The following is a 72089-nucleotide window of genomic DNA, read 5'->3' as shown; positions in this document are numbered from 1 at the left end:
GGGAAATACTACAAAATGTTCAAGTTTAAATCACAACACGTCGGCTTTAGGGTGGAATAGCTTAGAGTAAAACATGCATGGAACTGAAACTCATCCTCTTTGTACAAATTGATAATAAAAAAATTCTTACAGTACACTTAAAGTTATATTTCAAGTAGAAAAATGTATTCATAAAAACAGTATACTCAAAGTGCAATAATACATAAATATATTAATATTATAAATATGCTATATAAATAAATAGTCAACTGTATGATGTTAAATTCACTTAAAGAAAAAATACAAGTATACTTGCAGTACAAACAAGTAGTTTACTGAGATTATACTTTGAAGTGTAGTTTAAAAGAATTAAAGAGAGAGGTTTTTGGATTTTTTTGACTAACAGGACACAAAGAGTAAGGGTAAATGGAAACTGACCTGACCTGACCTGACCTATGCTACAACTATTAAACCAGTAAACTATCAGCATACCTATAAGTTCAATTGTAGTATAGTTGCAGTACAAATGAAAAATGTAGTTGATACCTACTAAAAGTTTAATAGTTGCACATAAAAGTACACTTTAATAAACTAAAATGTGGGCCAATTTAGTCTCAAGAAGTACTGAAATAGTACATTTTAAAGTAAGCCTATACTACTGTCAGAGTTGAGAAACTCGCTCCAAAATATGGCACCACTGTGCCTCCAGTCCGATCTCGCACCCCTCGCTCCACCCTGCACTTTCTTGTCACAAATATATCTCCATATATTTTTAAGTATAAAATATCAATGTAGGCCTACTAGTATACTCCCTGTTCTTAAATTACATTTTTGGGCTTTATTTGACAGGACAGTAGAAATTTTGGTAACACTTTTCCTATAGGTGCTATTTGTTAACAGTAGTAAATGCATTAGCTAACATTAGCTAATTAATCCTTGTTAATATTAATTAATGTCAATACAGTTATTCATGTTTAGTTCATGGTGCATTAACTAATGTACAGACACAAGTTTGATTTTAAAAACGTTTTAGTAAATGATGAAATTAACATGAACTAAGATTAATAAATGCCGTAGAATATTGTTAGCTAATGCATTTAGTAATTGTTAACAAATAGCACCTTTTTGTGAAAGTGCTACCAAAATTTCACTGTCCTGTCAAATAAAGTCTTACAAGCCCAAAAATGTATCTTATGAAAAGGGAGTATACTACTAGTACTACTAGTATATTAATATTGTATATTTAAAAATATATGTGAGCTTTAAGGGTATTTAAAAATATGAACTAGAAGTATACTTGTTTTTTGTCCTGTAAGGGTCCATTTTTGAGAATATCTACTTTTGTAGATTCTGTGGATAAAAAGTAAAGTTTTAGAATGACCTTGGGGTGAATAAATATGGGAGAAGTTTTATTCATAGTTGAATTCATTAATTAAACTAGCTGTGATTAGACTTTTATAAAATGATTAAAGTGCTCTAGAAACCAGGCTTCAAGTGCACACCAGGTGACTAACAGCCCCCTTTACAATTACCCTGTGTGAAGCTATGATGTCATTTAAATAAAGGTCATAACCGTTACGGTAGGTAGAGAAGGGAGCTCGTCACTCTATCCTGACTAAAGTTGTGTCGTTTATTTGGCGATGAGGGAGGGCAACAGAGAGCTGTGTGTTGTGAGAGCTGTCTGGTGAGACAGATGCACAGAGCAAACAACAGCTTTTACCACGAGGGACCGGGTCACCAGGCAGGAGCGAGGACCTGACAATTAGTTGAACCAGAAAACAGACGCAAACACACACAAAATGATACAATAAAGCGATGTTTTTCTGTAAGAAAGGACAAAGGAAAATGTAAATGTGTACATAAAACAAACTTGTGCACATGCACACTTACATACACACGCACACACATGCAAGCACATTTTCAAAAGGCTCACTCTTCACATATGTACATGTGATGACAAACGCAGACTCCCTGCTGACTGTGATGCTTGACAACGGCACAAAGCTCGATCCCAGCAGACCTCCATCTGCATGTAACCTGCTGCTCTCTGAACTCACTCATTATTTGTAGGGCAGGGAAGCCCATTGGTTAAAGCTCAGCAGAGCTTCTACATTATAAAATAGTTTTAGGTACATGTCCTTTTTCGTTAGCTAGGTATTGTTAGTCAGCAATAGTTATTGAGATGTCAGGTGAGGTCGCTTTGTTAGTATTTTAGTGCACATGTGGGTGTCTGCTTGCCCACTAGTGAAATACAGTGACAAAAAAATTATTTTATCATTTACTTATGTTGTTCAAAATCTGCATGACTTTCTTTCGTCTGCAGAACACAAAAGAAGATATTTGAAAGGACGTTGGTAACCAAACAGCATTAGACCGCATAGACTTCCATATGGACACAAAACTACTGAGACATTTCTCAAAATATCTTCTTTTGTTTTCCACAGAAGAACAAGTCATATAGAGGTTTGAAATGACATAAGGGTGAATAAATGATGACAGAATTTTTCTTTTTGGGTGATCTCTTTAAAGTAGGCCTACATCCACCAATGAGAAAAGATCAGGCAGAAATAGCTTCAAAACGAACAGTTTCACAGCATCCCATCAACTAAATATAAACTTTGGCTTATAGTAGCCTTGACTGCCCCAAATCACAGTGACGTGAAAGTTTTGCATTAAATGAATGTATTGCTTTCACCTGTGGGGAGATCGGGGTCAGAACAAATCTAGGCCAAGGACAAATCTATTGTTCTAAAAGTGGGCACATACGCACATACACTACACTCAGAGGACACTGTGTAAATACACAGAGCAGCTGACAGAATGCCATTCTTGCGGTTATCAATAAAATATTTCTGTATATATAACCAATTTAGTATTCTGAGAAAATATAGTCTATATGTCTCTGGGTGGTTAGGCCTACTCACCCAAGTTAAAAGATCCTTCAAAGGGATAGTCCACCCAAAAATTCAAATTCTGTCATCATTTACTCACCTTCGGGTTGTTCCAAATCTGTATGAATTTCTTTGTTCTGATGAACACAGAGAAAGATATTTGGAGGAATGCTTGTAACCAAACAGTTCTTGGACCCCATAGTAGGAAAAATTCCTTTATATTTTTTTGTTCTGTTAAACACAAAAGAAGATATTTTGATGAATGCAGGACAGCAAACAGTTCTGGGGCACTTTTGACTACCATTGTTAGTTTTCCTATTGTAAGTCAATGGGGTCTGAACTGTTTGGTTACAAGCATTCATCCAAATATAGGCAAAACGGTAAGGGACAGAATACAGCTTTAGAATTAGAGCTTTCAAAAACCATTTAATGCTTTTATGCAAGCTTTAGTTTTGCAATTACATTCAATTCACCAACAAAACAAAGGTTTCGGCAGGTGAACAGCTTTAAAGCAATAGTAGGCACACACTGTAAATGTCATGAAATAGGGAATTATTAGGTCAGTTACAGTTTACGTCTTGAATCTAGGTCTCTCTCTTTCCATTTCTGTAAAGTCTCATGTTGAAAAATGATTGCATGGCTTGCTCTCCAGCCCCTGAGCTAATCTTCAAGGGAAGTGTGGCATATGTGACACAAGCTTATGTTTTTTTATCAAAACCACACCATCTCTCCCCATCTTTGTCTGTCTGTGTATGTCTGTATTTATTATATACACACACACAAACACTCATTCACTCACTCACTCACTCATGCTGTGGATTGATGTGGTTGCCAGGGATTTCTGTAAATCTTTCAGGGCTGGCAAGACAGAATTTATGATGTGGTGACTAGTATTATCCCTACATTTTTATGTAGCTTCTAAAAAAACCCATAAACATGCACATGAAGAGTGCAAGAAGATTTAATGAGATTCTATAGCTCAATTGGTAGAGCAACACCAAGGTCACAGGTTTTGACTCCCAGGAAACATACATTTATAGGACCTTGAATACACTGTAAATTGCTTTAGGTAAAAGCGTCAAGTATATGAATATAAAAATATTTATGCTAAACACACATACACACAAAAATGTATGTACACTACCAGCTGCATGCAGGATCTAATCCCGCCTTCTCACCACCAGCATGCACGCACACACACACACACATTTCCCCAGAAGACTTGGTCCAGCGTGGGGGCAGATCCTCACAGAGGCCACAAAATGACGTCCACAAGAGGTCTGGAGGCTTCAGTGTGAAACTCAAAAGTAACCACAGAAACAGGGCTGAGGCGACTTTTTCCAAGACAAACATTGACGGTCTACTAATCAGATCTCTGGTAATGAATGAGATGATTGATGAATGTTTGTTAGAAATCAGCTGAATATAATAAGCGGTGTCTATTAGTATTAAATAAGTGGTGCTCTTGACAAATCTAAAAAAAATATTCTCAAGCTTTCATGGCATTTCCAAAGCTTTAGTAACATTATATAACCATGTGCAACGTACATTTATGTATTTTTTATCACATTCCTAACGCATGATTTTTTTCTCTTTCTTTCTATCAGGGGTTTATCAAAATACAAAATATATATATATTAGGAAAAAAGCATTCTCTGCGAATTTATATCTCAAGCTTTGACTGAAAATGTCACAGCTATAACGTTAAATTGCCCAGCTAACACTAACATGCAATATCGTTTTTCAGCATTCATTAAAGGGACAGTTCACCCAAAAATAAACATTGTTATTATTTACTCACCCTCAGATTGTTCCAAACCTGAATGAATTTATTTGTTCTACTAAACACAAAGGGAGATATTTGGAAGAATGTCAGTAACCCAAATGAACTCATCCCCTATTTTCTTCCATAGTAGGGAAAATAAATATCGGTGATCTTTGTTAATGCCAATACAATTGTGTTATAGTTTCCTGTGGATTAACCAGACTTCACAGTTACTTTTGATTTTAAAAATTGCATTAGTAAATGCTGAAATTAATACAAAGTAAAAATGTTGTATAAGTACTGTTGACATATACTAATACAACCTTATTGCAAAGTGTAACCAACATTATCTGCAGAAAATTATGTACAATTAAATTATAACAAAAAAAGTTGTTTTTAAGCATTTTATACACGTTGCACAAAAGAAAGAGTGAGAGAGTATTATAGATCTGGCAGGAATGATGTCATTGATAGAATATTACATGTATCACCTTTTCCTGCCCCAACCCACAAATAGAAGCATGGGAAAGCGCAAAGCTCCGGGCCACTTCTGATTGAGGTGATGCCGTCTGAGTTGTGGTAATTGTCCAGCGCCCCTGCAGTGCCCCCACACCGGCCCCCGTGACGGAGCAGTGAAACACACGCTCTTCTCTCCATCCAAATGACATTTGTTCCTCCCGAGAAGGCGACCGGAGACTCTCACACAAGGTAATTAGTCACTGCTGCTCACAGGTGCGCTAGTGTACCTCGCTTACCCACCACAACCTGTTCTTTTCTTTGCACTTCCAAGTTCTACTGTCTTGCTAGCGTAAAAGGAAAGGGTACACAAATTATAATAAAACGTTCAGGAAGTCAATTATTGTAGATGTGTTCTGACAGAAACTATTAGCCTTGTGCTATTAGCTTCCTATTAGCCTATTGTCCATTGATTGCCCATGGGTAAGTTCATTTGAGGGCCAGCCCTGGGCACCTGCCTGCAACTTGATGCAATAACAACCTCAGTATGTGTTCTCCTGAGAAAATCTCAGTTCAGGTTTACAAACACCACTGCTTCCTTTATAACCCGCCGTCCTCACCACAGCTATAGTGGTAATGAAAACGTATTCACCTGGTATTAAACAATCTTTCCAGAGCACACAGGTGCAAACCATGTATGGTTTGGAAATCAAGGGTGTTGTCAAGATTGTGGTATTTCTAAAGACAGAAAGATATGTTTTATTGATCACTGAATGGAAATTGTGAGACAGAACCTGGAAAGTAAGAGCAGCACATGCATAATGCACAATAATCAGAATGCATTATGTGGTAATGCTGATGGGTCTATAAATGGGTTCTGCTATTGTTTTTTTATTGGGAGTAACTATTTTTACTGGTGGTCGATGTGCATTCAGTATGGAAGGAGGAAATGATGGGCATTAACCTCTGTAAACCTCTGAAAATGGTTTTGGTGTAAATTGTTATTGTTTCATTTATACATCTTATTTTTTCATTTACTAATGTCCTTCAGAAGATTTAAAAATACATAAATGTTTTTCAGGAAATTAAATATATTTTTTTACAACAAAACCATTTTCAGAGGTTTACACCCACCTGACTTTAAATGAATGGTGTTGACTTTGTGGGCAGCACTGGATGTTTCTATCTATTGTAATACTTGTGTATGAGTCTCTTGATTGTCCTCAATGTAAAAAGAGGAATCTCAACATCATACAGTTACTGCTGGACATGAGTCAAATATCCAGAAATGCTGAAAAAGCAAAGATTGTGGAGGACCTGGGTGATTGTTTTGAAGATCAGTGGACAGTCTAATGACTCATGACAAACAAGAAACCCTTAAACAACTATGACTAAACATAAAAACTGTCATTGATTGTTTAGGTTTAGGTATTGTTTAGGGCTGTTTTTAGAAATTCTGTTATTATTCTTTAGTGTGAACTATAGGTTAACATTTCCTTAGTGAAATAACTTGCTCAGGGCAGGACTAAATTAAAAATAAACCTTAATTTTCAAATATCCTCTTATTTTTCCAAAAGTTTCAGCTATTTCCAGATTCTGCAAGGGGTGTGTAAACTTTTGAGCACAACTGTATATATACTGTATATATACATATATACACACACATACATACAATATATATATATATAGTATACACACACACACACACACACACACACACACACACACACACACACACACACACACACACACACACACACACACACACACACACATGTCTGGTTTATTATCTCCGTGGGGACAGTCCATAGGCGTAATGTTTTTTATACTGTACAAACTGTATATTCTAGCCCCTATCTCTAACCCAACCCCTAAACCTAAAGATCGTAGAAAACATTTTGCATTTTTAGATTTTTAAAAAATATTGTTCTGTACAATTTATAAGCTTTTTTTCCCATGGGGACCTCAATTTTTTCCCCACGGTGACGCGAGTCCCCATGTGTTGGTGTGCATTCAGGTTTAGGTCCCCACCGGGATATACAAACATGAACGCGCACACATACACACGTGCGCACGCACACACACACACACACACACACACACACACACACACACACACACACACACACACACACACACACACACACACACGCTGTATATATTAGTGCTGTCAATCGATTAAAAAAATTAATCTGATTAATCATTTTTCTGTGATTAATCGCACATAACAATGTTTTTAAATATACTTTTACATTCTAATAATTTCACATAATAATTTCACTCTCTGACAGAGATTCACTGACGCATTCCTTAGCCGTGACTGTATACACTAGACTGGACCACTGTCGCGTTGCGCCGCGTCCCACAGCTAGAAGCTGTCTACACTGAACGCGTCAAAGCAACTGTTTCAAATTGCGCTTAAATGGTTTAAAGGCATTTACATTAATAAAAGCGTGATAATATAATGTAAGGCTAGACAAAGGATGACCAAATAAACAGTTGCTGCGTTAAGTGCGTAAAATATTTTAAAGCGTTAATCTGAAAAAAAATGTATTGCATGCGTTAACGTTGACAGCCCTAATATATATATATATACACTCACCTAAAGGATTATTAGGAACACCATACTAATACGGTGTTTGACCCCCTTTCGCCTTCAGAACTGCCTTAATTCTACCTGGCATTGATTCAACAAGGTGCTGAAAGCATTCTTTAGAAATGTTGGCCCATATTGATAGGATAGCATCTTGCAGTTGATGGAGATTTGTGGGATGCACATCCAGGGCACGAAGCTCCCGTTCCACCACATCCCAAAGATGTTCTATCGGGTTGAGATCTGGTGACTGTGGGGGCCATTCTAGTACAGTGAACTCATTGTCATGTTCAAGAAACCAATTTGAAATGATTCGAGCTTTGTGACATGGTGCATTATCCTGCTGGAAGTAGCCATTAGAGGATGGGTACATGGTGGTCATAAAGGGATGGACATGGTCAGAAACAATGCTCAGGTAGGCCGTGGCATTTAAACGATGCCCAATTGGCACTAAGGGGCCTAAAGTGTGCCAAGAAAACATCCCCCACACCATTACACCACCACCACCAGCCTGCACAGTGGTAACAAGGCATGATGGATCCATGTTCTCATTCTGTTTACGCCAAATTCTGACTCTACCATTTGAATGTCTCAACAGAAATCGAGACTCATCAGACCAGGCAACATTTTTCCAGTCTTCAACTGTCCAATTTTGGTGAGCTCGTGCAAATTGTAGCCTCTTTTTCCTATTTGTAGTGGAGATGAGTGGTACCCGGTGGGGTCTTCTGCTGTTGTAGCCCATCTGCCTCAAGGTTGTGCGTGTTGTGGCTTCACAAATGCTTTGCTGCATACCTCGGTTGTAACGAGTGGTTATTTCAGTCAAAGTTGCTCTTCTATCAGCTTGAATCAGTCGGCCCATTCTCCTCTGACCTCTAGCATCAACAAGGCATTTTCGCCCACAGGACTGCCGCATACTGGATGTTTTTCCCTTTTCACACCATTCTTTGTAAACCCTAGAAATGGTTGTGCGTGAAAATCCCAGTAACTGAGCAGATTGTGAAATACTCAGACCGGCCCGTCTGGCACCAACAACCATGCCACGCTCAAAATTGCTTAAATCACCTTTCTTTCCCATTCTGACATTCAGTTTGGAGTTCAGGAGATTGTCTTGACCAGGACCACACCCCTAAATGCATTGAAGCAACTGCCATGTGATTGGTTGATTAGATAATTGCATTAATGAGAAATTGAACAGGTGTTCCTAATAATCCTTTAGGTGAGTGTATATTAACAATGTATATATTAAATTATTTTTATACATTTAAATTAAGTTTTTACCAAATTTAATTTAATTATATTCAATCTTTATATATAATGTATAAAATAATATATACACAAGAGAACAGATTTTCTTGGGGTAAGGGTAACTACAGTATCACTAGCATAAACCAGCATTAACAAACTAATATGTTTTTAAGAAGCATATTCCTTAATATATTAATGCATTGGTCTACGTGATGCAACTAATAAAATTGCAGGCATCCATAGATCCCTTCAAATCAATGAGAGGGCCTCAGCGTACCAGTGTGCATCAGCATTTTAGACATAATTGTTCCAGTTTTGACGGCCTCTAAAAAAGAAATTTAAGCATGTTTGCAAGTTTGTTCAGCCATATTATTTCAACGTCTCGGAGGAAACCGAACAGTACCACATCGAGTACTTTTCTTATTGTTGCCCGGCACATTTGGACCACAGTGCAATGTAAGCAGAGATTTTACGACTGTCCTGCTAATGCACATATATAGCAGGCTGTAAAAGAACAGCGAATGCTTTTTAAATCAAGTGGATAGCCGAAATCTCAGAGTGATTTTTTATGTATAATGTATGTGCGGTGATCATTACAATGCAAGAGCAAAGAGACCCTTTTTTACTGTTCCCTCTTGAAGTTCTCCTGCTTTTATTTTTATGTGTCATAAATTGATGCTGTCAGTAAAAGGAATCATGTTTTTTAAAGTGATGTTGGTACTGCACCATGGAAATGGTGATCATTAATCGCACAATAACAAGCTGCTGACCCTCAGAATTTCAAACCACAATCACGATTCGAGTAAACAAAAATTCAATATGAATATAAGAAATGTAGTTGGAAGGGTAAACATTTTGTTTCTGTATAATTTATTTATACAATACATCAGGGGTCTTCAGCCTTTTTCAGTCCAATGTGCTCTTGGTCTGATGGAGAGACGGAGCTTGTTGTTTACAGTAAATATTTTAAACTAAGCATACTGTAAAGTAAGTTTGAGATTCAACAATAAAGGCTAGTCCCCCTGCAGACCCCATGAACACGTTTATCTATTTAATTCAATTCATTTCTATAGCGCTTATCGCAATTTTGCATTGCAAAGCGAATTTATATACATATAGAGAAACAGACCTATAAACATAAAAAAAGATATATATAAAACATAGAATAATCTAATGCCTGTATCCGTGAGCAACATAAAAATATGCACTTTATGAACCGTTTCAAGGTTATGTGCTTATTATCACAGCCTGTTCTTTAAATGCATGGCGCAGGGCTGAAGTCTGGCAGTAAAAGCTTCAAAGTGGGTACAAACACATTCACATTATGCATTTAAATGTATGTTCTCACAGAGGCGGAGAAACTGTAATGTTTCCATGGCGATTACATTGTGTTCTTAATTACTTGTCTAAGTTCTAAGTTCTGGTCTTGCAGCATAAGTTGAGAAATGAGTTTTATCTCTGGTTGGTGCACTATGACTCAGTCTGTCTGATACTCAGTCTGTCTGATACTCGCATCAGGTATGTGAGTGTTGAGCAGGATCTGTTGTCTGGAGGCCGTTTCCTGACTTGCATTATTAATTTCATAGATTCACAGTCGACTTGACGGTGTAACTCTTGCACCGTCTGGAACCTTGAATGACAGCATTTGGCTAGTGTGTGTGTGATGTGTTAAATAAAAAGGGGGATCTGCCATCTCCAATGACGAACAATGTTGCTCATTTGATTGCATTTGAATATCATTTTAGGAAGTTGAATATGAAGAGTTCTTTTGCAAAAATGGATAGCTTAGTTTAAAAAAATCTATTTTTTTTTATTGTGCATTCAAGTTAATATCAATCAAATTGCAGTTGGGTTGTTTTGATTAAGTAATAATAACAAAAAACAGCTAACTAAAAGACAATAAAAAAGATGATCACATAGTAAAAGCATGATTTTTGAATTGTTGAACTGTTTTTGCAAATAAACTCTTCGTATTTGACACAGTGAAGATGTTCTTTGTCTGGATTTAAAAGGAACAGATCATCTTTAATCTTGAATCATTTTTCTGTAGAGCACAAAAGAAGTTCAAGAGAATGTCAAAAAGTGAACAATGACCAGGAACAGTTAAGCAGTAGCCTAACTCAAATAAAACCTTGACAGCTCCTTGTCACCATCAACTTCAAAGCATGAAAAAGCATCATGGAATTTCTGCTTTGTGTTCAAATGAAGAAAGAAAGTAATAAGGGTCAGAGTAAATGAGGGTTAGTAAATGCTGATATTTTTATTTTGCGTTGAACTATAACTAAGATTATTTCACAAAAAAAACACAAAAATGTGGAAATTATATTACTATATCAATCATTCCTGAGAATTTCCTGTGCGGATGAGTGACCTAAGCCAAGTATAAAACTCCGCTTTTATCTTCATACTGGCCAAGAAAAACTTTAAAATAAAAATAATAAACAGACAAAATAGAGTGAAAACTGATCCGACAGGCACATAATGCTATTCCGAGACTTATCTCAGAGCCGCCTTCAGATGGCCAGGCCAACATGCCTTTATAAGAGGAACATTCTGGAACTCGACAAACAATCACTTTATTTGAAAGCTGAACCTGAGGAGTGGCCACCCTCTGCGAGTTTGTGGTCTCCCCCTTCCTCTGATTTCTTTAAAACCAGCCTGCGGAGCAGAGACAAAAAGAAACTTTAATGAAGGCGGAGGAGAAGAATCCCGAAACCGTGGGAGATAAACATCTCGCTTAGAGGGGTGAAGCATTAAAGATGAAAATAATGATGCCAGAGAGGAAGAGAGTGTTCTCTGTATTGAGAGAAAAACAGATACAAGAAAAATCCAAAGAAATGAAAAACAAAACTGTGATCTCAGCTGACGAAAGATTCTGCTGAGAGACACAGAGAATGCAAAAAGCGTGACACATTTATAGAAAGGGCCGAATCAGACGTGCTCGCTCACAAGGCTGGGGGTTTGAGGCGCTCCTGGGTGTCTCAAAGGAGGAAGAGGAGAACGGGAGACAAACTCACCCCCCTCGTGGTGCGACATCACAGAGTACAGCTTTCTACACCCCCCCAGGTCTGTAAGTACAGATGCAGAAACGCAAATGCGGCGAGCAGGAGGGAGGGAGGGTGTGTGCGCTCGGAGATCTTACCCGGCAGGAGGTCTTCATTTAAAATCTCAGCCCCTTCCCTTCACACTGTACTACCGCTCATATGGGTGAGGTAGATAATAAGAGTCCATAGTAATCCATAATCCGACTGATACCTCAGCGAAAGTGAAGGAAGGTGTAGACAGACCTGTGCAGACAGGCATCTTAATCATTTCGGAGGAAAACCGCAAATGCGTTCTTATTTTAGGTCTTTGCAAAGCCTTAGCATCACTTACAAAGACATTTAAAGTCCCAGTGAAATAAAAAATGACAATGCCTATATTTTCATGAAATATTGCAGCGTTTATTGTAAACAGTTTATCAATGTGGGTCATTCTCTTTTTATAAATCGTGTGGCCTCATAATCTGAAAATGCACTTCCGTCCTGTAATGACTATCCATCTTAGATGACATACGTTAGACGGCTTGGGCGGAGCATCCGTAAACTCCTCCCCTTCACCTGCCAGTCTGCTGCCAGTTCCATTTCAAAATGCAATGGCTGTTTTATACATCCAATCAAATTGCAGAGAAAGACGACAGCCACGCCCACTATTTTCTCATTCAAAATTCCGTCTTACTCGGAAATGTGTCAAAATACGGAAGTAAAAACGATCGCAACTTCCTGTTCACGGGGACTTTAAATGTGCTTATATGGTGGGGGACGTAGCCTAAATTGCAGGGGAGATAGCTTGGAAGAGACATGAGGGCATTAAATCACATTCGCAAATTGGAATTAAACACTTTATTTGTTTTTTAATTACAAATTGTTTACATGAAATGATTATGCATGTTTTATGACCCTCTAACGCTGACATAAAAAAAATCATACCATCAAAAACTTTGCTGATTTAGTCATACTATAAAACATCAGCTCCACCCTCTACAGTTTGAATAAGAACAGCCCAAAAAATCTCTCATGATTTATTTAAAGCACATAAAGTGCAGAAAAACATCAGAAAAATTCCAAGCATACTTTCGGCATTGCGCAGAATTAATATCGTCAGCGTGGGTAATGTACCGTTCAACAGTAAATGTGTGCTGTGCATTTGGAGATTAACAGAAGAAGCTACGTTCTGCCCATCTACTTGTGCCCTGTGTGTTTGTGTGCCAGCACTCTGTAAGTTATTCATGATTTGGGGATTTTCTGGGGCAAATACATTCCAAAGCCCTCTAACAGTAAACAGCGAGCTGGAAATGAAACAGGCTATTTTGAACATGACATGTGAAGAGGAAATAAGTGAATGTATTTGGATGAGAGAAGTCAATGAAACACAAATCAAACGATACGGGGAAACGAGAGAGAAGCAAGGAGGTTACAAAGAGAGAGCGAGAGAGAGAGAGAGAGAGAGAGAGAGAGAGAGAGAGAGAGAGAGAGAGAGAGGGGGGGGGAGAAAGAGAGAGAGAGAGAGAGAGAAAGAGAGGACAGAGAAGAGAGAGAGAGAGAAGAGAGAGACAGAGAGAGACAGAGAGAGAGAGAGAAGAGACAGAGAGAGAGAGACAGAAGAGAGAGAGAGAGAGAGAGAGAGAGAGAGAGAGAGAGAGAGAGAGAGAGAGAGAGAGGAGAGAGAGAGAGAGAGAGAGAGAGAGAGAGAGAGAGAGAGAGCAGAGAGAGAGAGAGAGAGAGAGAGAGAGAGAGAGAGAAACATACTGTAAGATGAAGGGAGGGAGGAATTTCCCCTGAGGGGCGACGGTGTCTCTGACTCTCTCTCTCTCTCTCTCTCTCTCTCTCTCTCTCTCTCTCTTTCTCACTGTGTTGTTCATTTACTTGCTCACTCATACACACAAACACACTCCGTTCGCACATGCTTGAACGCCAGACACTTTCTTTTAGAAATTCACTTTCACACACATGCATACAGCCACCCGCTTTTATTCTGCAACCTGCACATTTTACTAGCACACTTTTCTGCGTCTGGACATAAAAACTACGCTGCCTCAACTTTGAAACTGCTGTTGCAAAGAAGTGGAAGAGAAGAGACCGAATCAAGCACAAAAGGTTGCAGATGTGCTAAAAGGATCAGAAGGATCTTCTAGGGCAGAATGAAATTCATCCAAAACATTGTGAGGAAGAGCTTCGACGCACTTCGAGACTGATCCTAAGCTCTGGTGAGATCTTTTCCCTGTTTCTCTTTCCTGTCACAGTTGGATTTGGTTCTGTTTTGTCTCTGGTTGGATGTTTGGTCTGGGGATCTCCGGTCAGCACGTCTAAGTCAGGTGTAAATGTTTGTAAGTCCTGTACGGAGAAAAGGGAGAATTTAAACCAGCTTGAACTTTGAAACTCTGCTTAAGCTAGAATTTAAACAGTCTAAGGATTTGTTTGTTTGCCTACATCATGTCAGATTTAACATAAGGCTTGTAAAAAGCCATTTGGACTTGAAAAAGCAGGACAGTAGAAAAAACAGATCTCAGATGATTCAGTCTCTTAGAGACGCTGTTTTGTTCTTAGAAGCAGAAACTTCCTTCTGTTCTGAGAGTAAATTAGAATCGGTAAAACTAAGATCGCAACAATACCACACGTGTGTTTATTGCCAACAAAAAAAGAGATGTTTTTTTCCTAGTGTTTTCACATCGTAGATTACCTGTTTCTTTCTCAATTTTAATGTTCCATGATGAATGATGCTTGCTTATACTCTTACATCCCTGCGTTCATTTAGTCTCTCATTTAATTGGCATTCTTCAGATTGTGTTGTAAAATTACTTTATCACATTTTGACAGATCCAACTCATCTTGCATAAAAACAAATGTCTTTGTAAACCTACAGTATAGCTACACTCTTAAAAACAAGGGTGCTAAAAAGCAAAAATGTTGCTTCCCCAAAGAACATTTCAGTCAAAGGACCAATTCTTGTTAACTATTTAATAGTGTGTGGAACGTTTTTCCTAAAGTTAAGTTTCTGTAGATATTATAGCTTCCTCACAGAACTACAGCCCAGCAAAGAACCTTTTAGGATCTTTATTTTTAATAGTGTAATGTGAATATAAAATCAAAATCTCACTTTCACCAGTGCAGTTAAAACAGAGGATTTAATCCCTGTTTTATTAAATAACGAACACTTGAATCACATTATATTTCAAATTTTGTTCCATGAGATAAGAAGTTAATTACTGTAATGTGTGTGTGTAAGAGAGAGAGAGAGAGAGGTTGCTGTAAGGCTGTGGGGCCATGGGAGTCGAAGATTAATGAGTGGGGGAGTGAGTTAGCAAGACTAATGTTGTGTACCTCAAACTTGTTAGCAAAATCGACTGTATCAAATCATACATGCAACTAAATACATCATGCGATTTCATACTTAATATGCTCCTTCAATTGATCAATTCAGATATAATGGGGGAACATAAGAAACATTCAGAATGCAATGACAAAACTCTTGCTTCATCAGTTTGGTCAGTGCCCGTGGCATGTTTTCATCACTTTAAATTGAAAACAGGATGGGATGTGGAGCATTTCAAATGCTATGTGTGAATCCTGATAGTGACCCACGATAAGGTGAACTCGTGCTGGACGGGGCCCTGTGTGTATTTAAAGGCGATGATATCTCTTAATACCAGATTTAAAAAAAAAAGAAATAGATGGTGATCTGTTTGAAAGAGAATATTAAAATATTTTTGTGAACACCGGGTAACAAGATTTATTGACGTGTTCCTACTTCTGAATCATTGGTTGAGCCTAGAACAACATTCCTGTCAAACAAAGAACAGTCCTGTATAATCAGATGCATAATAGTTTGTAACTTTGACTTTTAAAACTGATCGTTGATATGATGTTCCAGAACCAAAGATGTCCCACTTGGATCTCTGTCACCTCTGTGCAAGCAGTACTTGATAGAAAAATATTGAAGCATTTGTAATAAAGGAAGACGTAAATAATAGATATCATATTTTATGAGCGCAGCTCTACTAAGTGCAATGAGTCATAAAAGTCATAAAAACAGCAAAAATCAAGACAGATAAAGAGGAAAAAAGACATATAAAGACAAACAAAAAGGGTAACACTTTACATTAAGGTACCCTTTATGAAGCATTTATAAACGTTTTTATTAATGATTAATAAGTAATTTACAAATGCATTATAAAGCAGTTATAACTGCGTGAATAAAAAGGGGGATTCTAACCAAATACCTGACAAATAGTAAGCAGGTATAAGAAAAACAACATAACACCCTACAATGTCCAGTCTGACAGCCTATATTGCAAACAACATCAAGATAATAATGAATCTGCTTTCGAGTCAAATAAACAATGAGTATTTATAACATGCGAGTTAAAAATGGTTCACTATTTGGCAGGTATTTCGTTAGAATCCCTCTTTTTATTCATGCAGTTATAACTGCTTCATAATGCATTTGTAAATGACCTATTAATCATGAATCAACACATTTATAAATGCTTTATAAAGGGTACCTTAATGTAAAGTGTTACTACAAAATGATTAAAGAAAATGTATTTCTAGTTCATAACTTCTATGTTAAAAGCAAGACCAAAGAAACTAGGGGTGGAAAAATATAACCTTTCATTATTTTTGAGCGCTTTACAACAGGCCAAGTTTATTTTTACATTTGACTTACAAATGAATTCATCAGTAGTTCTGATAAATTCTTATACAATGTATTCCCTGCCAACAAAAGACCACACATACTTTACATGACAGGTTATTTGACTTCAGTTCATAGATAACCCGAAGAGTCATTTATCTATAAGTGACTCACCAAACCATACACTAAGCTCACATTTCTGAAAACACTGTCCCATTAAAACATCAGAGTAAGCAAGCACCAATACAAACACACTCCCACACACCAGGACTATATAGCTCAGAGAACGAAGTTCAAACCGGACAGCTTGGGAACCCCATTGATTGACAGATGGTACAAATCTGGTGCAGGTTTTCTCAGACAGAATGCTGGACATGTACACATGTTGTGTCAGACAGCTTGTCACAAGGAAGATTTGCAATATTTGATTCCTAGCTTTACAAGCATACAACAAGAACTGGAAATGACATCAGCTTGGTTGATCTGTCTCTAGCTTGCATCACCTGATTTGACAGGAAAATTCTCAGGAAAACATCTGTTATTAAGTCTCAGGTGATCTGATCACAAATGATCAGGTGGGACAGATTGCTGTTTACATCTTGCGGTGACATGCAACTCAGATGCATCTCTTATGACCATTTGGCATACACTACTGTGGAAAAGTCAAAAAGGAAAAGAAAGACAGGAGGCAAGTATGAAAGCAAGCAAGCAAGCAAGAACGTAGGAAAGAAAGAATAAGAAAAAAGAATGCAAGCAAGAAATAACTTATTACTGAGTGAACAAATAAACATATGAATGAGAAATAAAGTAAGAACAAGGAAACAATAAAGATAGAAAGAAAGAATGGAAAAAATGAGAAAAAATGAGAAAACAAGAAAGTGAGAACAAAAAAGTAAGGAAGGAAAGAAAGAAAGAAAGAAAGAAAGAAAGAAAGAAAGAAAGAAAGAAAGAAAGAAAGAAAGAAAGAAAGAAAGAACAAGAATGTAAGAAAAAAGAATGCAAGCAAAAAGCAAGAAAGAACGAATTACTGAATGAACAAATAAATGAATGAACGAGAAAACAAGAAACAAAGAATGTAAGCCAATAACAAAGAAATAATGAAAAAACTAGAAAACAAATTAGAAAACAAGACAAAAGAAAAAAAAGACTATTCGCGGCCAGGACCCCCTGCTATGAGTTTAATGTCCCATCTCCCCTTATCTAAAGCTAAAGTGTGCGACTCAGGGCCGTATGGATAAGACACAAGGTCACCCTGTGTTACATACATCAGAGTCACTGTATTCCATTATAGCCCCCTCTGATATCTGAATAATCCTTACAAATTCATGAAAACAATACAGTGTCCTTTTATTATTACTTTTTTATTTATCCTAGGATAACCATACACGGGAGGGGTGTGCGTTTGCGTAAGTGTGTTTATAAGTGAATGTGCTTGTGTACAGGGGAATTTTGCGCTGGTTCTTGGGTCATTAGTGATGACAGTTTTAGTCTATTAAGATGACAGGCTGCTTTTCTCCTGACCACCCTCCATGCCACACACTCCCTCCCATTGAACCACAATGCGAGATGCAAGACATATCAGAGTAAAACATTTGAGTAACCACACAACACATCTGCACAGACAAACAAAATACAACACGTAACCACACAATGCGGCTCAGCACAAAACCACACGGAGAAGCACAACATCGCATAGCTCATTAGCATAGACACAAGCACATCCAAAGGGAAAATGAGCTAGCTTATTCATAGCTTAACAGAGTTTTGCGAGCCAATGTTTCGTTTGGTTCTGGCACATCAACACTGTATAAGATGTTTTTCCTTCACCCAAAAATATAAATCCAGGCATTATTTATTCACCCTCATGTCATTTAAAACCTTTTCTCTGTGGAACATAAAGTAGGACATTTTAGGAAATGTCTCAGGTTTTGTGTGCACACAATGGAAGTCAATCGGGGCCAATGATGTTTGGTTACCTAGGTTCTTCAAAATATCTTCCTTTGTGTTCTGCAGAAGAAAGAAAAGTTTTAAATTACATTAGAATGAATAAATGATTAAACAATTTTCATTTTTGGGTGAAACCATCCCTTTAAGAGAAGAAAAACTGCATAAAGCTACAAAATCTGTGTGGATCACATAGCTAAAATAATTTAATAATGGACACAGTATGGGATGCTAAAGATCACTTCGAAAATAAACAACTGAGATAAATACATTTTAATTTAGGATTTTTGTTTCTTATGAGATGAAAGCACCAAGAGCAAATTTAAAGGCATCTTCCACATCACCATGTTGGATGCTGTACAGAATTATGCCCCAGATAATCCCTGTTCAACACAACACAGTATAGCTTTATATTCCCCTATGAAATACAAACACAAGTCCACAACGCGCAAAACAGATAAATAACCTGTTCTCCAAACAACATCTTCCTCAGCCCACTCCCAAAAGTCCTACAAAGTACAGCACTGCCTAACATTACACAGCAGGGTCCAATAGAACTCTCTTCTTCTCCACACACACACATACCACAACACCACTATTCCTTCACAATATAAAAGAACAAAAACACCGGCCAGTGATGCAGAAAAATCCCTCTATTGCACAACGCCCTCATTCACTGAAAGCATATCCATAAGCGAAAGATATAGCTGTGCGTTCTGGGCCCTTTCAGAGCGTGAGCGGCTGGAGCTTTGCAGAGATGTTTTTCACTGTTGTTTCAATGTGAAGGGATTTAAAGACGAATCAAAAGCAATAACCTGGCGTGGAAACGCGGGCACAAGAGAAGACAAAGAACAGAACCAAAGACATTACTTCTGAGATTTCAGTGTGGCTCAGAGACTGTGCGCTCGCACCCGGCCGAACATGCAGAGCAAACCACCTGCTCTGAGACTGACAGCTCCATTCATCTGGCCCACTAAACAACACTTTCTTTCCATTAATTGCCAATTGCAAGACAAATCTGGAAAAACACTTTTTTTGGCATTAGGGTTCATTCTCACCCTCTCAGTGTTTGTTGTGTAGAAACACTCTCTATCCGGCCACTTTAGGATTCGTCAGACTAAAATTAATGAGCATGCGAGAACCATTCTTGGTTTTGGACTGCTTGCTGTTATAGCTTCAAGATTTATATATTTCATACAATGCCATGTTAAACTCTATAGGCAATAATTCATACTTGTCTCATTCCAAATCTGGATAACTTTCTTTTCCGTAAAATGCAAAAAATGTTTAGCATTTCTGGTTTGAATATGGCAAATAAACTGCACATGCACTCTTAAAAATAAAGGTGCTTAAAATAAAGATCTTCACAGCGATGCCATAGAAGAACCATTCAGCCAAAGATTCTTTGAAGAACCATCTCTTTCATTCTTTTCTTTTGTGAAACAGAAAGGTCCTTCAGATGTTAAAGCAACCCTAACACACGCGGTTTCTGCCAATCTCATATTAATCTTAAGTACCTATAGAGTTGTATTGCATACTCCGTATCTTCGAAGAGTATTTAGTTTGATCACATTTATAAAAGATAGATACAGCTGTACGATTATTTCCGAAAGCATACGGCACGTGCGGGGGGGAGGGGTAGGCTGAACTAAAGCACGTGCGCACCCATTGCCAACAAAACACAGACATCAGTTTCACTCACCGCATGCGGTTCATGTCCGGCATCTTTTAGCGCTGGGACGGCTCCATATATCAGTTTCAAACGATCTCCAAATCCAGCGTTGTATAACATTCATCACCCAAATGCAGTGAACAAACTCGCAAACGTATGCTCTCTCTCTCCTGCACACAAGTGAAAGTGACGTCTGCGCATGCTCCTTCTCCTGCTCTCCTTGCTGCCGCGTGGACGTGCCACATGCTTTTCCGGGAGAATTGTCCAATAAGGGACTAAGAAAAATTGTTACGAAACAGTTTAATATGTTCGAAAAAAAACTTTCTGAAACCTGTATGATCGCTGGGGGAGTGTATCAAGCACAGAAATACTACGTAATACGCCCAACTCATTCTTTGACAAGTTGACCATGTTAAGCATGAGAAGACAGCATGTTTTACATTGTAAAGAAGTCAGAATGCATGACACCTCATTGCAGCACCCCTTTAAAGGTTCTTTACGGAAGCAAAAGGTTCTTCTATGGCATCGAAGAACCTTTTGAATTTGAAACATTTTGAAAATAAATAAAAATGTATATTTTAAATATAAATCACATTTAATAATATGTAAACAACAGTTTGTTTTCTAAATGCTGTCACCATAGGACACGTGTAAGGCATACAGTATTTGTCAACTACACATGTGCAGAAATTGCAAGTGAGATTAAAGAGTTTTTATGATTGTTTAAGATGTTTAAAAACATCTACGAATGGCTAAAACTCCCTTTTAGAAGAAAGTAATGTAGGTCTAGATTGGAAAAAGTTCATGGGTCTTGTTTCATTTAGAAGATCATCTCTCGTTTAGCTGTAGTTCAATCTTTATGTATCAAACCCTTTACTTGTGGGGAAAGCTAATGATCAGAGGCAACATTGAAGTACAATTACTGTATATTTACATTTACATTTATGCATTTGGCAGACGCTTTTATCCAAAGTGACTTACATTGCATTATCCTATACATTTGTTTCTAAGTATGTGCAATCCCCAGGGATCGAACCCACGACCTTACCACTGAGCTACAGGAAAGCTATATACTGTACAGAGTTGAAATAATATGGATTCTGAAGTGACATTTCATGTAATTTAAATGTAATTTGGATCATTCTGGTTATTGTTAATACGCTAGATATAAAGTATATGCTGAGTTTTTTCAACCCATGGTTGGGTCAAAAAAGGTGAACCTTTTAAATAAATGCAGAAAGTGTTACAACAGCCTTTTGGGATGAAACAACCTAGCCAAGGTTAATCTATAATCCAACAGTTAGGTTTGTGCCTTTTGAGACCCAACCATGGGTTGAAAATAACTCTGCATGTTTTAGAATATATACAGTATATGTTTAGATCATTGTTCAAATCACTGTGTTGTATACAACCGGAAAATATTAACTCAATAGAACATTCATATCAGCCCTCTTGACTGACCCTGCAGTAGCTGTCAGGTCTTCATGCTCGATGGTGAAGTTTCGTTGAATTGAGTAACCTCCATCTGTCCACCCACTCCTACAGAAAGACAGCATACCATTGACATGACCACTGACTCTAAATGTTTAATCCTCCTTCCCTCCAAAACAATATATCAATACTGTCCACACACACACACACACACACACACACACACACACACACACACACACACACACACAGAGGGAGGAAAAACTGACAGATAGTCTTTCCCTGTAGTAAAAGAGCTAACAAAACTCATTTGACATGAGCTACTAACCCGATCTCTGCCCCCTGTGGCACAGTCCAGATTGTTAATCACTATATGATTTGCTTGTCATACCGAATAAGAAAATGGCGTTTTGATAGCTTCAAAGTGGTCGGCGGACAATAATGATTATAGTAGATTATTTAATTAGGGAAATTTTCCGTCCCTCTAAATAGATTTTAAATGTTTAAAAATGCCTATATGTTACAGTAAAATGAAAGGGATAAAAGTAAGAAAATTAGAACAAATTTTTGTATATTTTTTTGTTCAAAATTAGATATTTGAAGAATTTAGGAAAGCAAACAGTTCTGGGGCACCATGACTCCTACTATGGTATTCGATGTCCCAGAACTGAAAATTGCTAACATTGTTTCAAATATGCTCCTTTGTGTTCAGCAGAACAAAGTAACAATTTTTTGGGTGAACTATCCTTTTAACATTGTGTATCTCTAAGTTTTGTTTTCTGCTCATTTCAACGTGCATGACGTGCTATAATACAAATATTGTGTTTTTTAACATTGCCTCTAGAGCACATTCATCATTACCATCACAGACAATAACAAAAATCCACACCAAAACAATTGATTTAACATTTTTTAAGATTTTAAGTAGTCAAAAGTGTCACGAATTGGAGAATCACTCGTGTATAATAATATTTATAATTGCATTGTATATCATTTCTGTCAACAGCCTTTGAGCTATCAAAACCCAATTAATACTGCTGAGAGAGAGAAACAGAGAAAGAGCAGGAAAGCAATTTAGCGGCCACATGAATTCTTCTGTGATAATACACAATCTATAAGTATATCTGAATCCATTCTTCCATATAACCCTCGAGTACACAGTGGCGTCAAAACCAGACCAAACTCATTTGCATGCCGGTTTATGCCAATAATGTTACCATGCTCTCCATGCCAACAACCTCTTTAATTAGAGCAAAGCCCCCATAATGCCCCCTACCCCCCCTCAAACACACAGACCCCTCCCCTCCACTGGTACCAGACAGCCCCGCCCCATCATGACACACTCGCACACTCCTCATTATCAATTTGAGGAACATGCAGACCAAAGGGGGCTGTAGAGTGTGTTATTTGATTGACCCAGATCTTCAAGTGCAAATGAGAGAGAGAGAGGGACGGGATGGAAGTGAGTGAGAGACTAGTGGGGTGTGGGGAGGTTCATGAAGACACTAATTTGTGGCTCAGCGGGGCGTCCGTGTGCTAAAAACTGAGCGCATTTACTGAAGGTCAGCATCTATTGGCCAGATTGAAGGATATCTTACAGAAGCATAGAGAGAGATTTATTTCTCTGCTTCTTTCAGTCTGATGACAGAGACAATCAGATCTTCAGAGGCTGTTAAATCCTCTCATTCATTCTCCATTTGCATTCATATACGAGGAAGACAAGGCAAAAGCTTACAAGTCGGCTGGACGTTCCCTGTAGCGGGGCTGGCGGAGAGAAAATTCAGCTGTTGAGTCACCTGATAGGAAACAGATGAGACTTTTTATTTTGCCACTTGTAACACTTTCACGTCTACTAATATATATTAGTTTTGATCAAATATCTAATAAAGAGGAATCCATAAATACACAGTAGTTGGGGTTTATTCAGGGTCTGTCGACAATCTGTAAAAAATGTAAACCAGCAGGAAAGAAAACCACTACAATATCCCATGTGTCGTCTTTAGTCTTTCAGAAGATATTTAAACAACGACACAAAATGTGCTCAGATTTACCAAATACCAAATCTGCACGTCTGCTTTCACAAGCCAGAGATTTCAATATAAATCCAAATGCTTCTCATAACATTCCTCCAAGATAAATAATTTGAGCTACGCTACAGATGTGAAGTTTAGCTCAGCTCTCTTACCCAACGTGTCTGCTTTTATTAGAAAAAGGTGAGGCCAAGCATTCTTTTTCTTCTCTGGGAACAAATGTAAGCTGTCGCTGTCGGCTATGTGCAAGTACATGAGCACCAAAACATTGAGCTTTGGTGCTTATGGGCAACATGAGTTTCCTCACTTTCTGTTCATTTCCTGTTTTTTCTCCTTATACCTTCAAGGGCTTGCACAACTATGTTTTATTAGTACACTACATAGACTAGTCTGCAGGTCAATACTTGATGAAAACTAAATACAATAGAGTGGTGCAGAGATGACATATTTTTGTACGCAAAACCCGGAAGCGAGTTAACATTTTAGCCCTTCCGGTTCCATAGCCCCAAAGTCAATGGGTTTTTGGTTAAATGCCTAAAATAAGCTTTGTGGTTTTACAAAACCTCTAAATATTTTCACGTTTTATTCTATGACATAGAACACACCAGTTATAACTTATAACCCACTTGTGATTGTTAAGGCTTTATCGTGTCTTAAAAACGGCGGATGCAAACAACAAGTTGCTAAAAGCAACTACATCCTTTGGCGGGGACGTTAGACGTCATTGCACGTATAAATCTCACAAATAATGCAACATAGGCGCAAATCTCTAAACGTGAATGGTTACGCATTTACAGAGAAAGTACTTACCAGGGAACACTTTTTGAAGAAAGTTTGAAAAAGTTGTTGGAGTCTTGGTGGTGGTGATGTTGACGTAGCATCATGTTAGCTTTTTACTTCTGCCGATTGTTTTTAGGCTTCAAAAATAGCAAATAGTGTGTTAATCTGTAAAGATGATCTTGATATAAAAAAAGTGTAAGTATCATAAACCTTTGTTAATCAAAGAGCTTATTTTTTGCAAAAGTCTATAGGAAAATCCATAGGCTTTCGGTGCGACGCTAACTTCCGGGTTGGCCTACAAAAATACATCATCTCTGCGATACACAATACGCTGTATAGCTTTGGTGATCTTGGCCGTTTCTGGAAAGTCCAATGTTGCGAGTGTTGAGGAGTGTGTGTAAAAACACTGTATCTGTGAAGTTGTGCAGATATGAGAGAGGAAAGAAAGTGTGCAAATCGACAGACTAAACCTGCAAAAAAGTTCCAAGCGCTTATAATTTTTGCCTCTGGGAGACACTTTCAGGACAGATGCGGAATTCTGTTTTAAAGCACTTTGTGAAAGCAAAGCACTCAATTTTGAGTACCTCTGACGGTTATCAAAAACTTGGAGTGAACAAAAAGGAAATTCTGCTAGTAGTCATAAAAAACTTTTGTATCTAAGATACACAAAAGAAAGGATGTGCATTGGTCATGCATGTCGACCCTGAGCTCCATACAATTCAGTGGGATCGGGAACTGAGATAAAATGCTAATATATGACAGGAAGTTCTTTGATCTCCTTCCCCGCAGGTCCTCTTAACATCTTTCATGAGAGGCCAACGCTCTTGTAGCGCATTCATGTATTCATAACATCTGTGCGAGCGTGTACACACGCGTCTGTCTAGCTACGTTTGTGAGCGAGTCTGTCGGGTACAGCCAGGATGACTGTGCTCTAGTAAGAGAAGCGAGAATAAGTTTGTACAAAGCTCAGGAGCCTAGGTGTAAAAATGTGTAAGAAAATCCACAGAGGTTGATGTGTGTGCATGCGTCACTGAGGATTCTTTTGGTGTGCAGTGGCATTCAGGAAAGAGGATTATATAGCACAGTCTGAGGTGACGGTGGAGGGAGCATATATTAGGGAGACGGTTTTTGTTCTCAGCTAGAGAATGTGTGTGTGAGAGAGAGAGACAGAGAGAGAGACTGGCTTTGTTTGCTTTAGTTAAAGAACTGAAAGTCTGACTCAGTCGGTAGGTCTGCGAGTCCCCGATAAAGATGAAAACACACGGAGAAAATGATACCCAGTAAAAAAGATCATTCCAAAGCCAGAAAAAATCCCAAGGATGTCTATCAGGTGCCTTTTCTCTATAAAGGGAGGAAGTAGCGCCTTCTTCAAAAAAAAAAAACCTCATAAAATAACATAATAATCAACAGCAGACAGATAAAACACAAGAAATATAAAAAAATATAAGAGCAATAGAGTGAAAGCCCTTAAATGACACTAACAACTGCAGCGAAGAGTTAAAGGGATGCTTCACCCAAAAATTCTGTCATCATTTACTAACCTTTGAGTTGTTCCAAATCTGTATACATTTCTTTGTTCTGATGAACACAGAGAAAGGTATTTGGAAGAATGCTTATAACCAGACATATTTTGCCCATAATATGCACTCCCATAGTAGGAAAAATTACTTATCATTTTTTTGTTCTGTTGAACACAAAAGAAGACATTTTGAAGAATGTAGGGCAGCAAACAGGGTACTTTTGACTACCATTGTATTTTTTTCTTTCTTTGGGAATTTTTCTTGTTTTGGAACCTGATTTTGATGTTAGGCATGTTTTTTTTGTCTTCCCATCATACTTTTGGGCCCGGTTTCACAGACAAGGCTTAAGGCTAGTCTCAGACTAAAAGGAATGTGTGACCTGTCTTAACTGAATATGCCCAGAAATATCTTAAAATATATCAGTGCCATTGTTTTGTCTCAAGATGCTCACCAGTAATGTATTCTTCTAAGGCATTTTCATAAAAGCGACATAAATATCTTAATTCAAATAAGGCATAGTCCTGTTTTAAGATAAACCGTGTCTGTGAAACCGGGCCTTGGATTATTTTTTTATTATTGTGTATTTTTTCCATTTATATTTTCTTTCCCTTTTGGGATGAAGATTGTTCCTTTTGGCTCATTTTTCATTAATGTTATAGTTTTGGGCCAGTTTAAAGTGGTTTTTGAATACATATTCAGTCATGGGACAGATTTGCAGACTCACTCTTGTCTCCATTTGATTTGGCCTTGTATTTTTGTACCCATTATGGGGAAACTGTGACAGTTTTCTCTGCGTTCATCAGAACAAAGAAATGTATACAGATTTGGAACAACTCGAAGGTGAGTAAATGATGACAGAATTTTCATTATTTGGGTGAAGTATCCCTTTAATAGAGAGCAATGTCTATTTTGTCTCCATTGAGCTTCTTAAGTTGTCACAGAGCAACAGTAAAGAGTTGTGTGAATGAGATACAGGCAAAAAGTCGAGGAGGTGGTGCTGCTGTAATTGGTGGTCAATTCATTTTCATTTGCATGCCGCTTTTCTCAATACATCAAAGTTTCACATACAATTCAAAGCAGGTAATCATACAATTTGTCTTCAGTGGTCTTGAAGTCCCTGTTGAAATCTATTTTTTGCCCCCGGTGAGCATTCCAAAGGCAAGAAACGAAAAACCCCATAAGCTAATGATTACCCTGTCAATGTGAAAATTCCCACCTATCGCAAACTGACTCAATAATGTTCGAAAACCATCCACAAATTGACCTGAATGGGTCGAACCGATGGAAATGGACGGACTAAGTGCAAAGTAAACAACTCACCCGCTCATTACCACTTTTGCTCACGTCGGAAGTGTGGGAAACAGTCATCTGGAAAATAGTATTCAAAGCTTTTAAACATATTCTGTCAAATTCCATTCTGCTACATTGAAAAGCCCTGATGAAAATGTGCCTTGTTTGACTTCAATCTTTCCGCAAATTTGGCGTTTTGTATGATCTACGTTCAGGTAATCGCCACAAACAACACATTTATTCGGCATAATTAAGCTTGTGATGCAGGGATTGAAAAACATACATGAAATTATGCTGGATTCGTAGATATAAACGCAACATTAGAGGATTTAGTAGTATGTTCATCCATATTAGCATGTGTGTGTGAATGGGTTTGGTTGTTAAGGATGAAGCCTTGGTGCTCATGATGTGTCCATTAAATTCCTTTTTCTTTCTTCAGGTAAATGTTAAATGCTCTCTAGAAGCGTAACTTCCAGTCCGTTTTGTATCAATAACAACAAAACTAATGACAAACAAAACAGATAAAAGTCACACAGAAATCCTAAAGCATCCTTTTATTCATGTTGTGCAACAATTGACTGTTGTGTACTATTTTACATTTTGGGTGTTTTATTGGTTTTAAAGGGATAGTTCACCCAAAAACGAAAATTCTGTCATCATTTACTCACCCTCTTGTCATTTCAAACCTGCATGACTTTCTTCTGCAGAACACAAAAGAAGATATTTTAAAGAATGTTGGTAACTGAACGACGGTGGTACCCATTCACTTCTGTTGTATGGAAACAAAACCAATGCAAGTCAATGGGTAATACCCTTGTTCAGTTACCCATATTCTTTCTTCTTTTGTGTTCTGCAGAGGAAAGAAAGCCATACAGGTTTGAAATGACAAGAGGGTGAGTAAATGATGACAGAATTTTCATTTTTGGGTGAACTATCCCTTTAAAACCAATAAAACATCCAAAATGTCGGGGCAGTTGTGGCCTAATGGTTAGAGAGTCGGCCTCGTGACCAGAAGGTTGCCAGTTCGATTCTCAGGGCCAGCGGGTAACAACTGAGGTGCCCTTGAGCAAGGCACCTTACCCCTACTTGCTCCCCGGGCGCTGCAGTGATAGCTGCCCGCTGCTCCGGGTGTACGTGTGTTCACCACTTGCTGTGCGTGTGTTCACTACTCTCTGGATGGGTTAAATGCAGAGGTCACATTTCGTTGCCTTGTACTTGTACATGTGCAATGACAATAAAGTTGAATCTAAATCTAAAATAGTACACAACAGTCAATTGTTGCACAACATGAATAAAAGGCAAAGCTGAAGAAAAGACTTTGTTTAGCAGCTAAAAGTCCTGAGATTTTTTGTCATTTGTTAAAAGAAACACTCTTTTTAGACAAAGCAACCCAATGAACCAGAACAGCACATTGTGAGGATTAAAGCTGTGAGATGAGGGAATAAAGTGAGAGACATTAGACAGATACTCAGGCTCGTAATGGCAGAGTTTATGAGGCTTAGCGATAACGCCGATGATGCCGTGCAGGAGTGGCAAGGCCACAGGGCTCGACACTTTTACTCCCAGCTGTGTCATTATACGGCATACACAGCAACACAAGCTCATTTACAAAAAGCTGCTTGCTCCAGCAAATTAATAAGCCGTGACTCAGGACGCAGCAGGGTTTGATAACATGACGACCGCGAGGTGACTAAACACGCCAGCCAAGTGTGACATTTTTAAAAGGGTATAGAGGTCAAGGATGGTGTGTTTACTGTTTGATTATCCCGTGATTAGTGGAGGGGAATACATTTGCCTCAAGTGGCCAATTGTCCTGATGAGCCACTTAAATCTATAACATCATTCTGATATGCTGGTCTTGTTTCAATTCAAGTGTTACAGACTACTTCAGATGTTCCGCTTGGGATTTCTGAATTGTATTTTGGCAGACTATTAATTGCGCTGAAGATGTTTAATTGTAAATTGCTTTGGTGGAAACGCTACTAAAAACACCTATTATAGTACACAGTAGTAAGTATACCTTAAAATAATTTAGATTTTTAACCTAAATGTACGATTATAATTTTTAATATTTCAATTTACATTATAAACAATTCATTTTTTATACATTTATATAAACTTTGCCACAGCCCAAAGTTGTGGTTATTTCTAAATGGCTGTTTCATTCAATATATGCAGCAGCGTAGATTCCAACGGGGATAGATTTTAAGCTTTTCTCATTTAGTGTATTTGTAAAGACTTTGGGGCTACAAAGTATCATACAGACGGCTACATGTGTTATTTATGCAAATACTGGCTTTCTGTCAATGATTCATGTGGAATACATAAACAGTGAAATAGTTAATTACTTGTTTTCGTGCTTCTAAACGATGGTTTAAACATTATTTTTAGTTGAGTGCCAGTAATGAATTATCTTCAGTAGTTATATCTTTTATGCATTTTGCAGAGCATAGTTTACTAAAATTAAGTGTGAAAACATTTCTGTTTATTGAAATCAAATAATATTGATCTAAAAATGATTAGAAAAACTAAATGCAGAACTAAAATGTTGCCTCTGAAATAAACTGAAATAAGTTTAAGGCACTAAAATTATTAACTGAAAATAAACTAAAACTAAATGGACGGTTTCAAAGCAACAACAAACAAACGTTATCGTGCGCATGCACGCTTTTGTGACCCAAACTTAACTTCAGATTATTTCTGATAACAAGCCAAAAGAAATAACAAGTAAATTACATTAGCTTGCAAGTCAAAAGTATGTCTAGCCAGTATTATTTTGGGTTAAGAAGAACCGTTACTTTGCTAAACTTAAATGCGACAAAGTTATATGACCCATTTAAAAAATATTTTTAAAAATAATAATATACTGTACAATAAAATTAAACAAAATGTTTATTTAATACAATTATTATACAATAAAATATGAATATGAATATAAATTAAATTAAATATAAATAGTTATATTATTAGCCACTAGCCAATTAACAAACACAGACTGGAAATTAACTTCGAGCCAGACGTGTGTGTCTGATGAAACCATCTATAGCAACATAAAAAATAAGCACAGCAAAAAGTTCATCTAAAATTAACATACAAACTAAAAATAAAAGTTAATTTAAAATATTAATAAAACTACAATAAAACTAAAAACAAATCTATAATAACTGTTGCAGAAGCAATAGACTTGAGGCTCTGTATTCAGTCTACAGTGTGTTTTATACTGTACATACAGTACATGTATCCTCTGGGAATTGAACCCATGACGTTAGTGTTGCTAGCCTAGGACCATGCAATATACACTCACCTAAAGGATTATTAGGAACACCATACTAATACGGTGTTTGACCCCCTTTCGCCTTCAGAACTGCCTTAATTCTACGTGGCATTGATTCAACAAGGTGCTGAAAGCATTCTTTAGAAATGTTGGCCCATATTGATAGGATAGCATCTTGCAGTTGATGGAGATTTGTGGGATGCACATCCAGGGCACGAAGCTCCCGTTCCACCACATCCCAAAGATGTTCTATCGGGTTGAGATCTGGTGACTGTGGGGGCCATTCTAGTACAGTGAACTCATTGTCATGTTCAAGAAACCAATTTGAAATGATTCGAGCTTTGTGACATGGTGCATTATCCTGCTGGAAGTAGCCATTAGAGGATGGGTACATGGTGGTCATAAAGGGATGGACATGGTCAGAAACAATGCTCAGGTAGGCCGTGGCATTTAAACGATGCCCAATTGGCACTAAGGGGCCTAAAGTGTGCCAAGAAAACATCCCCCACACCATTACACCACCACCACCAGCCTGCACAGTGGTAACAAGGCATGATGGATCCATGTTCTCATTCTGTTTACGCCAAATTCTGACTCTACCATTTGAATGTCTCAACAGAAATCGAGACTCATCAGACCAGGCAACATTTTTCCAGTCTTCAACTGTCCAATTTTGGTGAGCTCGTGCAAATTGTAGCCTCTTTTTCCTATTTGTAGTGGAGATGAGTGGTACCCGGTGGGGTCTTCTGCTGTTGTAGCCCATATGCCTCAAGGTTGTGCGTGTTGTGGCTTCACAAATGCTTTGCTGCATACCTCGGTTGTAACGAGTGGTTATTTCAGTCAAAGTTGCTCTTCTATCAGCTTGAATCAGTCGGCCCATTCTCCTCTGACCTCTAGCATCAACAAGGCATTTTCGCCCACAGGACTGCCGCATACTGGATGTTTTTCCCTTTTCACACCATTCTTTGTAAACCCTAGAAATGGTTGTGCGTGAAAATCCCAGTAACTGAGCAGATTGTGAAATACTCAGACCGGCCCGTCTGGCACCAACAACCATGCCACGCTCAAAATTGCTTAAATCACCTTTCTTTCCCATTCTGACATTCAGTTTGGAGTTCAGGAGATTGTCTTGACCAGGACCACACCCCTAAATGCATTGAAGCAACTGCCATGTGATTGGTTGATTAGATAATTGCATTAATGAGAAATTGAACAGGTGTTCCTAATAATCCTTTAGGTGAGTGTAGATCTTGTTGATCTATATTTCGTCACCTGTTTTTGAAATTACTTTTAAAGTCATGTTTGAGCTACTGTGAAGATGCTCTAAAATACTATTTTTGTTATTAAAAAATGGCAATTAACTGAAATGACATGGGACTTATGTGGAGCTCTGAGGATTGTTCCAACAGTGCCCCCTGGAGGGCAAACGTGAGAGAGCACTGGGATTAGGATAGGGTAAATTTACCCATAGAGATTTCTGAGGCACTATTGTTCATGAATGTTTAATGCATTTCTTTCCTGTGTTTTAATAATTCTGTTAATTAAAATTCACTACTGGTGTAAACTTTCCATGCTCTGCTGTTGTTGTTTTTGTACGTGTGTCTAGTAATTATTTGTCATGTTAGCAAATCATTTTTCTGAAAATAAATTATTTCATACAGTATATTAATAAAGGTTCAAACCTTAAATGAATCAAGGTTTAGTTCACAGAATTCTGTCGTCATTTATTCACCCTCATGTGACCTAAAACATGTGACTCTTTCGTCTATGTAACACAAAAGAAGATATTTTGAGAAAGGTTTTTTGACCATAGATTGAAAGTCAATGCGGGGGCCAATGTTTGGTTACCAAAAATCTTCTTTTTCAAAATCATTGGAATGGCTTGAGGGTGTGTACATGATGAAAGAATTTTCATTTTTGGGTGAACTATCCCTTTAAGATTTTACATACATAATCAATTACTGTATATTAAATAAATAATACTTTACTGAGCTCCTTGCTGATTTAGATTTTTTAAATATATGAATTAACTTCATTTTCCTGTTCTTTTCTCTTTTCAGAAGCTGTGAAGAAGTGGAAATCAACAGCTGTTGTGTGTGTGGTCTCCAGCTGTGTGTGTTTGTTTTTGTGCATCCGTGTGCTGCCCTTGAACTCACTGGACTGACGCCATGTTGTGGACACTCATACTGGCTTTGATCCTACTGCTGTTGCTCCAAGCTCAGCTACTCGTATGTCTACATGAACTCCGAGCCTCTCTAACCTCTGTCACTTCGGCGACCCCTCCTGGAACTTCAGGCACCACTGCTTTGCAGCGTCTGCCAGGTGCCATCATCATCGGGGTCCGCAAAGGAGGCACCAGAGCCCTTCTGGAGATGCTCAACCTCCACCCAGACGTGGAGGTAGCCAAAACCGAGATCCACTACTTCAACGCGGATGAAAACTTCCGGAAAGGTTTAGACTGGTACCGTGCCCAAATGCCCCTCACCCTCCCCGATCAGCTGACGGTAGAAAAGACCCCTGGATACTTTACAGCACCCCCCGCCCCAAAAAGGATCTGGGCCATGAATCCAGCTATGAAACTGCTGCTGATTGTTCGCGACCCAGCGGAGAGGCTCGTGTCAGACTACACGCAAGTTCTGCACAACCGAATTCAGCAGAATAAGCCATACCAGCCACTGGAGGATCTGTTACTATCACAAGGACATATCAACCCTAATTATAAGGCCCTTCAACGGAGTTTCTACTACCAGCATCTGGCCAGATGGCTGGAGCTTTTTCCCAGGGAGCAAATCCACATAGTGGATGGAGAGGCTCTGATCCAGAATCCTTTCCCCGAGCTGCAAAAGGCGGAGACATTTTTGGAACTTGCGCCACAGATAAAGCCCGACAATTTCTACTTCAATGTCACAAAGGGCTTTTATTGTATGCTGTCTGCCGGACACGACAAGTGCCTGGATGAGTCGAAGGGAAGGCCACACGCACCTCTCAGTAACATCGCATTTCAGAAGCTCTGCCGCTATCTGAGAGTACCCAATCAAATATTTTTCAGAATGGTGGGACATAGGTTTAACTGGTGCTAAGACTTGAATTCAAAATACTACCCGGTTTTGTGAATATATTTGTAATGTTGCCATTTAGAAATATGGTTCAGAATGTTTCTTGAAGGTTGAACATAGACTACAACAACGTTTGAGATGACCCACAAAACTCAGCTGAACACTAATATATCTACAGTTGATCTACACTTTTATGTGGAAAATAAGAACAGATCTACAGGACTTCATGTGCTTTCAACATGCCAGACCCTCACTTCATCTGATTTATAGATTACTGTTATTCAGTGAAAAAAGTGAACTTGAAGCTTCAAGTGGCCGTTTTGGCTTTCTCTAATAAAAATAAAGACAGAATGTGGATAGAATTGAAGTTTTACATATAACAAAGAAAAAAACTCAATTCATTTCCAGTGGGAAACGAAGTTTAACAACAATACTGCATTGTCGACTGTAACTATTGTAGTTTAAGCATTTAATTCTCGTGTTTAATATACTCATTTGTACTTGAATATTTTATTTTCGTTTTAAATAGAAATGTCTATTTTTCAAATTGACTGTTTCTTTAAATGAATGAAATATTTCACAATGTCCTAAGTTAATGCACTACGAAATTTTTGTTCAATAAATATATGTACATATAACATCCCACGTCTGTCTGTCCAAAACACAGCACAATAAATATCACATATGTACCTATCTACCACCATCACCAGTATACAGAAATATCTGTATTACCTTTTCTTGTCTTTGTTTACTTCTAAATCCTGTTTCCATGGGTTTTTGGACAATATGATATCTGTGAAAAAAAGGAAGAGAGAAAGACAGGGTTAGCAAGTCTTCCTGACCACAGGTTTGTTTAAGGTGTAAGCGGCCAGGTGCAACCAACTCACAAGTAGGACTCTGCTGGCACTTAGCTCTTTGTTATATAAAAGATAAATCACAAGAAATAGTATACATACAGTCAACTTTCATATGCTTTAATATATTAGACGCTCATCGCATGTTACATAAGTACGTGCTTTAAAGAATAACTTAGTTCTTTGAATTTAGAGTTTGATCTCGCGATCTAAAACAAGCAGAAAAAATCTTGTAGATGTCGTTTACACTCATGTCCGGTAGATGGCAGTGTTTTGTATATTGTGGATAATTGAAGTAGGCCTGTTTCACAGCCAGACAAGAGGTAAATTGCAGCATCTAAAGTTGACTTTTAATGACATCAAGAGGTAAATAATCTATTTTATTTTACACTAGAAGAATGAATAATTTATGTGATCAAATTATGTTCACTCACATGCGGTGAATTTCACTTAGGCCTATCAGTAGCCTAGATAATGCGTTTTACCTAGGGTTCAGGCTATTACAGACTAGACGAGTCTTGTTGTGATCGGCGTGCAACTCTCCTTTGTGCAATTTTACCAAGAAAGCTAATATATATATTTTGAGATAGCTGTAGTTGTTCGAATCTGTTGCATCACTACACCGTGTGTTTGTCGATTCTTCTTTCTGTCTTCTTAACTCTGACCGCTAGATGGCGATCCCCACCCGTCATAATACGCATGCGCAGTCGCTTCCCTTCATGTCCCAATAACAATCATTGAAAACGAGTGGCAAAACCCCAAGACGATTGCAAATTCATCGTCTTTAGATCTTTAATTGTCAACAAACGGAGTCCAGCATGACAGAATTACGACAGCGAGGAGCGACGGAAAAAGAGCTGCAGCATCAGAGCTCCGAAGATAAGGTAATGTGTAAAACGAGAGATGTATGTTGTTATGGCTATCATACATGCTACATGCTGTCCTGTCATGCTCAGAGAACATCTGTGTAGCGTTTACGATACGCGTGTAGGTGACAAGTCACTTTCCGCGAAAGTAAGGTTATAAGGTGTAATGTTTTGGTTTGATGAATGATCGTGGTTTCTAGCTTTCGTGTCCTTCTGATATACTGTAACTTAGCAGATTCGAGCTCGAGCTCATGGATGAAAGCATCAGGGACTTGGAGCTGATCTTGTTTGTACTGAATGTTTCCTGTCTGTCCATACCAAACAAAATGCACTTATCAGGCCTCAGCATGTTTCCTGCAGTTGCCATGTTACTTAAATGAATTAAAGTGGCGTGAACAATCCGTGTACTGTTCAGGGAGGCGAGTTTAAACTCACAGTAGAGCTTAATGTTGTCTGGATCAGAAAGGGAATCCTGTAGAGTTAGAGGATATCAGGAGTGCATGGGTGGACATGGAGCTGGAGATCATAGAGAGTGAAGGTGGTTGTAGCAAATGGGTGAGTCCACATTTAGGTTTAGGCATGATGACTCAAACTGAAAGATCACATTAACATGACACTTTTGATTTACAAATGCCATATTAATAAATATATGCATGCAATACGAATTCATGCTTCCATTTCCTGTCTGTGTGGTACATGAGCTTCTCTGTAAATATGAGTATTCATCAATTTGTAAGAATATCCTGAGGTCATTGGCTTGTGCGGTTGACCATGGGACTTCCTACCATGCGTTTTATTTTTGTCCTTTTTGCTTCTTGGGGTTGAAAGAAGACAGAAGCAGAACAGTTTCTTCTATCTTTAAGGTTACAAACTTCACAGCCCACACCAGAGTGTTGAAGGAAAGAATCAATCATGTATAACCCAGCTTTCTGTGTCGTGACAGGGTCTTTGTTCAGCCAAAACATCCTTAAGTTCTTAAACATGGAAATCATTATTTAAACCATGTTGCAAAATATAACTGCTGTAGACCAAACTTGATATTTTGCAGCTGGTCCATCATGCAACCATGTTGTTTTTGAGTTTGAGATGACCTGGTCCAGGCTTTCTAACATTAACATTGCTAAGCACACACTGCTAAGCATCAGACCAGATGTATATGTTTTGAATGTCACAGTTTGTCACACAATTCATCTTTTTTCAAATGTATTATGGAGAAATATTACATGCTTGATTCTGATTGGTCAGTCCTGGCATTCTGCATTCAAAGATTGTGTAATAACTGTTAAATTGTAAAAATGACTATTGTTCTGGCTGGAACAGAACATATCTTCCCCCCTCGTTTAATATACACATAGTTGTTTGTTGAATCCCTGCCGTGTCATAAGCAGGATAATGTTCAGTTACAGTACCCAGTTTCTTTGCTTATTTTTGGTTGCTGTGATGGAATTCGAAGAATTCATTCACTTACTCCGAATGAGGCCAGTCCATTAAGTTTATTACATTAGACTAAAGTCATTGTTAGGACATAGACACATATTGTGTACTTGTCAAATGTAGGATAACATGTGGATATTGTATAACTTTAACTTTGTGTTTCTTTACAATGACCAGGAAGCAGGGAATGTTCTTGTTCCTCAGGGTGTGCTTTGCTCAAACATCTCGTAATGTCACGTCATGTCTTGAGTTGTAAATGACCTGTCATTGTATTTTTGCTGCTTTTTGCAGAATTTCACGTTTCCAGATGTCCAATGTGCTGCAACTTTATCACGAGTCAAATTCATCAAAGTATCTCTCAGTCCGGAAGACAGAAATGTCTCTCCTTTCTCAGGAAGAATGGGATGTCCTGATGAGCTATTTGCGGTCCGAGGGGCAGTTGAGAGACGGGGGAGGAGGTGGGCGGAGGAGAGGGACGGTATTTTTAAACTCTGGCATGTTGAATATCAGGATGTAGTCCGTCTCCATGGCAACGCTGGATCCTCTTATGGTTCTTCGGAGGGAGCTGTCGAGTGTCGGTGCAAGCCGCGATGTGTTAGCTTGAGGGCGCTCTCTGTTAGCAGGTCAAAATTAATGTCAAACGAAGAGAAACAGGGTTTCTAGAACAATCCGACTGGTGCAGCCCCATGTGATGATGACACATGCAGCCTGTTGCTATGGTGATGAAGATAGGTCATTACCATTAGTGTTTGAGCAACGGGCTACTGTGTGCAATGATAGACACACATGCTTCCTTATATAGCATAAACATTAGACCGGCTTTATGTTTACCTTAATTCCTCTTTCTCTTCTGGGCGTTCACGCAAAATGCGTGTTTGTGTTTTAAAACAGACACAGCAGAATGGAACAGATGTCACATTTTTGTTTTTACTTGATGCATCAGGTGTTTATATAGGCAAACAAGGAAAAGAACACGAACGCTTCTTGTAACTGCTCCTTAGTATGCTATGCAAATAAATTGAATGATGGATGACTTCATCTGTCTCATGTTTGTTACATCATCTCTCATTCTCTTTAGGGTTCTGAGACGGAGGGCAGGTCTGAGAGAGAGGGAGCCTCAGACAATGAGGCTAAATCAGATTCTGGGATTCCCGAGGTTCCCGTTTCTGCCGATGACACACCAGAGGTTCTCAACAAAGCCCTCTCGGGTCTGTCTTCCCGGTAAGAGCAACTTCCCTGTATGATTAAAAAATCTCTTATTTAAGTGTAGGAATAGTTTTTAAACGCTTGTCCGACTCGCTTTAGGTTTCCTTGGTCACTTCTTATTTTACGCAAAACCACTATAAAAATCAATAAGATGTCATACCTTAAACATAAATGAATCTGCTGTGTGCTGTACAAACACAAGTCACTATTCTAAAAACCCATTAGAAATTCCTGAGGGAGCCCGTAGCACAGATGACTAATTTCCCTTCCTGGTTTCAGGACCACAAACTGAATGGTTCAGTTATGGTACAATGATGTTACTGTATAACGGGTCTTACTCCAGCAATATTGTAAACACCCGGCACCGTGCAGATGGTTGATTCAATAAAAGGCCTCACGAGCTTTTGGCCCTCGCATTAGGAAGATTATATTTCCACTCAATATGCGTTTCGTTAATGTGTTTGTGTCTCCTGCAGATGGAAGAACTGGTGGGTGAGGGGTATCCTCACTCTGGCCATGATCTCCTTCTTCTTCTTTATTATTTATCTGGGTCCGATGGTGCTGATGATGATTGTGAGTATCTTGGTGATGTTCTGGGTTCAGTATAACGTACGCCTATTCAACAGCGTGACGGATGAGTCAAAATATTGTTTTGACTCAATATTTTGTTCTGTTCTTTTTAAATATTCAATAACTGGTTATAGTAATAGCTTTAAACCGGTAAGGTTTTGAAGGTTTTAAATGCAAAAATGTGAAGGAATATTTTCTATTTAAATGGCCCGCCACCCTGAAGTGACCTGAGGTTAAGAGTGCTAAATTGCACAATGGTGGTTGTTTATAGATTGCATCTTATGACCCTTAAAACTGCAAGTCTTCAGTTGCAACATGCAATCTGTAAGTCAAATTGTTGGGGTAGATGCTCAATATGTCACGTAACAACCAGACATAGTCATGTCAAGAGGTTTTGACATTATAGACTGGAGATCGTGTGCGGGCTATTTCTGATTGGTCCATTGACACATACATATAAAACATTTTTGCATGCATCATAATTATAAACTAGAGATGCACTGATGCAAAGTTTCTCCACCGATACTGATAACTGATTATTCGGAGTGGTATCTGCCGATACCGATTATTAAATTAAATGAATATTTCTGAATTTTATTCATTCATATAATGGCTATTCATATTGAACATCAAACTGATGATCTTTCTTAACATTTTCTTTACGTAGAGCACAAATTCATTGCGTTTTGAGGCCTCTTTTGATTGACAGAATATATCGGCCCTGATCATCGGCTGTTTTTAAACTATCCGATAGTGTGAAAAATAGCTTTTATCTGCCAATACCGATTATTGTATGTATAGGTGCAACTCTACTATAAACCCTATACTGTAACCCTAACACAACACAAAAATGCTGAATAAAAAAACTATATGTGATGCAACATGCAAGTCTCCTGTCTGATAACAGTTTTCACAAGTGTCCAGACAAAGCACAAAAGCGTGTCCCATCTGTGTATCTTGCCTCTTGTTTACGCATTCTTGTTCTCTCTCTGTTTCACAGGTGCTGTGCGTTCAGATCAAGTGCTTCCATGAGATTATCACAATTGGTTACAGTGTCTATCACTCATATGACCTGCCGTGGTTCAGAACTCTAAGCTGGTGAGACCTGCGTGTCGCACCTGCCACCTTTATTTTCACACTGAATCAATCCCATTCTCCCTCCTCTCATTATCTCTCACCCCACATCTCTCTCTGTCTCTCTCCCACTGCTCAAGACTGTAATTAGAGGTCATCAACACGATCTTATCTTTGTGCGGCTCTGGCTTGAATGTATTACAACATCTTTAATTTTCTGTGTTAAACTAGTTTATGCCGCACCTATTTATCCAGTTATACATGCTCCACCAGCTGTATTATAATAGAGGTATGCTAAATCCACTCTGGAATAGATCATAGGGAAGCAGTCTTGTTCGTTTTTAGTTGTTGAAGGAAAAGTTCACCAGGGTTTTTTTATGTGGTTCGAAATATTTATAGATATTTATTCATTTTTATTTGCTGAATACTTAAGTTAAAGAATTCTTGAAATAGTTGACAGCCCTAAGATCTTTTGCATTCTGACTCTTTCATAACACTCTTAGGGACAGTTCACCAGGGATGTGCTTAAAGGGATGTTGGATAAAAAAGGCAATCATTTCTGTGATCATTTATTCATCCTCATATCATTCCAAACATGTAAGATTTACTTTCTTCTGCAGAACACAAAAGAAGATATTTTGAAGAACGTTTGTAACCAAACTACATTGCCTCCCATTGACTTTCATTGTATGGACACAAAACCACTTCAAGACATTTTCAAAATGTCTTCTTTTGTGTTTCACAGAAGAAAAGAATCATTTCAAGTTTTTGAACAATATGAGGGTGAATAAATGATGACCGGATTTATATTGGTGCGATATCTTTTCAAGCTCCTTCTCCTCAAAATGGCATGCAAATGAAAGTTCATGCAAACTATTTTTTCCTATCTTGTTTTGGTTTTAAGCTGAAATGTGATGTTCCTTAACAGTTTTGACGAGATTCACACTTTGACATTTGAACGTTTGGTGAACTTTTCTTTAAACCTATTTTTAGTTTTCATTTATAAAACGGTCAGTTCTGGTCCTTGATTCTGATTGGCTGAGCCGAGTTCTAAGCCGTTATAAAATATCCTGATTTATAACGGCTGACCGCATAGCCTTACATAGCCTAAATATAATTTTATTTACTTTATTTGATGAAATCTTGCTACGCATATGGAATAACCGTTTTATAAAAGCAATAAGCCCCGCGAAGCAGTGGGTTGTAATATATTGCTTTAATATATTTGGTAGGTCAGATGTAAGTTATAACACTTGCTCACATTAGTACTAAGTGCGTAGCATATTATAGCATTCTTCCATGTAGTCATTCATGTACATTTCCTGTCACTAACAGTGTCCTAAATATGGCATCACAACAACTTGAAGCACAATGACAAGATGATTACATTTGAAGGCTTTTTAATAATGTTGCATGACTGCCGTTTGTAACGGTTTCTATCAGGTACTTCCTGCTGTGTGTGAATTACTTCTTCTATGGTGAAACGGTGACGGATTACTTCTTCGCCCTGGTGCAGAGGGAGGATTCTCTACGTATCCTCAGCAAATACCATCGCTTCATTTCCTTTGCCCTGTACCTCACAGGTTAGAACCTCATGTTTCAAAAATAGCACTTAGAGAGACTTGTGTTCTTTTGGGGGCTAATAAAGAGACCTGTGTGAGCCATTGACTGTTTAAGATACTTAAACTCCTATTATTACTTTATGTTAGTTAATGACTCAACAAACCGATGCTTACGCTAATGCTCAGCCTCCAAGATGGGGCTTGTGTCTCCCATTGTCATGCAGTAGTGTTGAAGTTTTGAAGCGTCTTTTAAGTGTGAAGTACTTGCTGTGCAGGATGTGGTTCAGCTCTCTGCATGTCTGTGTTCCCCTATTCTCGTTTTCAAAAAAAGCAAGACATCAGATTTCATGACGGCAGATCTTGAATATCTGTTCTTGTTTTAGCATCAACACGTTATACTAGGGCTTGGTGAAATAGCTTAACGGTAAACAAATCTGTTTGTCGCCCTGTTGAGGAAATTCAGTTTTTGTTATTTGCTCTGGAATGGCTTTAAAGGGAGAGATACTTTGAAATGGCCTAGTAGATTGTAAATGGGTAACATGATGTAAAATTCCTCTCAAATCACACAACAGGGCTAGCGAAAAGATTATGACATAATATACAGTTTGTGATCTTGAATAACATATAATTCCAAAACTGGCAGCAACAGGATGCTGATCTCATACAGTTGCAGCGATGATGTGGAGATGACTCACTATAGTCTACATGGGTGTGTCTTTGAACGACTGGGTATTTATTTTAGTGCAAGCTCAAGCATCTAAACTTGTGTTGCGAGCATAACATTCACTGATGCTAAAACTTAGCTTGTGTTTTAGCATTTACCAATATCCGTTATGTTATTCTCTTTAGGATTAGGTATATTTTAGGTCTTTTTTAACCGTGTAGCATGGCTAGCTATGAAATATTGGCTGTGTCTGAAATTGGCCCCATACCCTTATTCACTATTCCCTACATTAGTCCACTAAAACCCCATTCACAGAGACCGCTGATCCCAGAAAATTGCCAGAGTGCTTTCTGTGTGAACGCAAACGCATCGATCCAAAAAGTGATTCGGGAAAGGGGACCTAGTAACATTAACGGCATCAGTCCCGGAAAGCGCCTTGTGTGAACAAAAGGCAGAAACAATGCCATAAAAACCGTGCACTGATGACACGCATATAATAAATCGTAAATAATTTGACTATGAAAACAAATATAGTTCAGCGAGTAATTCACTAGGGGGCACTTTCGGTATGATAAAGCTAGGTCATGCTGGGTAGGAGGTGCGCGTTTTGCTGGGGGTTGTTTTAGTGGTTTTGGTAGCCTGTTTTGCTTGTGTAAAGCATTCAAAAGGAAAGTGTGCTCTACTGTGGAAAAACTGAATGTCAATGGCAAACAATCTCATATGAAAAAATTTAAGACTTGTTACACAGCGCTTTTGAATGCTTGATTTTGATTGGCTAGTCATGACATTCTAATGTATGTTATGACCCTCACTACAGCGCTGCTGCTGTAGTGAAAATGTCTCTGGGCGGATGTTCAAGGTCACTAACCAGCCTGAAGTTGATGTATATTTTAAATATGCAGGCATTTTTTGCGGTAATGTCTAATACTAATGACGCTCATTTTAGGCACAGTTCACTATGACATTTTGCACGTATCGTGCATTTTAACTTGCAAATCAACCCACTCTGTATTCTTTATTTAAATCTCTGTATTTGTCTTCTTTTTGTTAGATCATATAACTTCGGGAATTCCATTATTAAAACTATGTTCTCCGTGTTTTGAGCTCACTAAAATGTTGATAGGTTAAAGCCAGCGTGGATGCCGTTCACAAAAAGAGCGCTTGCGAAGAGCCGTGCCAGTGGAAGGATTCCATTGTGTTGTAGCTTAATTGCGTTGTGTTGTGAACTTATATTTGCTTTTTAAATTTCGATTTGTTTTGCACTAGTGGTCCACCGTAGTATGGGGGCTATTTCAGACACAGCCATTGTTGTTATATACTCAGTTAAAATGGAATTAAACCAATGATCTGTTTTTACAGACGTACAGCATACGTAAGCAAAAATAAGTGTGTGGTGTGTATTTTTGAAATTGTTGAGCAAACAGGCAAAAAAAAAAGAAAAACACATACCTAGGAATGCAACAAAACACATTGGGCTCACAATTTGGTACAATGCACAGGTTCAAAATACAATATTATCACATTATTTTTGAACAAAATTGGTCAAATAATTTGTTTCTGAAACTTGAAGAATTTTTTTACATTTGTGTATTGTATATACAACTTTGATGGTTTAATTCAATTTAAAAATAAATTAATAAATATTAAATGTTTTGTCATAAAAAACTGTTTTTTTTTACAAAATTGGAATTATTAGAGGAATTAAGAAATCTAAACCCTTAGAGAAAACTTCTTGAAAACGTAAATGCACAAAGTAAAAATAAGCATTAATTCTTCATATATGTTGAGGCAGATCATGTGTTTGCACCCAGTAGCATTAAACAGGCATCATATCGTAGACACCATAGCTCTACAATACATATTGTAAATGTTTTGTATTGCAATATGTTGTGCTATTATATATCGATACACCCCTATAATTTGCTCTTTTAGAGTAATATTTTTTCAGAACCCTGTTGGTTTGGACATTTATTCAGTGGCTACTTCCTGTCAAACAGTGCACAATTGCAGAGGTGTCAGTGTGACTGGCCCAGAAATAGCCATGCAGGGACCATCCAAATGTATGTAACGTGTGTGTTAACCAGATTTGTCTGCTTTCAGGGTTCTGCATGTTTGTTTTAAGCCTAGTGAAGAAACACTATCGCCTACAATTCTACATGGTAAGTTTGTATGTTGAATACAGTTCCTCAAATCACCCTCTGTGCTATTTTAATTCAGTACAAAGACACATGCTTGCATATTAGCTTATTGTAAATAAGGCATCATGAGCAGGCACCCAGAAGGTGCATTATCCAAAATCGCAGTATCACATCTGTCTTGTACTGATAAGACTATACCAGAATAAAGCTCAGTGAAAACATTCACCAAAGATGGCTGACAGAAATGTTGGTTATAAATCTCTCTTTCTCTTCAGTTTGGTTGGACTCATGTGACCCTGCTCATTGTGGTGACTCAGTCCCATTTAATCATTCATAACCTGTTTGAGGGGATGATCTGGTGAGATGATGCATCATGTCTACCACTAAACATGGTCAACATTTACACATTCAAACAGTTGGTTTCCGGTGTGTTTGGATGACACGATCGCTTATGTGTGTGCAGGTTTATTGTGCCCATCTCCTGCGTTATCTGTAATGACATCATGGCTTACATGTTTGGCTTCTTTTTCGGCCGCACCCCTCTCATCAAGGTTTGTGGTGTTGTGAAAGTAAACATAACATCTCCGCTGTACCATTTTTGGTACCACAGTTCTTTTGATACTAATTATTTTCTCTCTTTTTTTTGGCAGTTGTCTCCTAAGAAGACGTGGGAGGGCTTTATCGGTGGCTTCTTCGCAACTGTTGTGTTTGGGATTTTGGTAAGTTCGACCTTGTACGTCTCATAAAACCAGCAATGTATGAAAGTAATGCACCCTCACCGCAGTAAAGCAGCACTCTCACTTTGTTAGAAGTGTTAAGCAACCATTGTGATGCAGGGGTGAAAAAAATCAAGATGCGCATATGCAAAATGTAGAAATATAGACTGTTAAACTGATTGTCATCCGTTGTTGGCAAACTGGATGTTGTCATTGAGTCTCATAAATAATGACAATAATAATAAATGATTTCATCTTCTATCTCCAGCTGTCCTACGTGATGGCAGGTTACCGTTGTTTTGTGTGTCCAGTGGAGTTTAACAATGACTCAAACCGTTTCACCGTGGACTGTGAACCATCTGAGCTCTTCCAGCTTCAGGACTACAGCCTGCCGTCTGTGCTGCATTCTGTCACCGGCTGGGTAAACACACACACAATCTGTTACAAACATGCTTTCCATGTCTCTTTCTGTCTTTTTCAGTCTCTGTGTATGTTTAGCGGTTGCTCATACACAGCATCTGCTGGCTGTCCTCTCGCTGCAAATCTTTCACCATTCTTCTGTACTCTCACAGTTCCAAGTCACTGGCAACATTCTTTAAAAAAATCCTCTAAAAACTAGGATGCAGTGAAACTTTTTCTGAGGCTTTAGTCATTTTGCCTATTTTTGATATCTACAGTATAGCTCTTTCAATTATGCATTGTCTATAAATGGTGTCGGAGGAAAATCATTATTTCTGTAAAGTAGCCATTGTTTTGGTTCAAATGTTGGATAAAAATCTTATTTTTGATTAGATGTAAATTAGGGTTGTGCAGCGATTAATTGCATCCAAAATAAAAGTTTGTGTTTACATGATATACAGCTGAAGTCAAAAGTTTACACACCCCTATGCAGAATCTGGAACATGCTGAAAATTTGGGGAAAATAAGAGGAATTTTGAAAATTAAAGTTCATTTTTAATGTAGTCCTGCCCTGAACAAGTTTTTTTTTTTTTACAAAAAAATGGCTTTTTGATTGGTTTGTTGTAAGTTGGGCCTGGAGGGGAGGGCTAAAAATGCCTGACCATAGGACAGTCAGTATAGTCCTACCTCTTTTTGTTGCTCGCGTCATGTGGTGAAGAGTTGTTGTTGAGAGGGGGAGAGGAGCTTAACGTTTTTGATTCGCCACATAAGTGCAGATGAATTTTTTAAAAGTTATGGTGTGCACGGATAAATCATTTATAATAATCACTGCAACGCTATGTTAAACACTTGGAATTTTCCCGTTTGATTTCATGGTGACTTTAAGGGTTTCTTGTTTGTCCTGAGTCATGAAACTGTCCAGTTATCTTCAGAAAAATGTAAAATTGTTTTGTTTATATACATATGAATCGCAACATCATACTTTTACTGCTGGGCATGAGTCAAATATACAGAAATGCTGAAAAAGCAAAGATTCTGGAGGACCTGGGTAATTGTTTCTGAAGATCAGTGGACAGTCTAATGACTCGGGACAAACAAGAAACCCTTAAACAACTATGACAAAACATAAAAGCTGTCATTGATTGTGCAGATAACATACCGTTTTAATAATCAAGGGGATGTAAACTTTTGACCTGGGCTATTTTTAGAAATTCAGTTATTATTCTTTGGTGTGTGAATTTCTTTTGTAAAATAACTTGTTCAGGGCAAGATTCAATTAAAAATTAATTTTCAAAATTCGTCTTATTTTCCCCGAATTTTCAGCATTTTCCAGATTCTGCAAAGGGGGATGTAAAATTTTGACTTCAACTATATGTCTGTGTACTGTGCATATTAATTTTGTATTTATAAACACATACACGTTAACATACAGATATATACATTTTGGATGATTATGTGTTTATTATATTTATATATATTATATATAAACATTTATTGACTTTTATATTTCTTTCATATACAGTATATATATATGTACACTATGTATGTCTTTATAAATACAAAATTAATATGGACAGTAGATGGACATATATCATGTAAACACAAACTTTTATCTGGATGTGATTAATCGCGATTAATTGTTGCACAACCCGAATGTAAATATTGTGCACTTGCATTTTTGTTCGTATACATCAAAAAGACAAAAAAATCTAGTGTCTAGTAGAATCTTAGTAGAGCATCTTGAGTTGAGCTTTTATAATGTCTGATTTAATTTTTCTGTCCACATACCAATACATAATTTGAATTGATCAATATTATTGGCACAAGGTCAGTGGAACAGGGGTCAAAGTTTAAATCCTTTCAGATTATTGATGGAGTCAAAGCTGGCTTTAATAAAAATACTTATGCATTTGGAAATTGCATGCATTTATTTTCAATGTCTAATGGAAAATCTACATATTGTTTTCTCTGTTAGACCACAGTGAAGTTGTACCCGTTCCAGATCCACAGCATCGCTCTGTCAGCTTTTGCTTCAATCATGGGACCCTTTGGAGGCTTCTTTGCCAGCGGCTTCAAAAGAGCCTTCAAGATCAAGGTGGGTGTTATTTGTCCGTGGTCATCAAAGCTCTTTACAGACCACATGCCAACCTGAAGGTCTAAAAAAGACTGGATCTATCTTAAAACTACGTCTACTTCCTATCAACATCTAAAGGGCGCGTTCTAGGTTTTAATACATGATGTATGAATACTTCACTCTTTTAATTTCGATCTGTTCCTCACACAAAGTTTCAACATGACTTCATGGGATATAGAACGCGAAATCATTTTGAACCACTTTTTTTCTGCGTTGAAGTTCGACAGCACCAATCCTTATTCACTATCAGTATATGGAAGAGCATTGCGAAATATTAACAACAAATTCATCTTTTATTTTGAGTTTCTAATCTGGTTACGTGTCTCACAATTCTCCAGGACTTTGCTAACACCATTCCAGGTCATGGAGGAATCATGGACCGTTTTGACTGTCAGTACCTCATGGCCACATTCGTAAATGTTTACATAGCCAGCTTCATCAGGTAGGGCTGCAATTGAATTTAGTGATGTGGATTTGAATTGATTTCTTATATATTACTGATATCTTTTGATACCAACCTACTGATACCAACTCTTTGCTTTGATATTTCCATAAATTCTTCCATGTAGAGGGCCGAACCCCACTAAAGTTATCCAACAGCTACTTGCCCTGAGACCAGACCAACAGCTTCACATCTTCAACTCACTCAAGGCTCATCTGACAGAGAAAGGCCTGCTCCCTGCCCTGGAGGCGGCCGCCTAACCTGACGGTCCGATCCTGGGAAATCCCACCAGAGTGGGCGGATGACAGAGAACGGAGAAGGTCCTTTAAGAAGATCCAGGCATGTATGAAAGTGTGAGGAACAGGGGAAGGGAAACAATGGAAAACTGAACTACAACCTTGGGTCATTCCATTTTCAATGTGTTTGAGAGAGAGTGTGTATGTGCGTGTGTACAGATCAGTGTTTTGGCTTGTGTTGTTTTATTTTATTTTTTTGTGTGAATTTTTATGTTGATCTCTTATGCCACAAGAAGATTATTATATATAGAGAGATCATCTAGGTTACAGTTCTTTGTGAAATGAGCTGTACGTTTCCACTTGTGTACAAATGTTCTGTACCTATAGTGTCAGAATATTTTATGGTGTTTATGGTTTGTTTTATTTTGTTTTAATGCACTGCTCATCACACTGTAATTCCAAACCCAGACTAGCTCTTGTTTTGTTCCTCTTTTTGCTTGCTAATGTTTTCATATCTGTTACAGTGGTCATATTTTCACCGTGGAGTGCATATTTAGTGTGTTATTTTAAATGTTAAAAGCTATTTTTATTTAGATGAATTTGTTCACTCATATAAAGTATTCACTTCAATTCAGTCGGTGAATATATGTGAAGTTCAGCCTCATGGGACGGTCAGGTGAGGAGAAGGTGGTTTTCTGAATTTGAGTGTCATTCAAGTGAGCCCAAGTATTGTACACCGAATCTTGTCTCTTAAGAGACACAAAACTAGTCTCACATCAAACAAAAATGAATCATAATTGTTACTCGGCTCTATAGACAGATTAGAGATAAAAAGTATATATTAACATTAAAAGTATAAAAGTTAATAATTAATGTGGTTGAGGATCGAACACCTTTTATCATTTATGGTTTTATTTGAATGTTCTCTTTAGAACAGATACAAGCTGATTCTTGTGAAGCTTAAAAATGTTTTTTTGTATTTGAACTGGGCAGGGCCTTCTCACGCCAAGGATCGCTTGGATTGGATACATTTTAAATGATCCCAGTTGCTCCATTGTACCATCTTCTTCACAGTAATGACCAAATCTTCCATTCTTCCGTGTTTTGTTTTTACCACCACTTACATCCCGCTTAATCCAAAAATAAGGACAGAACTAAAGATATTTTTGCTGAAGAAAGGGAATTTTACATGAAGGGGCGTCTTAAGAAGAACTTGGCCTGTATGAGGGTCTAATGGGCTAGTCCTCAGGTTAGTCTGCACATTCACCAATAAAAAATCCCTGAGCATGTGTGCAGTCTTAATAACTGTACCTTCAAAACGATTTTTTCCAAGCCCAAACACTTAAGGAAAACTAGGCAGCTTATTTTCTGAGTTTTGTGAGTTCCTGCTATAAAAACACATTTAAACTTTAAATATGAACTGTTGACCATTAGACTAATGGGCAAGCCATACCTTAACCCTCCCTCTTTTTAAAGTTTTCATTTCAGATACGTTTCTTTGCTATTTTTAATCATTCTTTTTTTGTTGTACTGTGTAAGTTCCACATTCTGGTTTTAAAGAGAATGTATTACTTGCATTATATAGGTAACGATTATAGTACACACTGTATATGTTTGAAGTAGAGATTCTATTATTACTGTGTATTGGACGCTCTTAAAAGCCATTCTGTGCTCTTTGTGTATGCGTACAAAGACCAGTCAACAGAGCAATTTAAATGTTTTATAGTCAACAGAGAGAAAGTCTGTTATGGGTGTCAAGAGAGTGGGCTGAAAGCTTCCAGGGGCTTAATATAAATGGGAATTGATTAAAAGCCAAATTTCGTACTTAAATAGTATTTGTATCTGTCTTGTAAGCCAATCAGATGCTCGGACATTTGCGTGTGTGTCATGTGCTACCACTAGAGGGAGCCTGAGCATCACGTTTTTTTACTAGTTAAAGGGACTGTTCACCCATAAATTTATATTCTATCATTATTTACTTACCTTCTTGTCATTTCAAACCTCTATGACTTTCTTTCTTTTGCACAACACAAAAGAAGATATTTTGAAAAAATTTCCGTAACCGAACAAAGGCACTACCCATTCACTTGCATTGGTTTCGTGTCCATACAAAATATCTACGTTTGTGTTCTGCACAAAAAAGAAAGTCATGCAGGTTTGAAATGCACGAGGGTAAGTAAATGATGACAGTATTTTCATTTTTGGGTGAACTATCGCTTTAAAGAAGTTTTATGTCTTTGCTTTGCTTTGTGGTGTTCTATTCTCTTCTGTTATGTTCTGTATTGTATGTTTGTTTTTTCCTCTCGTTTTGTTTAAGCATTACTGCCATGATGATTTTATCAATTTTTTCAAGTGATGCTCATGTAGCGGTGCTTCTACAAGTGGCAGATAACATCTGTAAATGTGGAGTGGTGCATTTCTTAATATTTATTCAAACATGTTCAAGAAACAACTACAAATTATTGAAAAGTTTCCCTCTCGAAGTCTTTTTTCTTTGCGGAAACGAAATCTCTGTTGAACAAAATGACAACAGCATTGAGTTGTTATTTTATCGAAGTAGTTTGGTCTGTATTTCCGTTGCATTTTGTTTTGTAATTTTTGACAAAGCAGATAAATGTGCTTTCCTTGCCGCTTCGTGTACAGTGATTTGCTCATCTGTAAATGGTTAATAAAGAGAAAAGCTCAATGTACGTGCAAGCTTGTTCTCTTCCTCCTGCTGTGTGAACTTCCTTTTTATGTCATATGCCGTTTTTGATTTTGCTTTAGTTTAATCTTTATAGAACAGTTTTGTCCATTTTGCATGTAAACCTCGCATTTTGCTCTCCAAGCAATGGAAACTCTACGCTCCCGCATCTTTTCACGAGAATGACAGATGCCTGTGAAGACCTCGGGCACCCTCGATCGAGGTGCACGTTTGTCATCTGCAAGAAAGTCCATCTCTATCGGTTTTCTGTGGCTTTCATGAGACTGCCACTCACTTCCTCAGCATACGAAGGCTGTGGATGCGAATTGGTGACAACGCTGCTCTTCTCTGCTCCATCTAACTGTGATGTTACGGTCTGACAAACCGTCTAGGTTGAAGGGTTTCTAAATAACTGTTTGTACAACTCTGCGCCCGCAGGCAAGTGGAGGGGCAAGATACGACGTGTTTGAAAGTGTCAAAAAAAAGAAGAATCAGATGAGAGGAAGAAGGAAGTAGAAAGCAGTGGGTTTGACTGTAAAGAATGTATTGTGCGCGTGGGTGCATGTGAAAGAAAGAATGTGTGCGAGTGTGTCTACATGCGTGTAATTTCTGCTATTTTTGAAGAAATGTCTTTAAGACTACCTCGGAACTGGGACTTCAGCACCTTCAGAGCGGAGACTTCCAAGATAGGCGAGTACCAGTGTGTTTGACCTCTGGGTCACTTTCTGTTCTATGTTATAGAAATTTGACTTGTCCAGGTGGATGGGTTACTGTGTGTTTGATTGTATTTGGTCTTTTGACAAGACAGGCCCACTTTTGGGAGGTCAGGTTTGTACATGGCTTGTGTGTGACCTTGGGATGGTTTTATCTTATGTGAAATTAAATTGACTAAACAGACGGGTTGGCATCAGTATGTAGTTTAAACTGAAGGTTTGATATTACAAATGAGACATTTATGACATATGGTACAGACTTTATAATTGATGTAGGCATTATATCAGACCTCTAATTTACACAATGTTATACAGCTATATTCCCTTGTAAGTCTTTTGAAGAACTGTCACATTCTTTTGCGTTTTGTGAATTAAATGTGAAAAGATCGAAATAGACCTTGATCTAATGAAGCCTCCAGGTGTTTCAAATACATGCTGAAGAGGTTTTAAAGAAATCTTTTAGCAGTTATAATATATGATGTGCATAAATCAAGTATTACCAGTGACAGTTTAATGGTGATTTGCGGTGTTTCTGAATCATGTGCACGTCTGCTGGAGTTGCAGTGCACTTCTGATTTCTTCTGCGTGCCGTCCTCATCTGGTAAAGACAGGAAGGCGCATTCATCCTCAGCATCAGTTTAAAACTGCAAGTTGTTTTTATTTAAGCAGCGTATTGAAAGTGGTAGTTCACCAAAAATAGAAATCCTGTCATCATTTAATCACCCTCATTGCAAAACCTGCAGGACTCTATCTTCAGTGGAACACAGAAGAAAATAATTCAATAAATGTCGGGGGGGGGGGTGGATGGTTTGTCCATAATGGAAATCAATGGAAGCCATGTTGTTTTGTAAGCAACATTCTTCAAAATATCTTTTGTGTTCTGCAGAAGTTAACGGTTTGGAATGACATGAGGGTGAGTAAATAATGCTAACGTACAGGAAAAGAGTACGGTATTTCATATAGATATAATGGGACATGAATTAAATGGATATGACAGGACAAGGGTCTAGAAAAGTAAGGCTTGTTCATGTTTATTATGGCCTGGTTTCACGGACTAAAATGCATGATTGAAGCGTCTCAGCTGAAAACAACTTACTCAGTGCCATTGTTTTGTCTTAAGATGCACACCAGGCACATTTATAAAGGTGTCCTCATTTTACTAAGGCCTACTGGGTCCACTGTCTTCTAACATGTCAAACGCTTACGCCTGACGCAAAACTGCCAGGCTTGACGCAAACGTCTCTTTGCATATCTGCTGTTATTTCACGGGGAGTTTGAGCTCTCTGTGTTTGCTTCACCACGATAAAAGCTCCCCTGATCCCAACGTGTGTCATAGAAATGGGTGAGGTCTGTGTCCAAGCACTGTGTGTGGGCCCGTGGTCCAGGAGATAGAAGAGAGCCGTGCGCTCCATCAGGGATGATGTTCTTAAAATAAACCAAAAAGGCTGACATTAGGTGGGGATCTTACAGAAAAGCTACTTCCTGTGGCTGATGAGGCTGTAACTTCCTGTTTATCTACCCCGGAAAGTTCCCTCTCTTCTGCCCTTTCCTCTCAGCTCAATGAGTTACAGTGAATTCAACTGCAAAAGCTTAAAGCTGCTCAATGTTTGCGACATCATCTCTCATCAACTACAGCTCAACTACAGCTGTGGCTGCTTGTTTGTATCTTAATGTGCATTTGCTTGCTTATCAAAAAAACTTGGTTGTGATTTCAGTATGCAGCTTTTGCTATCTTGAGTGCTGATAGGAACTATCAAAACAAATATAGTGATAGATGGTCAAAGTTTCTTTTCTACTTCCCAGCTGCAATTCAGTTTTCAGTCCTCCATTTTGCATCTCTCGGTCACACGGCTCTCTTCTTTTGCTCATCTTTCTCGTGGGAAAACCAAATCGCAGATGACATCTCTTATATCTCGTTTTTTTTTCTTTATGACAGTAAGATTATATTGAGAACAAACGGTGACTGGGCAAGTCTTTCTTAGATGTTTCTCCAGCTGAGACCTTATAATTTCATTAGTGTGTGTTCTGTAAAAAATACCTGTAAAAACCTGCAATATTCCAGCTGCTGGGGGACCAGAAAAAAAACTTAATATAAAATGTTTTGTAAAGTAAATGGTTTTTAATGTTATTTTACATCCAGCTTGTTAATTTGTGGTCTATTCCTGTAATTTGACATTTTTTTCCACATTTTAAAAATATGTGAAAATTCTGTAAACGTAAAGTGATAGTTTTCAAACTATGTTAATATGTTATTATTTTATATTGGTATTTAGTTTTGTAATATAAAATGGTATATGAGATGTGTAACATTGTTAGTTTTTTTTTTTTGCTGTATATATTTCCAAAGTTCACTATCAAAGTTTATAGTCAAGACAAACTGACAGCTCTTTTCCTTGGGTCTTCTAAAGTACAATGTTCAGCATGCTGGATGTTTCAGTTCTCAAACCCATGATTTGAATGAGTCAGTGCCCCATAATAAACATTTGACCTGCTGATTAACCTTTAGAACTTGTTTCAGTTCATTTACTGCTCAAAATACACAGAATTACTTTTCTTCTGTTAGTAAGACATTCAGAGTAAGACATCCACAACCAATCAAATGAGTTTTTGTCATGCAGGAAGCTTCTGGGGTCAACATGTTACCACTCTGGTGACACTTTCATGTTATAAAAATACACTCGCTAAAACTCGGTGACGGGTGATTTCTTTTTCACAAAGCACAGTGATCATCGTCTCTGACTCTTGGCCGTATTTATGTCTTAGTTTCTATTTGCTTGTCGCTGTTTTTCCATCCAGCTCGATCTAAGAGTGTTATTCCAGGGGAAGGAAGCCCTGGGTCCACTCACACTGGATCTAGGAGATCAATGGAGAAACCTCTGAAGACAGGCTGGCTGAAGAAGCAAAGATCTTTCGTGAAGAACTGGCAGCTACGCTTCTTTGTGTTGAGAGGAAACGTCCTCACGTATCATAAAGATGATAAAGAAAGTGCTCTTCAGGTATGAGAAACACAAATATATACTGTATAAATAATGGCTATACATTTAAATTTCATTCATATGAAGGATTTTTATTTTGCTTTGGTTTCTCTTGTGTCTGCATGTAAGATGTCAGATCGCAAAGTCAATGCCGGTCCTGTCTGTCAAATACAATGTGGCCCAAAACAGGAGTTTTTGTTTTGCATTTTTCTAATAAAATATATATTTTTTGTGTACACTAAACATCACATTTAAAATACTAAATAATAAAAGGTTGAATTGAAGGTTTAACACAAGTTTCAGAAATATTGAAAATGTCCCAAAGATCTTGTGTTCTTCATTAAAAAGACAAACAATATTAACACAGATGTTTTGTACAGATGGTCTAAAAATCACTACTGATAACATTTATTCACATTAATTCACCACTGAATATAACACCCACATTCTCACCTCAGGGAACCATCCCTTTGTTCTCATGCCAAGTAAATGAGCTGCCATCAAATGCAGATGATAAATTCTTGTTTGAGATCATCCCAGGTGAGTCTTCTTTAAGTCAAATCGAACATTGCACTTGTTGTTTGCATTGAAGGTGATTATCTACGTAGACTGGTTATAGAGAAATATATTACCAATTTTTTTTTATTTGATTTGTTATTCTTACTATACTGTATATTGAAGTCACAGTTTCCCTGATTCTGCAGGTGGCACTACAGATCGGGAGCGGGATGCGTATGTTCTCATGGCGACTAGTCAGAGTGAGATGGAGGAGTGGGTGCGCTCCATTCGCAAAACCATTGGATCTCGGTCCAGTGGAGGTATAAACATACTATAGAATTTCATTCTCCTTACAATATATCTTTTAATTGGATTCAAGCCTTTTACTCTCAATAAATGTTACAGGGTTCCCACTCTAAGCCAAATGTCAAATTCCCTGACTTTCACTGACTAAAAAGCGGAATTTCCATGACCTATAATGAATGAATGTCTTTGAAGTAGGGGTGTAACGATACTTTCAGCTCACGATTTGGTACATATCTCGATGCTGGGTTCACGATACGAAACACATCTCGTTATTTTGAACAAAATTCAAAAATGAAACTGAAATTCAAATAACATTTATTTTCAAAATATTCACAATTTCAGTAACTTTTTTTGTTGCACATACAACTTAATAAAGAATTTTTACATTTTAAGGCTTAACTGAACCTGCTGTACTGCAGGTTTGCCACTGAGTGTCAATTTTGACAGTAAATTTTTGATTTAGTTTTAGTCATAGTCTTTTGACTAAAATGCAATTTAGTTTTAGTCATCCCAATTTATCATAGTTTTAGTCTATTTTTAGTCGACGAAATCTACATTATATTAGTCTACTAAAATCTACCTGGATTAACTCATTTAATTGGTGTAATTAAATGTTCCATACAAAGATTTAACTGTTTCGACATCATTTACTTTACCTCGGAATTAAATGAAACCAGGTCATTACCTTTATTTTTCAGAAAAGTTGAGTAACTACTGGATATGCATTGTTGCAACACAGAGAATATTAGACCATCAACGACATGTAGCAGTTCATTCAGTCTCATTTTGACTCAATTGACCCGTTCGTTCAGTGAAGGGCGTGTTCATTCAGTACATTCAACCAATGAAACGCTCTGACAGAGCTCACGCTCAAGCGCTATTGGCTCGTGTCTCTTTGAAGCTGCGCTGTCTTTGCTTGAGACAGTAATGAATGAGAAAACTCTTTCAAAAAGACATATTACATAAACTGTATTACATTTCTTCAATCATGCAAATCACATACTTAGTTCGATTTTTAGCATGTCAAGCGGGAAGGGAATAAAATGGCGCTGAAGTTAACACAGTAACACAAAAATACGGTATAGAAAATTTTAATTTTGATAAATGGAAACGAAAATTTAAAGTGACAAACAAAAATCCCTGATATTCCATGACTTCAACAAAACATATATAACTTCCATGACATTCAATGTCTGGAATAGACCTTTTAAAATTCCATGACATTCCAGAAATTTCATGACCCGTGGGAACCCTGATGTTACAATTAGGGATGTAACAATATTATCTATATCTTGTTATCGCAATAGCAAAATTGTCTCAATATTATCGTGGTCACCTGACTGTATGAATGGATAGGTCTGCCAGGCCTAACATAGAGAATGTTAGAAAAAATATAGATGTTACCCATGGCTAGGTCCATCTGGTGCAATTATTTTATTTTATAAAAGGGATTTTTAGGTCATTTGACCCATCTAATACTATAACTCATACCTCTAAGCATCAGTTATGATCAGAGGATAAAGAAAATAGAATGCTTTTGGCGCGTTTCCAAGTCATCATTTGTCATTTTAAAGATTGCAATAGAAACCGTACCGTGGGTGTTATACCGAGGTATCATCGTACAGTGAGATTTTGATATTGTTACATCCCTAGTTACAATGAATGCAAATTAATAAAGAAACAGCTGTAATTGGATGCATCTGTGTATGGATTATTATAATATTCTAGTAATGTATGAGTTACTGTACGTTTGTCTTTTCTAAGTATTTGGAAAGAGTCTACCAGACATCATGGAGTACGAGAAGAAATTTGGATCACACCTGGTGCCCATCTTGGTGGAGAAGTGTGCAGAATTCATCCGAGAGCACGGTCTCAATGAAGAGGGCATCTTTCGCTTACCGGGACAGGACAACCAGGTGAAGCAGTTCCGAGAGGCCTTTGATGCCGGAGAGAGACCCTCGTTCCCCAGGTAACTGTTTACACCTCCTGTCGATTCATGGGGTACACTCTTAAAAATAAAGGTGCTTAAAAGGTTCTTCACATATGCGATGCTATAGAAGAACCATTTTTGGTTTCACAAGAACCATTCAGTCAAAGGTTCTTTAAAGAACCATCTCTTACACCTTTATACAAATTTTTTCGCCACAAAGAACCCTTTGTGAAACAAACAGGTTCTATGGATGTTAAAGGTTCTGTATGGAACCATTTAGACAAAATGGCCCAGTTTCACAGACAAGGCTTAGCTTAAACTAGGACTATGCCTTAGATAAATTAGTACATTTAAGTCGCTTTTAATAAAATGCCTTAGATAAAAACATTACTGGTGGGCATCTTGAGACAGAACAATGGCATTGACATGTTTTAAGATTTTTGGGCAAGTTATTTTCAGATAAGACAGCTCAAACTTTCATTTTAGTCTGGGACTTGTTTTAAGCCTTGTCTGTGAAACTGGGCAAATTTGTTCTTCTATGGCATTGCGAAGCATCTTTATTTTTAAGAGTGTGGTGTAGGTAAAAAAATGTGTGTGATAGAAATGTACTTTTAATGCCCTGTAAGTCACTTTTTTAAAATAAAAATGTCTCCCAAATGTATAGATGTACCTGTAATGGTATAAAGTGTAAATACCATGTTTATTTTATGTAGACTACCATGATATTTAAAGTATGCCCGGCTACTTTAAATAATACTATTTTGTTATCATGTCCAAAATCATAGTATTACCATGCATGGTAACATACCTAACAAGGTTCTTGTTTGTTAGTTATAATCTCAAATTAATCTAGGGGCACAATTCCTGGAAGTGAGATATTAGTTTTGCTTAAAATCAGATGTATCTGTTGAATGATAAGTGACCAATAATCAAGATAATCGTTTATCGAGGTTTATTATTTTTTGTATGTTTGGCATGCAATTTGGTTTTACACGCGAATAAGGTTTTAATGCGGATAATGGTTTTCAAGCTTCTGTTTTAGCAGTATACACACGAATAAGGTTTTAATGTGGATAACCACACTGTGCATGACCATTTATGGTGAATCACACAGCTTTTTTAAGGAAGTAGCATAGGTAGAAGAAGGTTGACCTAGAAAGTCTGAACTTAAGCAAAGAGAGAGAGAGAGAGATACAAAAGTACGATAATTCAGAGGAACATGGCACACATAGATGATCTGTGGGTGAGCCACATCCTGTCCTGACTGAAAGAGATCTTCTCATTACTCAACACGCACTCGTGCAAACGCAACTCACTTTGCGCTCGAAACTGCTATTAAACATCTCTTACTAAAATCAAGATGAAAAGATTGTATCTTTAGTGACTATCAAGTTAATACTTTCCACCTTCTGCCTGCAGTGACACAGATGTCCACACTGTGGCGTCCTTACTCAAGCTGTACCTCAGAGAGCTTCCCGAGCCTGTTGTACCGTGGACCCAGTATCAGGATTTCCTGGACAGCACTTTGTTGTTGGACGCAACCACTGCAGCAGTAAGAAACCGAAGCATATTTACAAAAACGATGTATCAGATGAGAAATGACTCAGGGACTTCCTGTTCATCACAACCTGATCTGTTTCAGGGTAAAGAGAGACTGGAGAAACAGATCAGCTTTCTGCCAAAAGTGAACTACAACCTGTTGAGTTACATCTGCAGGTATCAATCACACACTGATAATGACAGCAAAACATATGCAGATGAAAAATAAGCTCAGTAAAAGTTACATTTGATCAATTTCTTGTGCTAAGTACTTCTAGATGTTTTGTTCAAAACCCTTTTGCCATGCAACTTAGATGATATACAGAACAAAATAACAGCAATGTTTATGTTTTCCACAGTATCCTACGCAAATAATATGAACCCGTTACAATGGGTGTTCATTTTATTTCGTCCCAACCCTGTATTTGTTCTTCCAGATTTCTTTATGAGGTCCAGAGGAATTCAAAGGTGAACAAAATGAGTGTGGAGAATCTGGCCACTGTGATGGGAGTGAACCTATTCAAACCTCAGGTGGAGGACGCCTTTAGCATGATGAAGGGTCAGTTATCTTGCTATGTAAGAAAATGATGTGTAATCATTACCCAAAAAGAAAATTTGTGTAATCATTCACTCACCCTCAAGTTGTTCCAAATTTGTATGAATTTCTTTGTTCTGCTGAACACAGAGAAAGATATTTGGAAGAATGCGTGTAACCTAACAGTTCTCGGCCACCATAGAGTTGTTTCCTTGTTTCCTTTGCAGTATTTGAGATCTGAAAAAAACAAAGAGCGTCTTTTCTGTTATTTTGAGCTGTTTCTCCAATTTTCCTTTTCTGCAAATAAATACAATATTTTATTTGAAATGTGGGAGAAATATTGTTAATAGTTCACTGATTTTGAAATAGTCTCTTCATTTTTTCCGTGGCTGTATATTTTAGTAAGGATATTTTATAGGTTTTTGGTTAACACATTTCATTGCTGTTGTAAAGATCAGTGCTTTTGCGTGTTCTTTACACACAGGAACTCCCATGATACAGAAGGTAATGACGGTGATGATCAGACACCATGAGCTGCTCTTCCCACCCTCTGAAGATAAGCTGCCCTCTCCACTTCCCAGCAAGAAACACAAGAGCAAGAAGACAACTAACCCTCGCAGTTTTGTGGGCTGGGAATCTGCTGAGGTATGAATCGCAAAAAAAACTTGTGAATTCAGTTCTGTAACAATATTGTGTTGTCAGTCATACTGTACAGTACATCGATACGATCCGCTGATCCAACAGCTGCTTAAATCTGTTGGCATACTGTCTCCAGACTTGAGATCTTGTTGAATGCGGTCATGTGGTTTTTACTGTTAGTCAAGGTTACGCTTCTTAAGAAACTTCACAGGTTGCTTTCGCACCTTCATATGTTAACGGATCACTTCCTTCTTAAAGTGTGAGGTGTCATCTCTTTCTGAGTCCCCGGAGGAGGAGGAAGCGGACACACCTGAGGATGAGTGCAGAGACGTGGGGCCATCAGAAGCTGGATCAGGTGATGCAGATGATTCCTCTCCATTTTCCCCCGTCGACGACTCATGGACCGGCAGCCCCAGAAAGCGGACGCAAACTCTACCCAGCTTGGGCTGTCCAGCAAAGGGCCGAGAACCGCGTTGGGAACGCTGGAGCAGGTTTCAGGAAAGCTTTAACGAGAGCGATGAAAAGACACTCTCGGAGGACATCTTTAAAATCCTCGACATCCAGAAAGAGACGATCTTTTCTGGAGGGCAGAAAGGCAAAAATGAAAAAGCGGAGGTGGAAAAGGAGCAAGGTTTGAATAAAACGGGTACAGACGGTGTAATCAGAGAGACAGATACAAAAGCACTGGTTCAGAGCACAGGCCCCTTGTCTGAGCCTAGGCTGAGCAAAGAGGCGAGCGTGCCAAATTTGGGACGAGAAAAACCAACAGCGGTTGATGGTGGCACTGCTCTTCAGCAAAGCAATGCAGGACAACCAGAAAACACAGACACAGCGCACATCATCAGAAGGTATGAACCAAACCAAATTTACATCTGTTGTCTCATTTTTAGCTCATACAAGAATGAGTAGTGCTTGGAAGCATCACTTCTGTTACTGTTTAGTGTAGGTACCACTACACTAAAATAGGTGGGGCCATGGACATACTGGCCATATAATTTTTGCAGTGGGGTCCCCCTCCATCCATTCGTGAGAAGGGCACTTTGGGCATCAGGGGCCAAAGAAGCAGGTGCCGCAGCATTGTTATGAAACCAAAAACTAGGAAATATAACGTTATATTCATTATTCTTTATTTTTTTGCATTCTCTTGTTTCGTAAGATTGCTAGTTCCAGTCCTTGCTTCTGATTGGTCAGTAGATAAGCATAGCTATGACGTGGAAGTAGTACAAATACATTTCAGACATACTGCATCCGCCATGTGACCCGTATGATCTTTGACCTATGATGTATTAACAACAACCTGTACGTAGGCGTTGGTAAAAACATAATTTAGTCATGAGAAATTAATTTATGGATATTTACATTTGTAAACGGACATCTGCCTTAAAGTTTTCTGCTATTTGTATTTGAATATCTTAATTTGACCGTTGCTCAGCTCCCTTGGCATCATGGGATAGAGAAGAGTCCATCCGATGCACACTCACAAATATTGGCGGAATCCACCCGGGTATTTCTCGCCTACTGTTTTTTGCATACTTCGATTTTCGGACATACTATTTATGACTATTTATGTACTTATCTTCACCTACTACATAGTATGGAAGTAGGCGATTTGGGACGCAGGGATTCTGTTGTTGTTCACAGTCGGTCAGGGACTATTTTTTCCAACGGAAGGAAGGATTTTAGTACTTTTACTTAATGAAAGTTGCATTGATGCGTATTTTTAGCTTTAATATTTGTATTGCGTGGTAACAGTTTTATCAATGCAATAAGGTACTCGAGGCTAGAGCTGTTTCATCACGATACAACACAGCCTGTGTCTTATTGCTTTTACATACCACCTGTTACCATAATACATGACAAAAAGTACTTCAATTCTGTATCTCTTTGTTTGTTTATCATGTAACACAGTGAGGTAAATGCATACAGTTCACATTAACAGATAACAACAACCAAAAAGAGGTGAAGTGACTGTGAAAACCTTCAAATGTTGACAACACGTGAGGGTAACTAAGTAAACAAGTGTATCAAAAACAAACCTCATTGCACCTAAAAGTTCAATATTAATGTAGTGCAAATGCAACAGATATAAGATGACACTCAATCGAGTCTGTTGCTTTCTTAAATTCCAAGTATTGCACCTTTGCATGCTTGCTGAGCTTTTCTCAATAATCTTTGTTTAATCTATTGTTGTTTATTGTCGCTGTGTACTAATGTTCTGATAAGCATGTACTAAACCATGGCGGAAACCGCATGGCAGACTCTATACGCCCCCTATTGCTAACTGGCTTCGAATGTTATGTTTTTTTGTTAATTGGTCCGATTAGTTTTTGTTTTTGTTTAGACAGCCAGGTCTATGTAAAGACACTATATCCTTTTCAACACACACGACAGAACAGACATCTAACAAATATTTACAAAGTGATTTTGATTCTTACCAGCGTTTCTTAGAAATTGCTTACTCCACCTTTAAGTAGCAAAGTAGCCAGAATGAGTAATGCAGTGTCATTACAATTCCCAGATGTGTGGGGATTATTGAAGAATTGGAATGAGCAATCAGAAGGAATTATTGTTATATAATTGGTCGTATGTGTGTGTTTGTGTATACATTTTCAGTCTCCAAGAGAAGAACAGAGAGCTGGTCGCTACAGTGGCAGAGCTGCAGGCAGCATTGGAGGCAGAGCGACACTCTAAAGCCGCATTAGAAAATGTACTGCGCAATGCAGAGCGCACCAGGGACGAAGCCCTCACACGCAATGAGCAGCTGAACAAAGACATTCGGAAGTTGATCAACAGGCCCACCGCTGGACCATCATAGTGACATCATCAAGAAAACACAGATCAAGACCTTATCGTGTCTCGCTTCTCACAGGATCTGTGAGAACAATCTGGACACCTTCATACTGTGAACTGCTTCTGGATCTATAAAGTCCATCCCATAGATTCTGTCCATGATGTGACAAAAGTGATACGGTACAGTATATGACACGTGCAAAATTAGGCTACATTTTCACATTCAAAACGACAAAGGAATAGTTCACCCAAAAATGAAAATGATGTTATCCTTTACTCACCCTCTTGTCATTTCAAACCTGTATGACTTTCTTTCCTCTGCAGAACACAAAAGAAGATATTTTGAAGAATGTCGGTAACAGAGAACGGTTGGTCCCCATTGACCATTAGTTTTGTGTGCATACAATAGAAGTCAATGGGGACCAATGGTTTTTGGTTACCAACATTTTTCTTTTGTGTTCTGTGGAAGAAAGATGTTTGAAATAATAACATGGTGTATTAATTGTGACATTTTTGGGTGAACTATCCCTTTAAGATGAAAGTTGAATTATGCAGTATTAGCCTGAAAACATAAAAGGTTTATAAAACGTGTTTAATAACTGCCTGTTTTTTTATTGGTGAATCTCTGAAAAAGTATGAACAAATGAGCAACAAAACTATCTCGACGTATCCACTCCCACTGGTGCAGAACCCTGCTTAATTTTGCTGAAATGAAAAGTATTTGAGGAAGGTCTGTAATGTATTTAGTTAATATAATATAAACAAACAGTATATATTTTTTATTTGCATATGTAAATTTGTTGACGTAGACAAACTATATTTGAAACCTGAATTGCAATCACTAATCGTTTATTTAAAGTTGAGCTTTTCTTAATTTTTGCTCCACACAAAGATGACATTCGTGGATTTACAAAAAATCATAAAGTCTGGGAAATTTGCAACCCGCTCAGATCGCTTGGCGCCATTGGACATGTTAAAGATAACTGTTGACGGTTTTTGTTTCCCCAAGATTTTAATTTCTTAAACTATGACAGACATCCCTCTTTAATTTATGAAATTTGCTGAATGACAATTTAAAGTTTGTTTTGTTTGTTTTAATATTTATGTGATCACCAAACTGCTGGGTAGGACCAACCAGAGTTTGTGAACAGTTTGGGTGTAAAGGACAAAAAGCACCAAATGTGGATGTCCGTCAGTAAATAAACAGGTTTTATCTGGTTTGTCTTTCCTGCACCTTCACTTTTCCTGCCTGGATGAAGTCAGAAAGAGATAGTGTGTGAGAGGAGATAAAATGTGACAGAGTGTGAGAGAGAAATGGGAAGAATGCTTTCAGATCAGTATTCACAGAATGAAGCACAATGTGTGTTTTGGGGGGGTGGGTGCTCTCTTAAGACGCTATGCATTACGTAAGGAAGAGAAGAACAGATAGCATTAAGTCTGTCAGCTGTCATACTGACTAAATGATAGAGAAGGAATTTCCTATTTCCGATCAGGCTGGTTTATACAGAAGATGTGCTGCTCAAAATAAACAAATAGCAGAATATGTGAATACTGTATATGATTGGGTTGTTTATGCGGCGGCTTCCAGTTTGTTCTGGCATAGATTGCATCGACATTTCCAGAGGTTTCTCTTGTGTGCTCCAGTTGGGCTCCTGGCAACACAACAGTGTACAAGATAAACAATGCAGTTATCAAGTGTATCTCCTGCGTACAGGAAAGATGATTTTAAGAGGGAGAGAGTGAGAATATGCCATGCATTACGGCATGTGACTGACTTAAGTGGTTCCTGGGTCAACGCTTCTCGCACATGTCTAAAAGCCCAAAAAAGATGTATTCAAGTTAAATTTAACGGGAATAATTTATTAAAAATGAACATTATAATAATTCCCATATACTGTAATAATCCCCATTATAATTATAATTGGGAACAAAATTAAGAGCTGCAGCGGAGGCAAAGATGATCTGTGATTGGTGACTTGATGGATTAATCTTCAAAATAAGATATTGTATGGCATAAAAAGATTTTGATAATACTGCAAATATTTTTATTCTGTTCTTTTTGACACTTGACATCCATGGCTACTATAAACACTAATTGTACAGAAAAATGTAAATGAGTAAAGTTTTAATGGTTACACTTTACAATAAGGTCTCATTCAATAACATTAGTTAATGCTTTACCTAACACGAATTAGCAATGAGCAACATACTTTCACAGCAATCATTAGTCATGTTAACAGAAATGGTGTTTGATTTTAAATATGAGTTAGTAAATGTTGACATCAACTTGTACAATAGGTACTAAGATTAATAAATGCTATACAAGTATTGTTAACTGCATGTTAACAAATGAAACCTTATTGTAAAGTGTTACCACTTTGTTAATACGGCACATTTTTAATTGTAATAAGTGTTTATATTTTTCAGTTTTGATATTTTCCCTGTCCATTCCTGACATTTTAAATATTTGTTGCTGCCTTACATTTTGAAGTACAATCTAATTGGAAGTCATTTTAACTTACTATTTAACATTTTTAATGTTAAGTTTTCTATTACTTTAACTTCAAATAAGTTAATCAATTATTTTAGTTATAGCTTTTTTAGTGTAGTTTAGTTACAACTCACCATTGGCCAAAATTGTAGGTATTAGGTTGAAATGACATTTAAAGCCAATTTGATTGTACTTAAAATGTACTTTAAAAATGTACAGTGTAGAAAACAGCATACAGATTGTAAATGTTATTAGGAAATAACGTGTATAATGCCATTCTTTAACTTTGTTAACATGAGCTCACTAAATGATGCCCAATTTAGAGGGATTAAAGCTACAATTTTCTAGGGTATATGAACGTAGAAGCTCTGACTCTCGCAATACCTCAATGCTGTTTTACGACGGAGAGATGTGCCACTATATGAAGTCGCTTTATTGGGTACTTGACATCCTGTGACTCTGGAGTGCGTTTCCATTGGTCACAGAGCTGTGTCAGCCACTTAGGACGGGTGATAAGGTCTTCCCTGCACTTCCGAAAGAGATGTTTGTTTGGCCCGTGATCGTAGAGGCTCTTCAGAAGGCACGCTGTTGCACACCCAGCATATGATAAGATGCTAAAATTCAATTCAATTTTTTTTCACTATATGGCATCGAAGTAGTATTTTGTTATTGGCTAGAAAAATACAATCAGTCTATATATTTCCCATTTATTATAAGCAAATCTGGAAATACTATGAGGCTCTTGGTAATTGATGCTTGTCAAATGCTTACAAACCTCTTTGAGATCTACGGATTTTCAGATAGCAGCTGTAATGAAATTTCGTTCAGTGGTCACTTTCAGTCTATCCTGCAACCTCTCACACCCCATTTCATTTCAATTCCCATCGTCACAGATATTTAGCCTCTCGTGTTCAAAGATACGGAGGCCCTCTTCAGACTTTTGTCAAAGAGAAACAGTCAATGAACTCAAGCCCCAACATTCAAAGCAAATCAGAAAAACAAATAAACACTAGGCCCAAAATCTGCCCTGGCTCACCCACCCAAACAAAAAAAACCCACCATAACGAGGAAGGGGCTTCTGCACGTATCAGAGAGATGTTTACAAAGTCCTCATTAAGGAAAAGAAACTAGATAAGAGTGCACACGCACACACACACACACACACACACACACACGCACGCACGCACACACACACACACACACACACACACACACTCACTGGGATACTACGAACACACTTAGAGCTTCCTAGTTTGTAGATAAGGCATAGAGAGAAAGTGGAGAGAGAGAGAGGGGGGGAGAGAGGAAAAACATTTGAAAAGAGATGCCACAGAGGGACATCTCTTTCAAGTAGTGAAACCACCCTCACGTCAAAACTTTTAAGACATCAGAAGGTAAGAAGAAGAATAAATGCTCAAAGTTCAGGATTAGAGGGACCTTCATTCAATGACAGGTGTGGCTGCAGAACTTCAAACCTCAACGCACCGGAGTGATCACTGACCCTCTGGATAAGCAAGGGTTTACTTCTTCTGAACGCAACAAAATAACATTCAGGGCATTTTTTCATTGGATCTATAGACCTAAATTCAATCCCTGTGTGACTCCAAACCCATTGGACTGCTTGTTTCTCATCATGGTTGGAAGCACGGTTTGTAAATTGTGGATTATGGGGTCTTCCACACCATCAGTTTTATTGGCCTTCCTTGTGTTGTTTTGGGGGCCTTTCTTTGCCTGCAGTAACCCTATCAGCTCACCGGAGAGGATCCGCACTGGTCCAGGGCTGGATGATGGGAATGGAGGTGTTCTGGATCCCTCACTACTGGAGCAGGAAAGTGAGGTGGACATGCAAAGCGTGCTGGAGAACCTAAAGGGGCAGTTTCTACGCACCTTTAATCTGTCGGGTATCCCTCCACCTGTACAGACAGGGGCCACTCGAGTGGAGCCGCCAGAGTACATGCTGGAGCTCTACAACCGCTTCGCCAACGACCGAACATCAATGCCTTCTGCAAACATTGTCCGCAGCTTTAAAAATGAAGGTACTTGGAAATGTACTTTTTAATTGTAACTGGGAAATTGATATATTTGCAACTGTTTATGTTTTCGATTGTTGTGCAAACAAATGATAGGGAAATTTGCTTGTGGGTAGGAAAATACTATAACAATGACAAAATGTTTGTTGAAATATTTCAAGCTGGAATGATTTGAAAATATACGAATATAATTTTAAATATAATGCAATTTAAATTGCAAATATAATGCAATGTATAAAATAATAAATTTCAATATATTGTTCTAGATATTTTCAAATTCATATTAAATGATTTATTATCTTGAAAGTTGTTATATAGAATATACAAGATATTATAGTTTACATATAGTTTAAATACAGTATAATGTATATACTGTAGTTTAAAATATATAGTTTCATTGCATAAAGGACTATACAGTATTTTTTACATTAAAAATGTAGAAATTTAGAATTCTAAACATTTTTTTTCAAACAATGGGCCATTACTGTATAATGTAAATGATTTATTTCATTATGTATGCAAATGCACCCAACAAGTATAAGTTTAAGTGATAGTTCACAAAAGAAAAATTTTGTCATCATTTACTCACCCTCTTGTTGTTTCAAACCTGTATGACTTTCTTTCTTCCGCAGAACACAAAAGAAGATATTTTGAAGATTGTTGTTTACAGGCCCCATTCACTTGCATTGGTTTTGTGTCCATACAATAGAAGTGAATGAGGGTCAGTGCTGTTCAGTTACCAACTTTCTTCAAAATATCTTCTTTTGTGTTCTGTGGAAGAAAGAAAGTCTTAAAGGTTTGAAATGACAATAGGGTGAATAAATGATGTGAGAATTTTCATTTTTGGGTGAACACTTTAACTAGGCAGAATATCATAAACACTGGTAGATTTGTTTCTTAGCACAATTATTTTGATTGATTTAAAACATAGCGATCCGAAATTTCTGTTTATTTTGTGTATTTTTTCTTTTCAGACTCTTCACCATGCAGCGTGGGACCTGGTGGGGTGAGACGACACCCCCTTCTCTTCAACGTGTCAATCCCACACCATGAAAGAGTCACCGCCGCTGAGCTCCGACTCTACACCCTGGTCCAAACAGATCGCCACAAATACGCTGGCGTTGACAGAAAAGTGACCATATATGAAGTGAAACAACGTGAAACAAATACCAGTCATCAAATAAGAGGGGACGATATTGATGGAGGACAGCCAAATGTGCAAGAGGAGGAAACAGAACTAGTGGAGTTGGCATCTCGACAGGTTTACGGCACAGACAATGGCTGGGAATCCTTTGACATGACTGCTGCGGTGCATAACTGGCGTGCTAAATCAGAATATGGCACCACCCACAAGTTGGAGGTTCACATCGCAAGTTTGAATTCTCAGAGTTCTCCAGCTTCCGAAGGTGTAAATACAGGCAATGCCATAGGAGGGGACATGGACATTGACACCAATCTTGAGGACAAGCACAAACCCTTAATGATAGTCTTCTCTGATGACCAAAGCGTAGACCACCGTGGAGACAAGCGAGAACTGAATGATCTAATCCAGCATGAGACTGCTGGGCATGGCTTTCAGGACAACCTTGGTCTGGGGCTGACCGATCTCTGGGACGACTTGGGACAAAAGGATGAGAATGAGGAAGAGGAGCAGAGTGAGGAAGCTCTCCTTCAAATGCGCTCCAACCTCATCTACGACACGGCGTCCAGAATTCGACGCAACGCCAAAGGCAACCTGTGTAAAAAGAACCCCCTCTATGTTGACTTCAAAGACATCGGTTGGGACAGCTGGATTTTGGCTCCCACTGGTTATGAAGCATATGAGTGTGCAGGGGTCTGCACTTACCCCTTGACAAAACACGTTACACCCACAAAACATGCCATTGTGCAAACTCTAGTCAACTTGAAAAGTCCGCAGAAAGTCGCTAGGGCTTGTTGTGTACCCACTAAATTAGATCCCATTTCCCTGCTCTACCTAGATGATGCAGGTGTGGTCACATACCAGTATAAATATGAAGGCATGGTGGTAGCAGAGTGTGGATGCAGATAGTATTTAATGGAAGGAAATGGGGTGAAGCCGGGCCAGAGCTTAGAAACTGGAATAGATGGAGATAAAAACTAGCCAAACCTATGGCCTTCATACCGAGTTTCTTCCAAATGGTGGTGTAAAAGATTTACTCCCAACCTTAAAGCTGGAGTTGCAAAGTGCCTGAATATGAGTCAAAGTTTCACAAGGGTGTTGCGTCAAGCAAGGGACTTATTTGGAATCACGTGACAAGGGGCACAATGCACGTTTTGGTGAATTATCCCTGCTGAATAAGAACTGGGTGGAACAAAAGACAGTAAATGAACCCCTGACACGCCTCAAGATCAGCCGGGATAAACACGCTGTTCTTATCAGTAAAGACTAAAGTTTAAGTCGGAGATTGTATCAACTCGGACTCGTTGCATACTTGGCCATTGCGTTTGCGTCAGCAAAGTTCTGCCCAAGTGGGTGTTGTAGAGATGGCAGCTCAGTGGAGAATGTGAACTCAAGCACCACAGGGTCAGTCCGGTGACCCTACTAGAGACAAGAAGCCTGCGAAACTGTGCGTTTCCAGTTTCCACAAAGCTCCGTATCGTATCTGTCGTGACAACGCCGAGTCAATACGCAGCTTCCTGCCTAACAGAATGCATTTGATATGAACTGTCTAAGTTAAAGTGAAACAGTTACCAGAAGAATCTTGTAAAGAGAAGGAAGGGTCAAAACAGACCAGAATGGACCGGTCTTGACTTCCGATTCTGGCTTGGAACATGCAGAACAAACAACTCTGTTGTGGATTTTCAAGGTTGGCGGCCAGTATTGCAAATGTTTCAGGACACTTTTTTGGTTGTAGGGCATCTTGAAAGTCGATAGAGGACAATTAGGACTGTCAACATTATCTGACTGGTTTATATGTATTTCTTTCTCTTGGGCCAGTTATTCTTGTTTCATCAGGAACTTGGTATTCTAAAATATGTACCATCATCCACGTTCTAACATGAAATAAACTTGCACATCATTTACTGACTTTTAACAGAAATGCTAAGATATGAGAAGTGGGGAGTTGAAAGAGGATGCAGAGTCACAGTGCTTGCACAGTTTGGTTTGTCTGGCTTATTCAATTGTTGACAGGCAGCATCAACCCCAAGGGGGTACTGGGGGGGCCACTTTCCCCCCTCCTCCACATGTGTCGTGCGAGCAGCTCTCCCACCCCTGTGCAGGACTGTGATAAGGAGGTGTCAGGATTGAGAAACATGTGTTTGGTTCTCAAGATCTTGGAAAACCAATAGCAATTCCAAACTGCATGGAAAGTAGGGGCGGGATTAAGAGGGCGTATCAAATTCTGGCCCCAATAAAGGAGATTTGCAGCATTCTCCCCCATGGCTTTACTGAACCTCCTTTTGAGTCTTGCTCCCCTGAAACTTTCTGTCACGTCTCCAAGGAACAGATGTTGGATCCTGTTGGATCCTTATCGCTGTTGGGGCAAGAGGATGAATGGAAACGGTCTCGCAAGGTCATCCCCACCCACAGATACACTCCGCAAGACTTTTCAGTCATCACCATCTCTGATAATATCTGCCAGGATTTTTCTCATGCTTGAAAGATACTTCACATTACTGGCTTTACATAACATTACTATCAGACTCTATTGTTAAAATACAATTTATGTTCTGCTGCTTGGATTTATGATGAAGCTTATTTATTGATTAATTTATTTTTAAATATTATTCTTTAGGTGACTAACAATATTGTACATATGACTAAGTACACTATACAGAGTACATCATGATACTGTTTTGCAAACAAATATGTGTATACTTTATTTTGTATGAGTTCATTTTAAATTAAACGTATTATTTTGTGATAATTTATCTTTTGGCATGTGTAGTGTGTGTTGCAGCACTCAGCAATGTCTGATTTTGTGAATGTTTATCAATCCATTCACAAGTACTGACTTTGTTTTAAGATTTGTATATCTTAAAATATGTTGTTAATCCTCCAGTTCACTGCACCCAGACACTCTAAAATAGATTTAGGCACTGTCAGTCCAGAGCTCGCTGTTTAGATATTGGGTTGGGGAGCTATTCATAAATTTCACTTCCCATTGAAAACCAGCAGCTCAAAGGCCCGGAGTTTACATGTCAAACACATCCACATTCATGGGAAGCTGACTGGAAACTAATGACCACACAGACTCTCCTGGTCTGTTGCTTGAGGCTATGCAGATGTGTTTAGCGCTTTTTTTAGATTGTTTTGGGGTGCAGGGTTTTTTAAAAAGTCGCTTTGTTCAAAATATATTTAAGATATGAAATATGCTTTGGTAATTTGTTGTTGCCTGGTGCCATTGTAAAAACGATGTATTTTGGCATGTACAAATGCACATTGAAAATGTAAATAAAATAAATATTTTAAAGACGAAACTGTCTTTGTGAGCTGAAAAACGATTTAAAGCTCATTATTATAAAACATATTACAAAAACCTTTTATAAAAAAAGAAGTCATTGTAAAGTTCATAAACTAATAAACTTAATCGTAATTGGGTCTAACATACTAAAATTTCTAAGGACATCATCTGTTTACAAACTTTTGCACTTTAATCTTTGGCATCGGTTACACTTCATCCTGATGCTAATCATTGCTGTTAAAGGGCAACAATTTCCAACTTTCAATCTAACGTATTTTAAATTTATATCTTATGTACTATATATACATCAATATATTTCAACGCAATGTGATGAGAATTCATACCTATTTTATGAGATGGCTCATTTGTAGGAATTCGTATGATCTCATTCGTAAGTTTGATTGTGATTTGACTTTGCCCCTGTGACATTAGGGTTAGGGGTGGGCTTAGGGTGGGCCTTTCTCGTTGCTTTTCCTCGCCTGTGATATTAGGGTTTTGGGGTGGAGTAAGGTGTGACTTCTCCTGATATTGGGTTATAAATATATAAATGTATACTCTACACGCATGTAAGTCGCGCTGAATGACACAAAAAAAGGTTGTGCTGACTTAGAATTGTCATATTTGGGTCTCTTCAATATACA

The 72089-nt window shown here is 38.1% G+C and overlaps 4 protein-coding genes across 4 annotated transcripts; all 4 read left to right on the top strand.

The window, feature by feature from the left end:
• The first annotated feature begins 13816 nt into the window (after nt 1-13816).
• Nucleotides 13817-34237, top strand: hs3st1l2 (heparan sulfate (glucosamine) 3-O-sulfotransferase 1-like 2). The gene is made up of 2 exons (XM_057352010.1): nt 13817-14174; nt 32602-34237. The coding sequence occupies exon 2, from the start codon at nt 32710-32712 to the stop codon at nt 33619-33621; it is 912 nt and encodes a 303-aa protein (XP_057207993.1). The 5' UTR covers nt 13817-14174; nt 32602-32709; the 3' UTR covers nt 33622-34237.
• Nucleotides 34238-35141: 904 nt separating this feature from the next.
• cds2 (CDP-diacylglycerol synthase (phosphatidate cytidylyltransferase) 2) lies at nt 35142-50578 on the top strand. Its single transcript, XM_057352000.1, has 13 exons — nt 35142-35335; nt 37830-37972; nt 38434-38530; nt 39528-39625; nt 41045-41184; nt 43928-43986; nt 44241-44323; nt 44429-44516; nt 44616-44684; nt 44950-45102; nt 47056-47175; nt 47553-47656; nt 47784-50578. Exons 1-13 carry the CDS (start codon nt 35270-35272, stop codon nt 47914-47916), a joined length of 1353 nt encoding a protein of 450 aa, XP_057207983.1. The 5' UTR covers nt 35142-35269; the 3' UTR covers nt 47917-50578.
• Nucleotides 50579-50702: 124 nt separating this feature from the next.
• Nucleotides 50703-63730, top strand: arhgap25 (Rho GTPase activating protein 25). Its single transcript, XM_057351978.1, has 11 exons — nt 50703-51265; nt 54085-54284; nt 54722-54803; nt 54968-55081; nt 56832-57036; nt 58417-58549; nt 58640-58713; nt 58974-59095; nt 59556-59716; nt 59969-60558; nt 62324-63730. The coding sequence occupies exons 1-11, from the start codon at nt 51172-51174 to the stop codon at nt 62523-62525; spliced, it is 1977 nt and encodes a 658-aa protein (XP_057207961.1). The 5' UTR covers nt 50703-51171; the 3' UTR covers nt 62526-63730.
• A 1374-nt stretch (nt 63731-65104) lies between these two features.
• On the top strand, nt 65105-71456 carry bmp10 (bone morphogenetic protein 10). Its single transcript, XM_057351988.1, has 2 exons — nt 65105-67027; nt 67996-71456. The coding sequence occupies exons 1-2, from the start codon at nt 66625-66627 to the stop codon at nt 69069-69071; spliced, it is 1479 nt and encodes a 492-aa protein (XP_057207971.1). The 5' UTR covers nt 65105-66624; the 3' UTR covers nt 69072-71456.
• Nucleotides 71457-72089: the final 633 nt, after the last annotated feature.

Source organism: Triplophysa rosa, linkage group LG2 (assembly GCF_024868665.1).
Source record: "Triplophysa rosa linkage group LG2, Trosa_1v2, whole genome shotgun sequence".
In the NCBI taxonomy this organism is placed as follows: Eukaryota; Metazoa; Chordata; class Actinopteri; order Cypriniformes; family Nemacheilidae; genus Triplophysa; species Triplophysa rosa.
Note: the sequence above shows the minus strand (reverse complement) of the source record. Positions and strands in the feature narration are given on the sequence as shown.

What these genes read in the sequence shown, in the direction of transcription:
- hs3st1l2 (XM_057352010.1), top strand. Translation starts at nt 32,710, where the DNA reads ATGTTGTGGACACTCATACTGGCTTTGATCCTACTGCTGTTGCTCCAA.
- cds2 (XM_057352000.1), top strand. Translation starts at nt 35,270, where the DNA reads ATGACAGAATTACGACAGCGAGGAGCGACGGAAAAAGAGCTGCAGCAT. An exon ending in CTCTCGGGTCTGTCTTCCCG is followed by an intron (nt 37,973 to 38,433) that starts GTAAGAGCAACT and finishes TGTCTCCTGCAG; the next exon opens with ATGGAAGAACTGGTGGGTGA. An exon ending in GCCGCACCCCTCTCATCAAG is followed by an intron (nt 44,517 to 44,615) that starts GTTTGTGGTGTT and finishes TTTTTTTGGCAG; the next exon opens with TTGTCTCCTAAGAAGACGTG.
- arhgap25 (XM_057351978.1), top strand. Translation starts at nt 51,172, where the DNA reads ATGCGTGTAATTTCTGCTATTTTTGAAGAAATGTCTTTAAGACTACCT. An exon ending in ATAAAGAAAGTGCTCTTCAG is followed by an intron (nt 54,285 to 54,721) that starts GTATGAGAAACA and finishes TTCTCACCTCAG; the next exon opens with GGAACCATCCCTTTGTTCTC. An exon ending in TGGGCTGGGAATCTGCTGAG is followed by an intron (nt 59,717 to 59,968) that starts GTATGAATCGCA and finishes TCCTTCTTAAAG; the next exon opens with TGTGAGGTGTCATCTCTTTC.
- bmp10 (XM_057351988.1), top strand. Translation starts at nt 66,625, where the DNA reads ATGGTTGGAAGCACGGTTTGTAAATTGTGGATTATGGGGTCTTCCACA. An exon ending in CCGCAGCTTTAAAAATGAAG is followed by an intron (nt 67,028 to 67,995) that starts GTACTTGGAAAT and finishes TTTTCTTTTCAG; the next exon opens with ACTCTTCACCATGCAGCGTG.